The sequence below is a fragment of the Chionomys nivalis genome, chromosome 2 (genome assembly GCF_950005125.1).
Source record: "Chionomys nivalis chromosome 2, mChiNiv1.1, whole genome shotgun sequence".
Taxonomy (NCBI): Eukaryota; Metazoa; Chordata; class Mammalia; order Rodentia; family Cricetidae; genus Chionomys; species Chionomys nivalis.
This window is the reverse complement of record NC_080087.1, coordinates 80,747,339-80,808,286: the sequence shown is the minus strand read 5'-3', so window position 1 is coordinate 80,808,286 and position 60,948 is coordinate 80,747,339. Positions and strand designations below refer to the sequence as shown.

At 43.2% G+C, this 60,948-nt stretch overlaps 1 protein-coding gene across 1 annotated transcript; it reads right to left on the bottom strand.

Annotated features, from left to right (window-relative positions):
- Positions 1-488: 488 nt before the first annotated feature.
- On the bottom strand, positions 489-22,826 carry LOC130869365 (cytochrome P450 2B1). The gene is made up of 9 exons (XM_057761388.1): positions 22,604-22,826; positions 13,037-13,199; positions 12,738-12,887; positions 11,707-11,867; positions 10,813-10,989; positions 10,252-10,393; positions 8,586-8,773; positions 8,245-8,386; positions 489-1,063 (listed from the first exon to the last, which is right to left on the bottom strand). Exons 1-9 carry the CDS (start codon positions 22,772-22,774, stop codon positions 882-884), a joined length of 1,476 nt encoding a protein of 491 aa, XP_057617371.1. The 5' UTR covers positions 22,775-22,826; the 3' UTR covers positions 489-881.
- Positions 22,827-60,948: the final 38,122 nt, after the last annotated feature.

The window sequence follows — 60,948 nt, the reverse complement described above, 5'->3', positions numbered from 1 at the left end:
TAATTACAACACCACGGATTTAAACATCTGGCATCAGCCACCTGCCGTTCCAGGTTCTCACAGTGGAACAGGGAAGAAGGCAACAAGTTGTCCTTCCACAAACCTGTCATGAATGCAATGGAGTTGGCAGTAAGAAGCCCTTCTGTAGAGAACCTTAGTTACCAGACAATCAAGAGGTCACATGTAAGAATAGCAGGGAGGTCAGGACCATGATGGCTGCTCTCGAGTGTTAACTTGCCTGTATCAGGCATCAACTCAAACCCAGGCTACTGGGCATCCTGTGAGGGTTTTCTTATTAGATTATTAGAAGCAGAAAGACCCACCCTAATCCAGACCACACCTTCAGCTGGCAGAACACATGAAAGAAGGTATTGTGCTTTTGCTAAGAAAGATCATGACAAAAGCATGTGAAGGTATGTAACTGTGGGCTGCAAAACACAGGAACCTGGATAATACTATATGAAGTAAAAGACACCAGACACCAAAGATCACAGCTGTGTGACTCTGTTTATGTAAACCATACATATTAGGCAAGTTCATAGACATAAAATTCAGACCATGTACAGAGTTCATTAGATTAGCTCATGGAGCACCAGAGGTATTACATGGGGACAGTGGCTGTTAGAAGCAATAAGGAACTGACTCAGGATGACATGTGGCCTCCAGAAGCCTTTCTGTTCACACATCAAGCAAGACACTTGACTGATTTCTCCAGTGCCATTCTCAGGGCAGAAGAACACACCTCAGAGCTTTGCAGAAGCTTCAGTAAGGTGGACGGGTTTGAGCAGTGACCTATGGCCTTGTTTGCAGCAGGTCTCACAGAAGAAGAAAGATGGGGCCATTCTCAACAGGAGTGGGGACATCTGACCACCTCAGCCCAGTCAGCGGGCCAAGAAGCGGATCTGGTATGTTGGGGGCACTTTGCCAAAGCCACTCTCCTTAGGACTGAGGTCAATGTCCTTAGGAGCCATGGAACTGGACACAGAGAAGTTCTGGAGCATGGTGGTGAAGAAAAGGAACAATTCATTGCGGGCAATGCCTTCGCCAAGACAAATACGCTTTCCTGTGGGCACAGAGAATGAGCCATGTGAGCCCCAGGGAAGTATATAGCTTTTGGACTGCCCCATCCCTAAACCCAAACAACTCTCCCATTGCAATGAATAAGAATGAGTTTGATACTCACCTGCAGTTCAAGTGAGAATGTTAAGAGATTCCCAAAATGTTAAAGAATTGGTTCAAGGGCCAGTGAGACTTCTTAGCATGGAAAGTCGCCTGCTATCAATCCTGATAACATGAGTTCAACCCTCTGGACCCACAAGTTAGAAAGAGAGAACCAACTCCCACAAGCTGTCCTCTGATATAAACACACCCGTACTCACCATAGTGCACATATATATGCATACAACCATGTATACAAGGAATAAATAAATCGTAACATGTGCCAATTTGTTGGGAATGTCTCATTGTCACTTCTGACAAATTTCTAGCTTTTATCAGATTATCAAAGTCCTTTGTTCCTGGACTGTTAGAACCCACTTAGAGTAGGAAGGAAGTGTGTATGTGTACATATATATATATATATATATATATATATATATATATATATATATTGCAGCAGCTTTAATGTTCCTCCTTTCTCATGTGAGGGGACTGGTATCCATTTCATTGGCTGCCCTAAGGGTAAAGATACTGTTTACAAAGACTCTTAGATTAACAGCTGGATGTTGTTAAGGGTCCTATATGAGCCAGATACTTGGGAGACCATGACAGGAAGATGATGGGTTCAGAACAGGCTGGACTACACAGCAAGATCTCTGTGTGTGCATTCCTTCTGTCTCTCCTTCTCTAAAACCAAGAATGCTTATTAAAATGAAATAAAAAAATCTCTGTCTCATGTCAGAAGAGCCACCTTATATAAGCCAGAAGAAAAGCAAATATTTATGGACTATTATATTACCACTGATCTCATAAACCTATGGTTTTATATTGACTCTTTAACAGCATTTCTTAAGGTATAAGATTTATAAGATTAATGTATACATTTAAACTTTTTGTCATGATATTAATGGTCATATAGATTACTAATTAATTCTAGAAAAAGGTTTTATCTACCTCCATGTACATAATTTCTGGTTTCAGACTCTGTCAGTTTTCTGCAGTGAACCATGAGCATGCCTAACAGCAGCCTTTGGAATCTCCATAAGGAGGGTAGGGCCCCAAAACTATGATTCCCCCAGGACTATGATAACACCACTAAGCTGAAAAACACCACCTAAAGATCAGCTTTGGACTACAACTGCTCAGAACAATTTTGAGGTGTCTAGCTGAGATGATCCAGCCTAACAGACTATTCTAGCCAGGACTTGAGACAAGTCCCACATTTCCTATAACACAGAGACTGTTCAACAAATAACACATCTACCTCTCCCAGGACTTGACAATTAACCCAAATTTTTCTTTTCAGGATCTCCTAAAGATGCTATCACCCCAAACAGCAGGAAGTAAATTTAAAAACACATGCCTTCATTCCCAAGAGGTGGGGTGAGTGGTTTTTGGTCTTTCATTGGGTTATGGATGTTTATTATTGTTTAGGGGGGTTGGTTACAAGTTGTTACTGGTAATGGTCAGGAAAAAAAGCTAAACAAAAGAAATTAGATTCAAGGTTCTTGTTTTGAAAGAAAAAAGGGAAGATATAGATATGATAAAAATAAAAAAGTAGATTATTGAATCTACTTTTTAAAAGCAACTACTAATTTTAAATGTTTTACATTAGATTGGACTTTTGCATATTGTATACAAATTTTGTATATTGATACAAATTTGAGATTAATTTTGTTAGAATATACTGTACATACATTGCTACTCTTATTCAGGGTATCATACCTATACAACTCATTTAACAATGTAATGCAAATATCCACTCCTTGAAAATTATTATTATCAACTGTTTAGTATAATAAGGAAATACAGGTTAGTAGTTAATCACCTATTATAATCAAACTTGTAGTCACATTAGATACGTTTTCAAGGTCCAACAAAGTTATATTTTAGATAGACAGGTCATCTTCAAACACTTCAGAGTTTCCAAACACAATTGCTCATACAATTAAAAATGGACAAGGTCACATGATGAGGGGTCTCTGGCACTCAACGAGTTCTCAGGGGTATAAGAAGTCTGTGGTGGTTTGTCCCCTTGGGCATGGAACATCACAGAGCAATGGGAGCCTGAAAGCCCAGACAAAGGCTCCACCACCTGCCCTGTATCTCAGAGATTCTTAATCTGCAACCGGCTGCCTTGGGTCTCCAGGTGGAGGAGGGATTTCCAGGAACCCATGCCCTCCAGTTTTGGGGGAGCTACCTATGTAGGAGTGTCTAGGGAAAACACCCTATCCCTTTGAGCACCACCTTTCCAGAATTTAGGAGGCATGAGCTTAGAAATTAATGGAGTATCTCTCTGAGATAGTTCTCCTAAAATTGGTTTTGTGACCCATATTTTTCCAGAGCAGTTTTTAATGGCTATCTCACTCTCAACAATGACCTCATGCCTGGAACTGGCAAATTAGACACCATACATGTCTCTTTAGTTCTCATATCCTTTTGGCTTGTTTGTTTGCTCATTCTCTTGCTTGCTTGCTTACTTGCTGCAACTTGCATCCCACAGCACTATACCTGAATCTGTGCCTGTACCTATCTTTTTATCTATTTTTTTTCTGGCTGCATTTTCTAAACTTCCTAGCCAACATCCTAAGCCCTCCTCATTCTCTGTTTAACCATATCTAGTTATGCATTCCTTCATGTCTTCTTCTTGCATCCCTTTTCTCCACACCCCTGGCTTTCTAAACTTGGGATTATTGTACAGATAGTTTACTTATATCTCATGCCCTACATTGATGTGGTATGCCCCTCTGTGTGCTGTGAATACCATTGGTTAATAAAGAAACTGTCTTAGGCAGAATATACGTAGGTAGGGAAAACTAAACTGAATGCTGGGAGAAAGAAGGCAGAGGAAGAGAAGCCATGGAGCCACTGCCAGAGACAAACATGCCAAATCTTTGCCTGTAAGCCACAGCCATGTGGTAATACATAGATTAATGGAGTTGAGTTAAATTAAGATGTAAGAGTTAGCCAATAAAAAGCTAGAGGTAATGGGTCAAATACAGTTTCTGTGTGGTTATTTTGGGAGTCTGGGCAACTGGGGAATGAACAAGTAGCCTCATAAAACAAATTGACACACCAACATGGTTGACTAAATCCATATAAAACCTAAGAAAGGGGGCTGGAGAGATGACTCAGTGGTTAAGAGCATTGCCTGCTCTTCCAACAGTCCTGAGTTCAATTCCCAGCAACCACATGGAGGCTCACAACCATCTGTAAAGAGGTCTGGCACCCTCTTCTGGCCTTCAGGCATACACACAGACAGAATATTGTATACATAATAAATAAATAAATAATTTTTTTAAAAAACTAAGAAAGCTTGGAAAGAAATTCTAGACACTAAAAAACAAAGTTTAGCCACATTTTTTTTTCCTAATGGGCTCTGCTTGCTGCAGCTCCCTTAAGAGAGGCCTTCCTGATTCAGCAATGTCTTTAACAGTGGCTTCCTGGCCCATGCTGCGAGCACAAACTCTGGTTCTTTTGGGGGGTTGATGTCTGCCACCACTTCAAGTCCAGATGTTTATGTGCCCACTTGGGGTCAGGAGGAAAGTAGCTGAGATGATGTCCAAGCTCAGCACTCCCGACCTGGGCAGTCAGCAGGATTGAGTCTGCTAGAAGTGCACAGACCAGAAAGCATGGCAGATTCTCGCTGCCATGCACAGAGATATATCGAGGCCATGCAGTGTTGCCTGGCAAATTTAGCTTTTACTCAGATAAAAAGGGTTTATATGCTGCACAGAGCTACCCAGAGTTGAGGTTGTAAGGATGGTTCACACCCAGCGATCCTAGAACCTGCAGTAAACTACCTCCACCATATTTAAAGCCTGAAAAGGGCAGAGCCAGTACCCAGGGCTGCTGAGACTACGCTGCTTAGCGTTTTAAAAAGTACTCTTGGAAAGAAAATGATTTCAGATACACAATAGGACAGATTCAGATATAAAAGACCTCTAAACAAGACACTGTGTGTTTGAAAAATGTACATAGGCTTGGGAGAGAGAAGAAAAAGAGTAAAGAGACAGTAAATGTAATATAAAAGAGTACAGACAGTCATAGATTAAAAAATAAAGATAATAAAATAAATATTAAATTGTAGAAAAAGTAATAGAGTAAAACTAATAAGCCATGTAAAGATGGAAAATTCACAGAGCCTGGATTTTGTATATTATTGTGTTTTCCTTAAATTTTTTGACTGTTAAAGAGCTACATAACAAGAGACATTTCATTGTATGGGCTGCTAAGCTAAACCAGCATATATACTTTAAAGGTATCTTAATTTCAAATTTTGGGTCAAAGAATGTGTTGTTTTGGTAAAGAGGTTCTTTTGTTTCTGCAGAGGATGAGAACCTGTGGAATCCTTCTAGACTAATGTGGTTTAATGGACCAAGATCCCCTGAAAGGTCACCTTGAACACCCCTCAAAAAATACTTTGCCCAATAAACAGCAAGAAGCAGTTTGAAGAGAACTACACCTATATCCCTAAATGATTGTTTACAAATGTTTATTTACATTTAAAGGGGCATATGCTATGAGATCTGCATTGATATGGATCTTGGTTTATTGATACAGATTTAAGGTCAATTTTGTTACACTGTATATATGTATTTTTGTTCTTGATTAAGGTGTTGTGTTTGTGTAGTCATTTAATGTAATGTATAATTAAGAAATATAAGTTAATAGATAATCATCTATAATAGTCAAGCTTGTAATCATGTTCGCTAGGTTTTCTAGATATATAGAGATATATTTCAGTTAGATAGGTATTCTTCAAATCTTTCAGAGACCTTCAGAATATGGCATTAAAAATGTTTTTAAAACTTAGGACTTTTAATGACAATTAGACACATCTGCCTCTGGCAGCACCAATCTGTTTCAAGAGAAAGACAGGCATTGAAGAGGCTCCTTATGGAGTTGGGTGGCCATTTGGGCAAGAAACTGCTCATGCCTGGACTGCTTGATGGTATGCCATGTGAACTGGACATGCAGGACCCACAGAAAAATGACTGCTAAAGCTGCCTAAAGAAGGTGAGACAGTCCTTCAGGGTTCCTGCTTCATGACAGAATCTGCCAGACATTCTGTAGGACACAGAAAAAAGTGACTGACAAAATGTTAATATAGGCAGAACTGTCTTTAAAATTTCTTGCTTCATGGAAAAGTCTGCTGGATACTATGGGCCTATAGGCTGATGATGGATGCCCCAATCGTACAGAAGAAGTTTGGGTAACTGTCCAGGTAGCAAGATGTCTCTGTCAATTCTAGAGTTTTGGAAGTTGCTTACAATGCACTTCCTGTTTACTTGGGTAATATTAAATCCTTCTGGAGTCTTTGATGGAGTTGAAGAATTTATAGTTATAGTTTTCCTTAGTTATGATAAGAGATAAAGTAGATATAAATATTGTAACTGTAATTCTTTCTTGATACCTGTTTTGTTATATGTAATTTTACTACATTAAAGTTGAAACCTTCCTTTTTATTTAAACAGAAAAGGGGGATGATGTGGGATTCCCCTCTGTATGCTGTGAATACCATTTGTTAATAAAGAAACTGTCTTAGGCCTGCACAGGGCAGAATATACGTAGGTGGGAAAAACTAAACTAAATGCTGGGAGAAAGAAGGTGGAAGAAGAGAAGCCATGGTGCTGCCATCAGAGACAGACACATCAAATCTTTGCTGGTAAACCACAGCCATGTGGTGATACACAGATTAATAGATATGGGTTAAATTAAGGTATAAGGGTTAGTCAATAATAAGCTAGAGCAAGCAGTGATTTAACTAATACAGTTTCTGTGTGGTTATTTTGGGAGTCTGGGCAGCCAGGTAATGAACAAGAAGCCTCATACAACACTACATGTCTACAACTCTGAAGATGAAACATGAAAGGAAGCCATTGGACAGGACACAGCCAGGAGCAAGGCTGCAGACAGGGTGACTGAAGTCACTTGGACACTCAAAGCTAGACTACTCTTAGCTGAGAAATGGCTCAGTGGGAGAGCACTTGCATAAAATCCCTCAGTGAGGGGATGAGGGCAGAGAGCAGGGAGGTTCAGCAACAGAGCATATCCTAGAATGCACCAAGGAGAGGCTGGAGATGGTGGCTCTTTCAAAGAGAACTTACTTCACACATACTCAGCCCTGGCTTCCACCCCTAGCATGAGGGCATGAGAAAAGGGGAACAACTAACGGTTAAAGAATTCCTTCTAGAACCTCTCTCTAAAAGATAAGAAGCCTAAACACAAAGTTTACCCGTTTACATAGAGTCCATTCAACTGAATTAAATTTGGTCAGAGGCAGATTCTGTATGTAACAAACTAACCAAACACAACAGGCACTCCAGCTACACACTACTTGAGATTATATTCTGCCAGTGAAGAACAAATCTCAGTCACTCACAGCAATTGACCTGCTCCAGGCTTCCAACTACCTCAGCATGGCTAGGTAAGGCCAAAGCTGAGCTGGCTCCATCAAACTGTGTGTCCATGCCCAACTCCCTCTGGTCTACAGACACTGTGTGCTGACACTGCTGGGTGCTATAACTGAACTTTCTCTGGTTCAAGAGTTTGTCCATCATGAATGAGTTCTTGGCTCAAATAAATGGTAGTAATTTTGATGTCTTTTACAATTTAACAAGAGTATGCAAACAGAGATAAGCATGTCAAGACGTGCCCCATCTCCCCAGTGCTCACAGCTAAAATCGATGCCTTCCCAGTGATCAAGACCCTACCCAGTTCATAGCAGTATACAAGACTCTACCCAGTTCATAGCAATGTACAAGACCCTACCCAGTTCATAGAAGAGTACAAGACCCTACCCAGTTCATAGAAGTGTACAAGACCTTTCCCAGTTCATAGAAGTGCTGCTGTTTCTTAAGAAAATGCATTTGCTCAGGTTCACAAGTTTATAACTACTTCCCCAAAGTCCTCCTGAGCATGGCTCCTTTAGTTCAAGAGGCCCCTAGTGGGACTGTGGCCAGGGTGAAAGGGATGATTCAGGCAAAGCAGCTGGAATAGACTCAGTAAACCTGGACCTAGTCCTGTGTCCTGGAAAGTGAACCTGCCCTCTAGTGTCTGGGAAAGGAAACAGGTCCATCTCACCTGTAGAGAAGGGCATAAAAGCTTCAATTTTCTTCAGAGCCCCATTGGCATCCAGGAAGTGGTCAGGATTGAAGGTATCTGGTTGTTCAAAGTACCGTGGGTCATGAAGAGCTGAACTCAAGATGGGGTACACTTCAGTGTTCTAGGAGACATTGTGAGAGATAAAGATATTAACATACCCTGACTCCCATCTGCAGACAGTCATATTGCAATAAGATTATTGATTATTGATTGCAATAAGAACTAGGGAATGCTGAGAAAATACAAACAATCTGTTACTAGGATTGAGGATAATACAGGAGGTTCAAGGCATAGAAATGTAGAGTCTCAGCTGGTCTCACCTTGGGGAGGAGGTACCCTCGGAACAAAGTGTCTTTGTTGACTTTGTGTGGCACTCCAATTGGGATGAGATCTGAAAATCTCTGAATCTCGTGGATGACTGCATCCGTGTAAGGCATTTTGGTGCGATCATCAAGGTTGGGTGGGCGGTGTGAGCCGATCACCTGATCGATCTCTTTTTGGACTTTCTCTGCACAGAAAAGGGGAATAGTGGATTTACTTTGCCAGCTTTGTAGCAATGATATTTTATTCTATGAGCCAACAGCCCAGGAAAGAGTGCAGCAAGAAGACTCTCCTGAAAAACTCAGTGCACTTGAGAGTACAAACAACTGTCCTGTTCTTAAGTGACTGTCTCTCTGTGCCCATGATTAAAACTATATTAAAGCTCTTCTGCATGAGTCTCAACCCCATTTCAGTGGGGTTTTTTAAAAAAAAAAGAAAAGAAAAGAAAAGAAAAGAAAGAAAGAAAGAAAGAAAGAAAGAAAGAAAGAAAGAAAGAAAGAAAGAAAGAAAGAAAGAAAAACATACAACAAAGGCTACTGCATAGGGAGACTTTGGAGTATCTTATTGATGCAAGAGTGTAAAGGAGAAAAACAGTAAAAATTCTCATCTTTTCAAGGGAATGAATCATTTCTCTAGACACACACACATGCACACATACACACACATATACAAACACATACTAGTACTCGCATATACGCCAAAACTTTACATGGAATGTTATATTAAGAACTCAAGGCTGTATCCTCAGGAATAATATGAAAAAGTGGGTAGATTAGCAAATGATTCTATCAACAGATACATGCAAAAATGGATACATAAGAAAATCAATGGATCAATCACTTAATAAATGGATATATTCATGAATTAATGAAACAGACAGACTAAACACTGGATTATGTATTCAACTTGTAAGTCAACAGGAAATTCAAATAGTGGATAAATTAAGAAAGGGATAAGCAAGGGAAAGTTGAATTCAAAGGCCAGTTAGTGAAAGGATTAAGAAATGATACCAGTTGATAGAAGAATAGATGTCTGAATAAATCAACGACAATTTATTCAGTCCTACAGATCAAAGGAAAAACTAAGTTAATTAAAATAAATGAATGAAATGGCTGGTTGGGTGGTTAAAGGATCAATGAATACACCAAAAATTAGACAGTGGATTGATACATGGTTGAGTGGGTGGGGTACTAGGTGTGTGTGTATATTATTAATAAGTGTTTAGAGGTGGGTAGATAAAGGGATGGTTGAGTTAATAGGTGTTTGGGTAAATAGATGCTTAGATGGATGGGAAAATGAATGAAGGGACTGGTAGGTGACAGCTGGCTTGGTGGGTAGACAAATAGGTGACTGAATGAACAGAATAAGTAGATGGATGAAGAGATGCATGGATAGAAAGAGAAATGGAAAAAAAAGAGTGTAAAGATAGAGGAAGACGGATGGGTGGATGGGTGAGTGGGTGGATGGATCAATCTTTAAGTGATGAGAAAAAACAATGGAAATGGACCAGCTGAGTGTTCATTCACACACCACCCTGCCTTAGGTTAGAAGTAGACCAAAGCCTTCAGAGCTCCAGATATAAGAGGCCCATGGCTCTCTCATCCACACAAACTTCCCAGCCAATAGGGAGCTAGAAGATTCCCCAACTGGCCATCTGTGGTTCACCTGCAACATGGGGGTATTTGAGCATGAGTAGGAAGCCATAGCGGAGCGTGGTGCTGCTGGTCTCGGTGCCAGCAAAGAAGAGAGACAGCACGGAGATTATGAGGTTCTGGTGATGGAACTCCGTGTGTTGGTTGGACTTCTCCTGGTTCCAGATGGGAGAGAGAAGGGAGGGTCAGGGGTGCCTGGAGCCTTCCAGGGAGAGGCATACACATCCTGATAACTGTCCTCTGTCTCAATATCTAGACCACATGGCATTTCTCAGTCCTTAATAATATCACTTGATCTCTGCCTGTTCTGTCTTCTCTCTCTACTGTGCTGTCTGGTAGTTTATCATGGTTTATCTCCCAGACTCTTAGAACCTCTGTTGTCTTTCCTGCTTTTTTCTTGTGTCCTATGTTTCTTCCCCACCCTTGTTTCTCCCTATCACATTTTCTCTTCCTTTTCCAGATGCTTCTGCATCTTCTCCACTCCATTTCTTGTCTCATCTTCTGCCCCCTTTTCCTCCGCTCACATCCTCAGCCTTCACTCTCAGCCATCCCCTCTCATTCACACAGGACTTACCTTTTCCATGCGTAGAAGGTAGGTATCGATGAAATCTCTAGGATTGCTGGGGTCCAAGGTTTCCCTGTGCTTCTCCACACTGTGGCCAATGTAGTCGAGAATTTCCTGCAGGTTTTTGGAGACTTGTATGTGTGTACCAGGAAAGTACTTCAGGAAGCCAGAGAAGAGCTCAAACACCTGCAAGAAAGAAGGGTCCAGGAAGTTACTTGGAGCTATCAAGTCTCAAGAAGCAAGCTGTTCCTAGGTCCACACATTCCACGAGTCCCTGCCTTCTCTCCTTCTATCCTCACCCCTTCCCTTTTTTTACCCTCCCCCACTACTTTGCTCATCTTCTCTGTTCCTTCGTTTCCCCTCTCATGAACATACACATACAGCGTACTATCAGTCTGTCTCTCTGGATCTTTCTCCAGTACTTGTATTCTCTATCTCTCTTTCCTAAGCCATCATTTTGTTGTTGCTGCTGCTGCTGTTACTACTGCTGTTTCAATCGGGGTTTTGTGCCTTTCAGACTATCCTCAAACTCAATACTTATCCAAAGGTGACCTTGAATTCTGATCTCCCATGTACTGGGATTGCATAAGTGTACCAGCCATACCTGGCTTATTTTGTGTAGACAACTCCTCTGTCCTCTTAGCTGCAGCCAGAGCCCCATGTCTTCATTTTCTCAAGGTTGGCGGGTTCTATTTCTGCATCTGGGTCTCTCTACCCTGCTTAACAACACCCCTCCCTCCCTTTGTTCATTCCTACCTCCCTCCATCCCTCCAGGCCTCAGGATCCTTGCCTCTCCATGTTGTCTCTGCCTTTTTCCAGCCCTAAGACACTCCCTTATTTGCACACAGAGCAGCTTTTTTTTTCCCCTCTGCCTTGGATGCTCATCTCTTCCCACCCACTGACCTGGCTGGAGAATGAGCTGATGAGTGAGAAGGTCTGATAGAACAGGTCCAGCAGGCGCAGGAACTGGCGGTCTTTGTAGTCAAAGCGCTCTCCAAAGACAATGGAGCAGATGATGTTGGCTGTGATGCACTGAAAGAGGAAGGTGGGGTCCAGGGGGGCTCCTGAAGGATGAGGATGCATGACAAGAGACATGGCATCAAGAGGAACGTTTGGCCTTGGCTCCATCTCTGTAAAGTTGTCCCCACCACTCACTACTCAAAGAATAACAACAGCTGATACCCCATTTGCACATATGATGCACCAGGTCCTACACTCAAGATTACACACACCATTTTACTTAATTTCCTCTCAGTATTATATATAAGAGGGGCTGGAGAGATGGCTCAGAGGTTAAGAACATTGCCTGCTCTACCGAAGGTCCTGAGTTCAATTCCCAGCAACCACATGGTGGCTCACAACCATCTGTAATGGGGTCTGGTGACTTCTTCTGGCCTGCAGGCATAGACACAGACAGAATATTGTATACATAATAAATAAATAAATAAATAAATAAGTATTTTTTTAAATATTATACATAAGATGCAATGCTATTAGTATACACAGAAACAGTCACTAACTTCAACAAAGGTAACACAACTACTCATGAGTGGGGCCAGGATTCAGACCCAGGGAGCTGAGGAGAGCATGTGTAAGTCAGTGTCTACCCTGTACCTCCTCCCAGGCAACATTCTGACTCTGAGCTGAGAGCTAACTCCCACTGGCAGGAATGGTGCAGAGAAGGATTCAGGGGTTGCTTTATGGATTTAGAAGTCTATCATCTAGAAGTCTTCCTCCAGGTCTTCTATGATTCTAGGCTCTGTGGTATTCCAAGTACCATCATCGTGTGTGTGTGTGTGTGTGTGTGTGTGTGTGTGTGTGTGTGTGTGTGTAACTTTCTTTTCTCTGCCCATGTATATCTAGCCTCTTTCTTTGGTTCTGCACTCAGGTCCCTGTGTCACCATCTTCCTTTATGTTCATTCTCCAGGACTCACCCTGGGATTTCCTCAGCTCCTCCACCAGACATCGGGCCTCTTCCTGAATCCGCTCCTCCACACTCCGCTTCCCCATCCCAAAATCTCTCATGGTGGCCAGAGAGAATCGCCGAAGGGCCTTCCAGCGTTCCCCATTGGCAAAGACCACACCTAAGAATGTAAGGGAAGGATAAGTGAGTTACAGAGGAAGTTCACAGAGACATGGGTCCTTCCCCACCCATTGCCCTTTCTTCTATCAGATTCTCCTCTCTCTGTGCCCATTCACCATTCCACCTCATCCCAAATTTTGAGAGTCCTACCATAGTCCTTGAAGATTGGTTGAACCACAGCAATTGTCCCCCGGCCAGAGAAAGCCTCAGCTTGGTCCACCAGAGCTTCCCTTATGGCCTCTGTCCCATACAACATGACCACGGGTCTCGGTCCCAGGTGCACTGTGAACACGTCTCCATATTTTTCTCGAAGCTGCCAAGCATAAGGGTACGAGGGTTGTGGTTAGTCAGTGCAGACGTTGTTGTTACACTGTGAAAACACCTAGACACAGACTGGTAAGTAGGTACCCCTCCCCTGGCCACCCTTCCTCTCCTGAGGACAAGGCAATTTCAGGGTTAATCCTCCAGCACGAAGGTCTGCATTGATGTTGGGTGTTCTGAGCAGTACAACATTACAGTATAACTGTGGATGTGGGGCTTGCGCTATAAGCTCAGTACTGGGGGAGTAAATGAGGTGAATTAGGAATTCAAGATCATCTCTGGCTGCTGTTAAGCTGAGCCTGGGGCTACATGAAATCTTGTCTCAAAAAAATAAACATATAAATAAAATCAATACAAATAAAAATATGGTATAGGAAAACTGAGAGTGATGAATTGACGCTATAACAGACCCAGCAATAAACTTGTTTAAGAAATACTGAGTTGCAGAAGGTAGGGTTTAACTCAAGCAGTGCTACTGCCTCTAAGATGACTCAGTGATATGTGGTTAAACTAAACAGACTTGTTAGAAAATGTACGAAAATAGTTGCACCTTGAATATAATTGTAGTTTAGGTTTGCTGCAGTTTAGGCTTCTGAGAATATATATATTTTTTAATATTTGTTAAGAATGTTGGGTATTAGGCTCCATTCCCATATCAAAGAACAAGGCTCTGCTGGGCAGTTCAAAGGTGGGTAACAACCACTGTTAAGTCCTGGTTCTCTTATCAGAAAGAGTATAATTCTGCCAGGAGAACAGATGACCTGGGTGTGGTGGTTTGGATAACAATGGTCCTCATAGGTTTCTATGTTTGAATGCTTGGTCACCAAGGAGTGTCACTACTTGAAAAGTTTAGAAGGACTGGGAGGTATGGCATTGTTGGAAGAAGTGTGTCGCTGAGGGTGGGCTTTGAGATTTTAAAAACCCATGCTAAGCCCAGAGTTTCTCTCTCAGCCTACAGATCAGGATGGAGTTCTCAGCTACTGATTCAGAATCAATCATGCCTGCTGTCATGGTCCTGCCATGATGATAATGAACTAAACCTCTGAGACTATAATCAACCCCCAATAAATGCTTTCTTACAAGAGCTGTCTTGGTCATGCTGTCTCTTCACAGCAATAGAACAGTGACTGAGACACAAGGAACATGATTCCAAAGGAACAACAATGATCAGCCTTAAAAGAGGTGATGACAATATCTTTGCTATAAATCTTCACTTATCCAAAATAGCCAGATTTACAGTTCTTGTCTCTGTAAAACATGTTTAACTGCTCAAAGTCTGATGGAACCTAAAAGATATTTACAGATGACAGCACATGCAGATTGCTTGTGTTCAAGATCTACAGAAGCTATTAAAATTTTCACATCGAGGCAAGTTTCTCTAGGATGTTGGCAAGAACCAGCTATTGCATTACTAAAGAATTTTTTTTCCTTATTTCTCAAGTGTTTGAAATAAATTCTCACTGATGAGGGGAGGGGACTTAACCTGCTACTTCAGACATAGATATAGATGTAGACACAGATATGGATATGATATGGATATAAATACAGATATAGATCCTTGCCCATACACCTTCAGTCTGGACAGCTCTGAATCTCAATCAAGAACCATGCTTCCTGTGATCCAGCTTCAACCTGTTCAATACTTCCTGACAACATTCAAGAAAATGATTTTGACCCATTCACTGGATACGTGGGAAGGGGAGGAATGATCCCTGGTGATGGTCTTGAATGTGAGTCATGACTACAGTATGGGCTGTTGGGAAATACCTAGCAATGCAACCTACCTCTACAGGGAATTGGTTCCAGGAATATGACAACCCTCCAGAGCTGAGAGCCCTTGAGGAGCATGGTGTTGTGTTTGCAAACAACCCTCCCTCATCCTCCTGTAAACTCTACTTTCTCAAGATTGCACTGCAGCTAATAGAAATGAAAGGCTATGAAAACGGTCAGTGCCTGATGTTATTTATGAAATAATGCTAAGAAAAAACTCTATACATGTGTGATTTACAGGGGTTTATGTTTTGAGACAGGATCTTGCTGAGCTGGGACTCTCTATGTAGCTTACCTTGTCTCAAATTTGTGATTCTCCTATCTCAGACTCTGAAGTACTGGAGTGACAGGTGTGAGCTATACCTGAACGCATTTCTTCTAAGCATTTTCAATCCACAGCTGGTTGAATCTGTGAGTAGAGACTCTGCCTTTATTGAGAATCAGCTCTAATTTTTGAAGCTGAGTATAAGCATACAGAGAAACTTCACCTCCAAGTGCTTGTAGAACAGCAAAAATATATACACTTATTCACCAAATGAATGAACCAGATTATTCCTAGAAGAAAGCCTTCTTAATAAAATGCTACACAGAACAAACAGTGGTGAGTCCACACCAGGGAATCTTGTCCATCGATGAAATAAAAATCTGCTTATCAGATCAATGATAGAAATAATCACCAACTTAATGTTGGCATGAAAACAACTTATTACATTTGCTGTTATCTCAGTGAAGTCTGATCACAGTGACATCAACACACTGAGACAGAATTGTGAGAAGATAATAATTACAGGGCATAAAACAGGGGCTAGAAAGGTTGGGAACCACTGTTTCAGAATGATGATCAACTTCAACAATATCATAGCTCAAAAGTGAATGACTGGAGAGATGGTTCAGGGGCTAAGGTCTCATACAGAAGACCTGGGTTTGGTTCCCGTCACCCACATAGTAGCTCAGAATGATCTTTAACTCCAGTTCCAGTGGCTCTAATGCCCTCTTTTGACCTCTGCAGGCACCAGGCATACACATAGTACACAGACATGTGTACAGGTGAAGCACTCACACATAAAATAAAAATAAATCTAAAAGAAATCATTTTAGAGTGCAATTGAAGCTGGAGAGGTGACTGGGAGCACTTGCTGCTATACTATACCTAGTTATAAGTCTGGTGTCGCAAGCACACCTGCAACCCTAGCTCCAAAGTGGAGGTGGAGACAGGAGGATGGAGCGGCTTGCTGGTTTCCAGCCTAGCTGAGAGAATGGCAGACCCAGGTCAAGGGAGAGACCCTGCCTCAAAGGAATAAACAGAGAATGATAGAGGACAACCAGTGCCCCCATCCGGCCTCCAAGGAATAGGTGCAGGCATCCACACACAAAGTACACATACACTCAGACACACAGCAATAGTAATAATAATAATTATAATAATAATAAAAATAAATTACACTTATTTCCAAATCCTAGGCAGTCACTTTCAGAACTTCCTCTACCATAGGACCTGCCTCCTCTTCTGAGTCCTGACTCAGAAAATCATGGTTCTTCCAAAACTTCCTTTCTATTTTTTGTTCTTTCAGATACTGACCAAAGACTGGGCATGTTTCCCCCAACATTCTGAGCTTTCCCTCTTTTTCTGAAGCCTACCCACTCATTTTTCACCATGTAGCTGCTTACAAATGGCATATAGTCCTCTATTTCTCTCATCCATCTTCCTCTTTCAGCAGCTGCCAAGATTTACCACTTGCCTGCCCTGGTGCTGTTAATCTCAAACTCTAATAAGACTGCACTTGAGTTTCCCCCAAGTCTGGTTTATGTGAATAATATGTGACTCTAAAGAAGTTCCTGTGAGGATAAAACAGGTGGTCATACTCCAGGACCTTAGGAGTGAGGAAACCCAGGCAGTGTCTCTAGCCACCCCAACAGCTATCAGAACACTTGAAAATAAATACCAGGTTCATCATACTTGAATCAGGCCTCAGAGGCCACACTTAAAAGCCTGTTGAGGATCCCAGTGAGTGGACACAGATAAGTGTTCTTGTGAACCTACCAAGGGAGTATAATGGATTTTGTATGAGTGTTATACCTACATGTACGTAAGCACATTACATTAGTGCTCCCTCAGACAGCAGAAGAGGGAGCCAGATCCCCTGGAACTGGAGTTACATATGGTTGTGAGTCATTTATTTTGGGTGCTGGGAATCAAAACCAGGTCCTCTAAGCAGCAGTCAGTTCTCTTAACTGCTGAGTCAGCTCTCCACCACCACTACCCCCACCCATGTCCTTCTTATGTCTTCTCCTAAATGAACATTTCTTCTCAGAGCTATATGTGACTGATACCAGTCACTGATCCACTAATCCCTGTGGAACAGCTTTGGAAATGCTTCATCACCAAATTTCAGCCCATCTTCCAAATTATTTTAGAGACACTATTCTTAAGAGGATAAAAATCAGTTTAAAATAGACTCCACCCTTATCCCTTATCTCTTATCCCTTATCCCTTATCCCTTATCCCTTATCCCTTATCCCTTATCCCTTATCCCTTATCCCTTATCCCTTATCCCTTATCCCTTATCCATCCTCCCTCCTCCCTCTGGTCCTGAGAGGAGACATGTTATTCTTACCTGCTCTAAAGATTGACTCCACCCTTAAGAGTTAATTCATCTGGACCTATCAATCCCCAGCCAAGAGACAAGCCCTGGGAAACGCTGATTCATAAACCATGATGAGGATAAGGGAGAAATAATCATTCCCTTATTGTGCTAGTGTGCTTCTCCTTCCCTGACCTTGGTGCAGCCACTTGTAGAACTTCTGTCAGCAGCTTTACTAGTGCTTACTCAGGAAATCATTCCTCTTTTGTTGTGCTGTGAAACAATCCTTCTATATACATTGTGTGAATATATGTCACTGTGAGTGGTTTAATAAACACAATAGCTGACTGGCCAACCACTGAACAGGATACAGTTAGGCTGGAAAGTCAAACACAGAATGATGGACTGAGGAAGGGTGGAGTCAAAGGAGTTGCGACCCAGATGCAGAGGGAATAGAAGATGAATGTGCCATCCTAATAAAGGTACCAACACATGGCAGACCATAAATAAGGAACATGGGTTAACTTAAAATATAAGAGCTAGTTAATAATAAGCCTGAGCTATTGGCCGAGCATTAATTAATTAGTTAATATAACTGTGTGGTAATTTGGAAGCAGCTGCCAGTGTGGAAAAACTCCACGTACACAGTTGGAAGACCTTTCTGGTCAGAGGCTGCAGTCTACCACGGCCTGGCAGCTCTCTCCAAGCTTGGCAACATAGAGGCCTCCCTTCCCAATGAGACTTCCTGCTCTCTGTCTGCCCTTATTTGGAAAAGGGCTCTAAGCCTGGATGTTGGATTTACCTCTAGTGTAACCCTTGGCATAGTTTCCTGCTAGAGCTCTCCTGCCTGCTGACCCTATGGTAACCAGACACTGTGTGGGGAGCTTGGCCATAGGACCATACTCCACATATGGTAACTAGGACTTGCACAGGAGCTTCATGATAACATTTAAGCTGTCTCCCCAAGAGCTGTCAAACTGTCCGACCCTGCTCACTTCTGCTCCCTCCCACTTTGTAGACCAGCAGCCAGCAGCCAAGAAAGAAGAGAGCCGCACTCGTCCTTCTCTTTTCTATTTAATCTCTTCTTCTGGATCTCTACCAAAGGCTGGGTTGCTTTCCCTGGCACTCTGTTCCTACTCTCTCTCTCCCTGGTCCTATACTGCCCTACCCTCTTTCATTATGTGGCAGCCTAAAAACAGCATGACTTCCCTCTTCCTATCCATCTTCCAACTCCGGCAGCTGCCAAGATTCACAACTTGCCTGTCTTGCTGTTTCCCTCTCAAATGATAATAAAATTGTCCTTGAGCTTCAAAAGAATTTTTAAAAAAATAAAGACTCAGAAAGGCAGTTGAATATTTAGTCCAAATGTTGGCAGTTACTGGAGGCCACAGCTTGGTTTGTTTCTCTACTCCTGGCCAACAGTATTTCATCATACTTAAGATGTCAATCTCAATAACACACGTGATAAAAGCCCACACTCACTTCCAGCAACACAGCTGCCTGGGAGAGTAGGCCTGTTTCTTTAGCCACAACTAAAGTTTCCAGAGAATGTTCCAGATTGCATACCAGCAAACCCAGCAAAAACAAGCAATTTGGAATTGAACTGGAACTCACAGAGCTGACATGGCCTTTAGCACCTGAATTTGAGTCAGGCTCCAAACTCATCTACAACCCATTTGAGAGAGCTGAGCAGGTTGCATCAGCAGTTCGCCGTGGAATATCACTACCACTTGGCTTCCAGAGCCATCTATCTGGAGCTTCCCTTTTCTTCTTGCTTTTTCCATGTTATATGCCTTGAACATGGTTAAAGTGTCTTCTGAGTTCCTGTGTTGGAAGCTTGGACCCAGTGTGGTTGTGTTGAGAGGTGGCAGAGCCCTCAGGAACTGGAGTCTAGTGAGAGGCATTGGGTCTTTGGGACAGATCCACAGAATAGGTTAATGCTGGTCTCATAGAAAGGGCTGGATTCGTGGAGAATGGATTATTATAAAACAAGGCCACTACATGTGGTTAGCCTATTCCTTTTCTCCTCTCCACCATGTTGTGACACATAAGAGGGGTTCCCACTAGAGGCTGGATAAAAGAAGTGCTGAATTTTGGAATGTCTGTTCATGATTATAAGCTAAATAAACCACTTGCTTTTAATTTTATTGTGTGTGTATGTCTACATGTGTCTGTGTTTCTGTTTGTGTGTGTTTGTGTCTGTGTATCTGTGTGAGTTATGTGTGTCTTGTGTTATGTGTGTGTCTGTGTGTCTGTATCTCTGTGTGAGTCTGTGTGTGTCTGTGTTATGTGTGTATGTCTGTATGTCTGTGTCAGTCTGTGTGTGTCTGTGTTATGTGTGTGTATGTATGTGTGTGTCTGTGTATGTCTGTGTATGTGGGCAGGGTGGTACTCCCAGAGGTTAGAGGAAAACATAAAATCCTCTCGAGAGCTGGAGTGACAGGCAGTAGTTAGCTGTCAGATATGGGTTCAGGGAATCAAACTGGGTCCTCTGGAAAAGCAGCAAGCATTCTTAACCACTGAGTCATCATTCCAGACACATAAACATCTTTATTTTATAAAAGACTGAGTCTCTTCTCTATTGTTATAACAAAAAAAAAATTTAAAAACCACCAAGAGGGTCTTTCTTGCTGACTTAGGTGGACAATTTCCCATCTTACCATTCTTGGTTTCGGTCAAGCCATTCCTCCCCATGACCCCAGAATTCAGCACCTACCTCTCCTCCATTATATCATGTTCATTCACCTGGGACGATTTCTCCCTCTCCTGTCCCCCTTCGTCCCCCAGGAACAGCTTCTTTCCCCATTTATTCTCCTTCCAGAGAGTCTTCAGGAATCTCATCAGATCCTATCTTTTATGTAGACCCTTATGGATCCTCAGATGATCTTTAAACTCAATTGGGGGCGGGGCTGGAAGGATGACTTGTTATATAAAAGCACATGCTGTTCTTGCAGAGGACTAGGGGTCGGTTCCCAGCATTCCATGGCACTCATACCATTTGTAACTCAATTCTGGGGATCCCATACCCTTTAGAGCACCAACTATGCACATGGTACACATGTATACATGCAAGCAACATGCATAAACATAAAATAAAACTTAGGGAGGCAAACTCTTTTGCTTAACAGTGTTCTGTATCACCCAGGTCAACAAGAAATTTGTCTAATTGACATATCTCAAACCAGGCCATCAGGTATCAGGAATGCAGCTCTGCTCCCCAACCCTACCACTATGATGCTGTGTGGTGGAACATGGGACTCCTTATCATTCAAAATAAATAGTTAGAAAGGAAACCAACCATCACATTACAGCTGGTAGAGGCCCTAATTCCCTGCCAGCGGCAGATTTCTTAGACCCTGTGTGATCGTATGTTTTTACCTTCTTTTAATTTTTAAAACAATCTTATTTTACATACAATCCCAGTTTCCGCTCTCTCCCATCCTCCTATTCCCCCATCTTCTCCCTACCCCACTCCCCATCCACTCTGCAGAGAAGGTGAGGCCTTCCACTGGAAGTCAACAAAGTCTGTCACGTGTGTTCGTCTCTTAATGATGCAAACTGTCCCCATGCAGCTGAAGAGATGACCCAGAGATTAAGAGCACTGGTTGCTCTTCCAGAAGTCCTGAGTTTGGTTCCCAGCAGGCACATGGTAGCTCACAACCATCTATAATGAGACCTGGTGCCCTCAGGCACAGAACACTCTATACATACTAAATAAATCACTGAAAAAAAAATACTGTCTCTGCATGGAAAAGATGCAGCATGGTCACACTGTGACAGGATGCTACCGCACCTCACTGTGGGTCTGTGGGCAGTTAGTGGTACTGGGGATAGGTGTCAATTTCGTTAGTGTTGTAGTCACTCATGAGATGCTCATGGTCCACGCACGCTTAGGCAGGGATCAGCATCTCTCCTTTTTCACACCAACCTTCCCAAATGAACCTAGAGCCTAGAAAGCATCCTGCCTCTTCATGCTAAGTGATCTCCAAGCAATAAATCACACATGAGACCATGTGAATGACCCTAATCAAACTCAGTGGGGAAAAAACAGAAGGATATCAAAGTAGGAAGAGTCTTGTTGACAAAATGGTTTCTGTGGGAGGAAGAGGGAGGAGAGTGGGAAAGGAGGCCACAAATGATGGAGATCCGGTATATGCATATGTTAAATTGTCAAAAGATTTTTAAAAATAAAATCAATAGGGTGTTGGCTTGGGCTTTCCAATGTGTGGGAAGCACATGTTTCAAACACGTATGTCAGGGTAGGGTGACGCACACTTGCCATTCCACTCAGGAGGCTAAGGCAGGAAATATGAGTTGGATGCCAACCTAAAAGACACTGGGAGACCATGTTTCAAAATATAAATTAAAATAACTAAATTTGCCATTGATGGGGGGATCTTTTAGAATCCAGGGGGTAACAAACACAAGGTTCATTGAGGGAAATCTCCACAGCCATGGGGAGGGACAGAGGAGTGGGATTTACAGTCGCTGCTTCAGCTCCCTCATGGAAGGTAGGACCACAGATGCCAGCTCATTATTAGTATGCAAGTGGTGATTAATCAAACATGAAATCCCGAGTATGAAGCATCAATACGGAGCCTGGTAAATACAGTGCTAGCTGCTGGAATGAACTGATAAGCACTCCCTACCCGCCCCTCCTCCCGCCCTACCTCTCCTTCCCTTTGTCCCTGAACACCTCAAGCTAATCTTTGCTCTCTTTTGTTGGCAGTAGCAAAGCCTGTTGTTGATGCCTCTGATATTGTTCTTTCTGTTCTAGAACAGACAAGCCCCACAGAGTGAAATTCTACACTCTTACACCTCAACACCCGGACCCCTTTCACACTTGAAGCACAGTGCCCCACACAATTGCAACATAGCGAGGACACGCCTGTCGATCTGAGCACCATCCCTCACCACCAATAACTCAGCAACCTTCCCACCTGAGGTTATGGTCTGGAAGGAGTCCCTTGTTCATCCCAATGAGTGATTTCCAGGAGCAAACATGGGGCTAAGCCATAGGGCACAGGCCCTGTGCGTGTCTCACCTGCATGAAGGAGTTGAGGAGGCCTCCTCTGTCCATCTGCAGGAGGTTCCCCAAGAGGGGCAGGGGACGGGGTCCTGGTGGAAGGTGGCCACGAGCTTTTGGGTAGCCCCTGATCAGGAGTAGTAAGAAGCCCACAAGGAGAGCAAGGAGGAGCAGGACACTGGGCTCCATGGTCCTGGTCTGAGCACCGTCCACTTCACTGCACACTCCAGCTGGACTTTTATGCTGAACCTGGCCTTCCACCTAGTTATGTAACTTCAGCTGTTCCCGCCTCCTGTCTCATCATTGTCCCTGAGTGTGAGCACCCATACTTCCTGCTTGGGCTGTCAATGACTGGCTCACTCCCTCCTTCCTTACCCCCACCCTGGATGTTGGCAAGGACATCATGAAAACGGATACACAGGACATTGGGAACAATGCGTCTCAATTTCTGGGAGTGAGTATACACAAGTCAGTTCAGTTCTGTCTGCTTATTTACTCAGGCGTGAACCTGTGTGTGTGCACTGTGCATATTTTTATATCTTAGAGGTCACTTCTAATATGAATGTGCAATTGTGTGTTTCTGTGTTTTTGAGTCTAGGTGTGCTTGCTAGTCTACTCTTGCATGTCCAAGGTGTGTTTGCATGTATAATCTTCAGTTATAGAGGCCTTTCTGTATGTTCTTAGCCTCATATGTGAATGTGTTCACATTTAAGTGACTAGTGTTGCATGGTCCTGTGCATGTCTTTGTGTGTCTCTGCAGTCCCCAACCAGAGTCTTTGAGGGGCTGCAGATGTGATTTCTCCAGAGACCCCATTGCATTCTCTGCCCTGTGACAGCCACAGATGGGAGAAAAAGAAGGAGAGGGAAAGAGAGGCAAGAGATTCAGGAGTGGGAAAGCTCGGGAATGTGGAGGAGAGAGAGGCTGAAACCTGACAGAGGAGCAGTTGGGGCCCATGGGTGTCTGGGCTGGCAAGTTTTATGTCAACTTGGTACAAGCTAGTGTCATTTGAGAGGAAGGAACTGCAGCTGAGAAAATGCATCCGTAAAATCACACCATGGAAAGCCTGTTGGACAATTTCTTGATTACTGATTGACATGGAGGGCCAGTCCACTGTAGGTGCTGCCTCCCCTGAGCTGGTGGTCCTGGGTTCTATAAGAAGGTGGACTGAGCAAGCCATGAGGAGCAAGGCAGTAAGCAGGACCCTCCATGGTCTGTGCATCAGACCTCCCTGGACAATGAACTGTAAAGTGGGAATATGGGCAAAATAAACCCTTTCCTCCTCAAGTGGCTTCCAGCCATAGTGTTTTGTCACAGAAATAGAAACCCTAACTAAAAGAGTCTCTGATGACTGTGACTAATGACAAAAACTTCCTTTTGTCCTCCTGGCTGTCTTCATAGGACATGAAGCTCTCTGACCCTCTCTCTGCTGTCTCTGTCCTCCTACCCCGCAGATTGCTGCAAGATGCAGAGACTGTCTTAGTCTGGATGCTGCTCTAGCAGGATACTGGAAACCTGGCTATTATATGAACAGAATTTTTTGACTTGAGGTTCTGGAAGCAGTTATTTCCAAGAACACAGAACTGGCATCTGGGGACACCCTTGCTGCTGCTCTATGGTGTGACTCAGGGGTCAGCAACTGAACCTCCTAAGACTGAAGGGGAAAGCTAGAAGGACACTGGACGTTAAGAACCTGGCCCGCCGTACAATGATGACCTTGATTCACTCACAAAGTGTTATGTTTGAATGTGGAATCCTTGTCACAGGTTCACGTGACAACACTTTGTACCTAACTGATAACACTATTTGGGGAGGTGGCAGGACACCCCAAGTGGTAAAGCTTGCCAGAAAGAAGTGAGTTGTTGGAGGGAAGCTGATGGGTTACAACTCCACTGCCTCTCTTTCTCTCTCCCTCTCTCTTCTCGCTGTGTCTGTCCTCTTCCTCCTCCTCCTTCTTCTGTCTCTCATATATAAGAACAACCACAAGCTCCCACTTTTAGACTAAAACCCCAAGTGCCACACCTAACCTGTCATGAAACTAAAAGAAAATAAATCTTCTCCACTCAGTTGCTTTGTAGCAGGAATTTGGCCACAGTGACAAGAAGAGCAATAAATACAGAAAAAATGGTAGCAAAATTGACCATGTTACTCAAAGGCTGGAATCATCAGTTGGGGCTCCAGGTTTGATATGGGAGCTCGTGACTGGTCACATAGCACTGGCAGATAAGAAACAAGAGAGAAAGAGACAAGCTGGAATCAGGACCAGGGTATAAGCCATCATCTAATCTATCTATAGCCATTGTAAGTAACCTACTTCCCATACAGGCCTCACCTCTTAAAGACTCCATAATTCCCAATGGTGCCAATGTGGGCACATACATCCACATAAAACTTGAGAGAGCTTGAGAAGTAATTCTAGACACACACACAAAAAAAGGCAAAGGTAAGCATGGTTTCTTGGCAGCACCATTTTCTTGGGTAGGCTCTATTTGCTAGTGGCAAGGGCATCTCATTTAAGAGTGGCTTCCTGACTCAACTTTAGCTACAAAAACCTTGCAGCTTTTTTAAGAGGCCCCTCCACCAAACACTTAAATGGTGGTTTATGACTAGCTGACAGCATGCTTCTTGGTGGTGGCAGGGACCTTAAAACTCCACAGAGTTGTGGCAATAAACATGTCTCCCACCAGTACCTCAGCCATAAATCTAGACTCTCAGAAAGCTAAGGAATGAGGTGAATCCAGCTGTTAAGGCCAAGGCTTTAATCCTTGCCATAATTGTTTAGCAAATTAAAGACGCATGTGGTCAAAAAAGAGAAATATACAGTAAAAATAGATTCAAACAAAAAATAAACCTCTAAACAGTTTATAGTGTGTTTAAAAATGTATGTAGGCTTGAAAAGAAAAAAAAAGGATAAAGTCCTTTTAAGAGAGAGAGAGAGAGAGAGAGAGAGAGAGAGAGAGAGAGAGAAGTTGGATGTGGTGGCACACACCTTTAATCCCAACACTTGGGAAGGCAGAGGCAACTGGATCTCTGTGAGTTCAAGGACAGCCTAATCTACAGAGTGAGTTCCAGGACAGCAATAATACACACACACACACACACACACACACACACACACACGAAACCCTATCTCAAAAAAAAATATTAAAAATAAAAAAGAGTTTAAAACAAAGTAATGAAAAGATAAAAATACAAAAAATCTAAATGCTATATGTTATTGTGTTATCTTTAAATTGTTTGACAGCTGAGGAAGGAACAACAGCCGCTAAAAAACATTTGATTACAAATACTGCTGGATTAATCCAACATATATACTTTGAAAATGCTTTGACTTCAAAATTTAAGTCAAAAGATATGTTACTTTGGAGAAGAGGTTTGAATGAGAGGCTGTGTTGACAGAGGTTTCTGTCCTGCCCAGTTCCCACAGTCGTTAATTCCCAAAGAAATCACACAGAGGTCTATATTAATTATAAACTGATTGGCCCATTAGCTCAGGCCTCTTATTAACTCTTATAACTTATATTAGCCCATTTTTCTTGTCTATGTTAGCCATGTGGCTCAGTAACTTTTTCAGTGAGACAGTCGCAACTTGCTTGCTCTTATCTGACTGCAGACTGCAGAATTCTCTTCCCAGAATTCTCCTGTTCTCATTACCCCACCTCTACTTCCTGACCAGCTACTGGACAATAAGCATTTTATTAAACAAGTACAAGAAACAAATGTTTACAGGGTAAAACCATTGTTTCACAGCAAGGTTGTGGATTCATTGTGCTAAGAAAAATCAGGGTTGATCAAGGAAGAAACCCTGAAGAATTTCCGATGGGAGTCAATGGTCCAGATGATCCAACATTTCAGAGGACCTCTGTTGGAGTTTCCTCTGAGTTCTACATCCAGAACAAGCTCAAGACTGCTGGGTGAGATGATCAAGCCTCACAGAATACTCCAGTCAAAACTTGACCATAATCCTAAACTTTCTTTACAGCCCCATAAAATTATCAACACCCCCAATCAGCAAAAAGTAGCCAAAAAACTATGCCCACATTCCCAAAAAATAGATTATGGACATTTGTCTTTGTTTAGAGTGTTAATAGAGGTTGTCATAGATAATGGGGGAAAAAAAGCTAAATTAAGGAGATTAGATTCAGAGTTTTGTTTTAAAAAGAAAAAGAGGGGGGAAGTACTGTGGGACAATAGCCTTGTACCTTGAAAAGATTTGTCACTTGTATTGGTTTAATAAAATGCTGATTGGCCAGTAGCCAGTCAGGGGTATAGGCAGGACAACCAGAATAGGAGAATTCTGGGAAGAGGAAAAGCTCAGTCTGCAGTCATCACTCAGACACAGAAGAAGCAAGACAAGAATGCTTCACGGATAAAAGGTACCAAGTCATATGGCTAACACAGAGAAGAATTGTGGATTAATTCAAAATATAAGAATTAGTTAATAAGAAGCCTGAGCTAATAGGCCAACAAGTTTATAATTAATGTAGGCTTCTGTATATTCCTTTGGGACTGAACAGCTGTGGGACTGAGTGGGACAGAAATCTCTATCAACAATTCCCACCTGCTGTGAACCAAATGCTCAAGCATACATTTTGGGCAACATTCACAACCAACCTGTAACATAAAGGCAAAAGCTTTAGGACCTTGTCACACATTGAAGATCTCACTGCTTAACACTGTTATGATGACATTTAAATTTCAACATGGGTTGTAGAGATGACATCCAAACTGATGCCTCTGCCCTACTCTCTCAAAACACACACACACAGACATACACAAATACACATGTAGACACACACATGCACACACAGACACACATAAAACCTTCATGTCTTTTCACACATAAAATACATTCATTCCATCTCAATAAGCCCCAAGTTTCATTTTTTTTTGACAATCCTTCACACAACCATTTACTTTGTAGACTTTGTTATTCATCATTCACACAAGAAAATACAAACTAGGATAAGCTTGTATAGTTCATGTATATGAATCATGGAAGCTTGTATATATGTGTATGCCTCAGATGAGATTTTTATCTTCTCTGTTGTAACTTGTTTCTTATCCTCTTATCTACAAAAGAGTTGATTATAAATGAACTGGGAGGTCGCATTGACTCATCTGCAGGGAAGAGGGGGGGGAAACTGAGAGGGAACCACATAAACAACACAGGCATCCACAGAACCTTTCAGATGACAGAGGCATCGTAGGACAAAATTAGTTGGAGATGTAGCTCAGTTGGTAGAATGCCTGCCTAGCGTGCACAGAGTTCTGGGTTTAATCTTTAGCATTGCATAAAGTGAGTCTGAGCATCACATTACAGGAGCTCATTACAGGACATTATGGGACAAAATTAGCTGGAGATGTGGCTAAGATGATAGAGCCTTTGCCCAGAATTCACCAAGCTCTGGATTTCATCCTCAGCATGGCACAAAGTGGGTTTAATGGCACATGCCTATAACTCCATCACTCTGGAAATGGATCATTTAAAAATACATAATTATCACACTTTCAGAAATAATGACTTTCCCCAAGTATTTTCAGCAAAATAAATTTCAATTATCCAGGACCAGAAACCATCAACATCATCATGACTCAGTGACTAAGGATGACTCCACACATATGGTCCTCCTGATAGATCAGCAGGTCATCAGGATAGTCTTGCACCATAATGTCTTCTTTTAGAGACAATGTCTAATGTAGCCCTGCTTGATCTTGAATTTACTCTGTATCCAAGGATGACGTTGAGCTTTTGATTCCCCTGCCACCATCTCCCAGGAGCTGAGAATACAAGTGTGAGCCACCATGGTTATCTTAAGGCATGCTAAGGATTAAACCCAGGGTTTCGTGTATGCTTCAGAAGCCAGAACTCTACCAACTTACATCCACAGTCCCCATAATTTCCTTTTTTGTTGTTGTTTTGCTTTGTTTTTGGAAAAATAGTTTCACTATGTAGCCCAGGCTGGCTTTGAACTCCTGGTCCTCCTGCCTCTGCCTCCCAACTGTCAGGATAACATATTTGTGCTACCACACCCAGCTATTTGTTTTAGGTCTCACTTTATAGTTCAGAACGCCCTTTAACTTGTGGTCAACTTGCCTCGATTTATGAAGTAGCTGGGCTTGTAAGCTAATGTCACCAGGCCTGGTTATGTCTTTGTCATTGTTGGTTTTTCGTGGAATGCTTGAAATCTGGTGAGCATTTTGGCAATGATAGCCTGTCTTAACTGGGAACCTAAATTTTCTCCAGAGATGCTCTTTGTTTTTCTTTTACTCTTCTTAAAAAATCTTGGATTTATATTTAGAGTTCATGAATCCTCCCACTGAAAAAGAGTGTTTCCATGATTCTGATATTCTAAGAATATCTGAAGTTTTCCAATTGAGCTGATTTAGATTTACATTTAATGGACTACATCACATCTGAAATGCATTCAATGGATGATCTTTTTGTTTGTCTTAGACAAAGTCTCTCTCTGTATCCCAGGCTGATATAGTTCTTTCTAATCCACTGTGCAGCCTAAGAAGAAAAGGTTTTTAACATCTGTATGCCTCTATTAGTAGGTGAAGGCAATATACACACCCTACAGTGTGAAGCCTGTGACAGCTAGTGTATTCAAATGCACTTCATGGCTCCCACTGGGAATCCTGGGATGAAATAATGACCCAAGTTCAGTGCCAGATCACCTCGCTTGGCAGGACCAAGGTCCTGGAGTCATTCAAGTCTATGGTGGCACCTTGCCAAGGTCAGAAAAGTACAGATGCAATGCCTGAAATCACATGGTTTCCTGACCTTTCTTCTTCCTCAATCACTGAAGTGTAACTCTGCTACCAATATCAGACAGGCATTGGCTGACCATCACAAGAAAAATGCTACCTCCCTTACTTCACTCCATCTCTCTCTCCAGTACAGAGAAATGAAGTCTCATTAAGAAAGGGAGGTCTAAGGATGGACATGGCCGCCCATGCTTCTCATCTCTATATTAGGAAGCCTGAGATTAAACATCAGCCGTTACCTAAGTAACTTAGAAAGAGTCTATGTTCACAGTGGTAGAGCACTTGCTTGGTGCCTTAGTTACTTCTCTATTGCTGTGAAGAGACACCATTGGTGTAGGAGGTTCTTCTGTTTGTGTGTTGCTTTCATTGGTTAATGAATAAAGAAACTGCCTTGGCTTAGTTGATAGGACAGAACTTAGGTAGGTGGAGAGAGAAGCCACGGATCCTCCGCCGGAGATAGATGTCCGTTAGAATCTCCGGTAAGCCACTGCCATGTGGTGATACACAGATTAATGGGGATGGGTTAGATTAATATGTAATGTAAAAGTTAGCCAATAAGAAGTTAGAGCTAATGGCTAAGCAGTGTTTTAATTAAGATAGTTTCTGTGTGGTTATTTCTGTGTGGGTGTAAGCTAGCCAGGTGGCTGGGACAAACAAGGGGCCCACTCCTTGTAACACACCATGACAAAGGCAACTTATAGAAGAAGACTGTATTGGGGTTGCTTACAATTCCAGAGGATTGGAGTCTATGACCATCATGGCAGAGAGCATGGCAGCAGGCAGGCATGGCACTAGAGCAATACTTGAGAACTCACATCCTTATCCACAAGCATGAGGCAGAGAGAGAGAGAGAGAGCTAACTTTGAGATTTGGAAATCTCAAAGCCCACTGCCAATAACATGTCTCCTCCAAAAGCCACACTTCCTAATCCTTCCCAAACAGTTCCACAAGCTGGGAACCAAGCATTCAAACGTATGAGGCTATGGGACCATTCTCATTCAAACAGCCATACCTGGACTCTGGCAATCAGCAGTGAGGAACTGGGGACTCAGGGTCTGACACTAGTCTGGCATAAATGAGATCACAAGTTAAATCCTCATTAAAGAGGGAGAGGCAGGGTAATACGGGAGTGAAGAATGATTTGTATGAAAATGTCATAATGAAATCCATTATTTTGTTCACTACAAAAGTTAGTGAAAAGCTGAAGAGGAGTTGGGGAAATGGCTCAGTCAGAAATGTACCTGCCTCACAAGCACAAGGACCAAAGTTTGTATCCCCAGCACCCACATAAAGCTAGGCATGAACATGGAGAGTATATATGGAAGCCCAGCATTCGCAGGGTAGAGAAGGTAAAGACAAGTCTCATCAACCAATCAGCCAGCCTAGCAGAACTGGTAAACTATAGGTCCAGTGAAAGACTCTGTCTCAAACTAATTAACTAATTAATTAATTAAACTAATTAATTAAATGGACAACTGAAGAAGATGCTAACATCACCATCTGACCTCTAAACATAAGCATGAACACACACACATACACACACAAAAAAAAAAAAAACATACACAAAACTTTTTAAAGAGGAAAAAATTAAAGCATTTTGTAAATGTTTAATAGTATACACAGTATGGCCACAAAGGAAATGGTGATGTAAGTCATGTGTGTATCTCTGCTTTGGGGTTTCCCATTTGTAAGTCTAGGGACAGAAGACCCACAGCAGAAATTCAGAACAATGAAACATTTGATGTTCATGTTGGTGACTTTAGGGAAACAAATGTAGCACTAACTAAGCACATAAAAGTGTCTGAGCCAGTGGTGGGGCACATGCCTTAAATCCCAGCATGCAGAAAGCAGAGCCAGGTGGATCTCGGTGAATTACAGCCCAACCTGAGCCACAAAGTGAGTTCTAGGACAGTCGTGGATACATAGTAAGACCACGTCTCAAAACCAGTGAAAGTATAAATCTGTGCAATTCTCATACTGCGGATTAGCATCATCCAATGACAAATCTATAAAGTCACTTGATAGTCCTCAGGCTGTGGCTGCTAGCTTCCAGATCTTCTCTGAATGCCTTGAAGCCAGAGGTATCAACACAGCAATACCCTGGAGAAAACAGAATAAAGTGACTACAACCAACAGCGCATTTCTGCACCTGAGGCTCAGAGATCATTGTGGCAGAGAAGGGGAAACAGGATAGGACTTCTAGCTGCTCTGCATTACTGTTTGACAACCCTGAGCAAGGCACCCCAACCTGTCAAAATGAGGAAGCTGGGAAAGAAACACAAACCCCAGCTGCATGGGATTGACAGACAGAGCTGCCATGGTGAACCACGTGGAGCAGTTGTTGGAAGCAGGCAATGATGTATGTGGGTGGGTGTATGGTCAAAGTGACAGCAGCAACAGGAAGGAAGAGGTGGAGGACCCCACCCCATAGCAGCTTCTGGAGAAGGTGAGCCAGAACTGATAGGAGTGCGCTGGACAGCGAAAAGGTGGGTAGGCACTGACCTGATTATGGACTAGTTTCCCTCCCTCTCCCACTAGATTTTTGACAACTCTTCTCTGATTAGCTCCATTTTTCACCTTATTTACACACACACACACATTCAGCCAAACGGGACCCAGATGGTTCTATAAATTTGAGTTAGATGACCTCTGGAGGGGTAAAGTCACTGAACAGTCAGAGAAGGAGGATTCCCCACTCTGCAACCTAGCCAGAGTCTGACTCTTGGGCAGGTTCCTGGCTCCTGGCTGAGGGCTGAGCTTCCAGATGCTCTATTAAGAAGAAACAGTGTGATGAAGACTCACAGAGACAGACAAGTCAGAGGACTGCTACTCTGAAGCTTCTGTCTCAAGCAGAGAGCCTGCTCGGAATCCCAACACTTCATCCTGTGGAACTCGAACTGTGGACACAGGCTTGGAGCACATTCCTGCCTCTGGCTCTGAGATTCTATCCCTTGGCTGAAGATGAGAATTCATTCCTGAGGCTGACTCTAGCCCTTGAGACCTGCCCAGGGACAGAAGACCAGGAGTGCAGAGATATGATGCTCACAGTGTCTCATGGTGGATGTCCTTCTGCCACCATGGAGTCTCAGTGTTCACTTTCTCCTTTAAATGCTTGATCCCATGAGGTAAATAAAGTTCCCTTGTTGTCCAGTCATTGCCTGCTCACTCCTTCCTTAGGAAGAGAACTGACCACCTCACAACCTACAAAAGACATCCTTACATTTTAAACAAAGAGTTTGGAAGGCATAGCTTTATCAAAGCACATAAGTTGGAAGCCCGCTCTAAGCAATTCTATCATCACCAAACTCGGTGCCATTGGATGATGCAGGAAAGTTGGTAGAATGAGCAATGCTGGACTTTGTTTCTGATGAGAAGTCTCATTTATACCATGCTGGCCTTGAATTTGCTTTGTAGCCAAAAATGGTCATGAACCGATCCTCAACTGATCCTCCTGCCTCCACCTGCTGGAATGACAGGTGGGCACCAGCACCAAGTCTATGATGAGCTTGGTATTGAACCTGGGGTTTCACACATGCTGAGCAAGCACTCTACCAAGGGAGCTACAAACCCCTTCCTTAAACCTCTTTTTTAAATAATCAGTAAGTTGATAAATGTGCATGGGAGCAAACATTCCAAACTACAGGACACATCTCAAATTACAGCAAACTCCACTTCCCAAATGCTGAAATTGAAGGTGTATGCCACAGCATCCAGCAACAGTGTCATTTAAGGGGCTATGCTTTTTCCCCCCAAACCTATAAGGTTCCATTTACTAATTTTTTTCATGGTTTATGTCACTAGTGTCAAGAATAGGCTACATCTTCTTGAGTTGGCCCAATGGGTCCCATAGACTGTCCCGTCCCCAAACACCACAGTCTATTTCCAATGCTGTTGTTGCCATTCACAACTTGACTGAAGACACCACATTCTCACAGTCCAGAACATGGAGCAATCTAGCTGGTACTCATCTGGAAGCCTCACCCCGACTTACTAGTGTTCACAGTGCTAGAAGGCACTATGGGTGCTATGGAGGAGAAGAGCAATCATCAGTCTCACCCAGCTATGAGCCCTGAGAGGTACAGTAATGACCGCCTGCAAGATAAGCCCATTGGCACAATAGTGGCATGGATGTCGGGGGGTAACCAAGCATATTTTTTAAAAATTGGATTTAAGAACCACTCTGCACACGTGTGTGTGTGTGTGTGTGTGTGTGTGTGTTATCTTACTCCTTTACCTCTCTTTTGGAACAACCATAGACACAGATGAGAGAAACAGAGAGAAGGTCTGACTGTGACTTGAGATGCAGAGGAGGGTTTAGAACAGGTAGAGAAAACAGTAAAGCAGGGATCTGATAACACAGGAACACAACTCTTAGGAGACATGTCTCCATGGACTCCTGTGTCTCTCTGACTGAGGTGGTCACACTCTCTCCTTGTCTTGTTTTGCCTTAATCCTTCTCTGTCTGAATGACTTTTTCTGCCCCTTGGAGCATGATATTCCCTGTTGTCCTTTTCTCTCCATCCTCCTCCCACACACACTCCTAATCCCCCACCCCTGTTTCTTCTCTCCTCTGCATCTCTATTCTTCCTTAATCCTCTGACCTCAAGGAAGTGGGATGTTTCTAGTATTACTGGTGTCTGGCAGGAAAGGGTCTATCTCCTTTATCATGGTAAACCTGCATCCTGCCCATCTCGGCGGAACTCAGGCCCTAACTCTCCATTGTGGGGCAAATGTGTTCACATTGCTGTCTCTTTCTCTGTTAAAATGTCCAACCAACCGCTTACAGAGGTAAACAAGCCTGGTACTGGTAGTCCTGATTTGGGAGAAGGGGACCAGATAGAAATGCTGTTTCTGAGTCTAAAAGTCAAGGCTTCCAGAAACTGGCACATACAAACTCCTCTGACCCCATGGGGGTAGACCAGCGGAACACGGGACCTTTGCACACTCATGAGCTTGGCAAGACATCACCATGGACTTTATGAACCCACGACCTTGTTCTTACTGGGCAGCTCAGGTCCCCATTCCACACCCAGAGAGCATAGAGCATGATGGGAAAGCATCGCATCCTTTGTACAGAATAATCTGCTTAGTCATCCACTGACAGAATAGTGCTGCTGCCCCGACTGGACTTGAAAGGTTTTTAAAAAGAAAAAAAAAGGACACAGACTTGGGTGGTTAGAGAAGGGGCGTGGTTCTAGGAGGAACTGGCTGGAGGGTGTGAATGTGATTAAATTACAGGATATGAAACCCTCAAAGAACTAATTTTTCAAGTAAGGAAAATACCTAAGGTGCTGCTGTCCTCTGACATTTCTTGGTGGACATAGTAAAGCACAGAGTGGCTGACACCCTGCTCTGGGCCACTGTAGTCCAGAAGTAAAGTCAGGTGTCACACCTGATCAGTCTGGCTCAGAGCCTGCTAATGGAGATTGTGAGGCAGACAGACAGACAGACAGACAGACAGACAGACAGACAGACAAAGGACAGTGAGAGGTGAGGAGAGAGGGCTCTAGGATTCCGTGGGTGGATAAGCAACAAAGAGACAGGGCTAGTGACAATACACTGATATCTTGAGCTAGGGATGAGGCTCAGTTGAGAGAGCGACTGCCTAGCACTCACTAAGTCCTGAGTTAGAGCAAGGCATAGCCCAGGCATGGTGGCTACATAGTGAGTGCTGGGCAGCCTGGGCTAATGAGACCATATCTCAAAAAGGAAAAGTAACAGACTTCTTAACCTACAGAGGAATGCTGCTCATGGGAACTGGAAATGACTCACTTGAAAGACCCTACAGACCCCCTCCTCAGAACCCGCAGCTAGCAGGCTCCCTGGGAAAACGTCCTGTTTGCTTGAAAGATTCTCAGGATCAGCAGCTAGCCTGCTCTCGTGAGAGGAAAACAGGATATCTATAAGATAAGAGCAGGATGTCTGCTGCCAGACATCCATGCTGGGAGAGGAAAACCATTCATGCCCCCCGCCTCATTCCAATAACCAAGCTTCTGCTTCTGTAAATTGCTTTTTGCTGCCCTCTTTCCTATAAAAAGTCCTCCTCCCAGTCTGCAGGCGCGCAAGTCCTCCGAAAGACTTTGCTGCCTGCAGGTACCTGTGTCTACCTAATAAACCTCTTGCAGTTTGCATCCGACCCGTGGTCTCGGCCTGGTCTCTGTGTCCGGGGGTCTCCACCTGAGGGAAGGTCCCACCGGGGTCTTTCACACTGAGATGAGGGAGCAGCCAACAACAGCTCCCCAGAGTCAGCATCTCAGCTTTTCTTCCACTGATGTGTTGTTCATCCTGACCTCCCCTGTACCTGTCCCAAGGGGGCCGCTCTAGAAAGTGCTTGTAAGTCGTAGAAAAACACCGTTTTTTAAGTCTGACAAACCAGAGTCCATATCACAGTGTGGTTGTTTGTTTTGTTTTGCTGAAGAGACCAAGATAAGTGTCTACTTAGCTCTGAGTCTTAAATTTTCTCATCTGAAAAATTGAAGGATGCTAATGGTACAGGTGCATCATGGGAGGGAAACGAGTGCCGGGAAGTTCACCACCTAGCATTTTTGTAGGTGCTCAGTAAGCACCTGGTGCCATGGAGAGAAACACAGAGACATGGGAAGCTAAAGACAGCCTGAGAGAGACACAGGGACAGGGTGACAGAGCTGGGGACAGGTGAGAGAGCTGAGGAAAAGGTGAGGATGTTTTGTCAGCATGTGTGTCTACAACACCTCTGTGTGTGTGTGTGTGTGTGTGTGTGTGTGTGTGTGTGTGTGTGTTGCCCACAGACTCCCAAAGAGGGAAACTTAGCACCTAGAACTGGAGTCACAGATGGTTGTGAGCCACCAAGTGAGTGCTGGGAATCAAATCAGGGTCCTCTGCAAGAGTAACCAGGGTCCCAGGAGGTGGTGTCCCAGGCCTTTAATCCCAGCACATGGGAGGCTGAGGCAGGTGAATCTCAGTGAGTTCCAAGCCAGCCTGTATACAGGACAGTCAGGAATGCTACACAGAGAAATCCTGTCTCGGGGGAGCAGGGTGTGGGGGAGAGTAGCCAAGGCTTTTAACTGCTGAGCTATCTCTCCACTCCTTGACTTTGGAGTTTTTAACAGTGATCATGTACTATACCAGTGATATGCAGTGCTCTCTCTCAACCCTGGGTGAGCCAGCCACAGTTCCCATCAACTACATCATTATGCGGCATCCGTGTGTCCGGTCATGGGGTTCGTCTTTCACCTCCAATGAGGTTATGAGGCATTGGTTGCCCCGTTCTAAGACAAGACACATCTGCAATTCATTGGCTGAGCTGGATAGACATCACTATACTCACCTTGCAAAGGGAGAAGCCTGCAGGAACCCTGCTGGGAGAGAGCAGACCTCATAGCCCATGCTCTCACACCCTCTGTCCCTAGGCTGAGTAGGCTCTAGAGTTTGGGGGACATATTCCAGGAAGCCACCTCTGTGTGCTGTCCTGGGTAGGCAGCCAAGATCATCGGTGCCAACTTCTCCTGCAAGGATCACAGTTCTCTCACTGCTCCGCTCCATCCTTCATGGCCCTGAGCAGTTCCAGGACCTGCTTCATTCCAACTTGAGAAGTTTCTAGTTACCAGTGGAGCTTTTAGGAGGAGCCCTGCCTTCCTGTCCTTCTCTGGGTTGTGTCCATGCTCTGTGACTCTGGGGAGCATGAAACCCTCTCTGTTCTTCCTCAACATAAGCCAGTTCCTATCTTCTGACAGATGGCACACCTGGGCTCAGGTGACTAGAGGAAAGGGAAGCCCAGACCTGTTCCAGTCACACTTGTCACTGAGCATGCCCAGTTCATCCAGGAGCTATAGATCAAGCCAGGCAATGAAAACACCCAAAGGTGTCATTAGAACCGTGTCCATTTGCTTTCTTTAAAAAAAAAATCTAAATGCAAACATGTTCTGAACATTCTAAATGAAAGCCCATCTAATCCAAAACAGTTTTTTTCATAACCACTTTTTGTTACAGTTATGTAAAACTTCTACAGCAATGTAAACATTGGGAAATAGTTTAATCTTAATGACTGTGAAATGCAAACACTTGTTAAAAAAAGAAAGAAAAAGAGAAGAAATGAGGGGCTGCAAAGATGGCTCAGTAGTTAACAATGGCTACTCTTCCAGAGGACCCGGGTTTGATTGTCACCCCCATATAATAGCAAAAAATTATCTGTGTTGCTATCGATGAAACAGCTCTCAGCAGCTCAAGAACTGAAGAGGGGGCATGGAGTCAGCAACGGATCACACAACAGATTTTTTTTCTCGAGGGAGTAAAAAGTAATCCTCTGGGGCATGTGAAAAAGGGAAACACACACATACACACATGCAGGCACAGACACACACACTCCAACATGCCAGGGTCTCTCATGTCTTTGTCTCCTACAGCAGGATCTTTCAAGCAGTATAAAAATCACAGTGGGAAACTTTCTATCTTTCAGGTGAAGGACCGCAATGAGTACAAGTAAAGATCAGAGTGGAGCTCATTTCCCTTGAGTGATTAAACCTTTCAAGTATTACATGTAAAAAACAAGCCGGATTGGTGGTGGTGCACACCTTTAATCCCAGCACACAAGAGGCAAAGGCAGTTGGATCTCTGTGAGTTTGAGGCCAGCCTGGTCTACAGAGTGAGTTCCAGGACAGTCAGGGCTACACAGAGAACCCCTGTCACAGAAAAGAAAAGAAGAGAAGAGAAGAGAAGAGAAGAGAAGAGAAGAGAAGAGAAGAGAAGAGAAGAGAAGAGAAGAGAAGAGGAGAAGAGAAAGCGATTTCCAAAGATCTATATACATTCCTATCTAAGCAACTTGTTGTGGATTAACAGAGTTTAAGCAAGCAAATTTCTCTTAGTCAGTTCTTTTACTGACAGTCTACATTTTAAGGTTACAAAGAAAGGATCGATCATTTTATTATTTATCTCGAAAGGTAATTTAAAAAATCTTAAAAGAATCACAAATCTAGACTTTTATATATGAATACAGTCACTTCTACTTTAAATCCTGAGGGTGCATACCCACCCATGAAGAGTTTTTTATTAAATCATATTAGAAATCTGAGGACAAAAATGGGTATAAGGAATTACTCATCACCTTTGATCACAAACCCATCCTAACAAGAAAGGCTCATCAGCCAGCAATAGCCAGGCTGCCACTGTTTTTGTTCCCAGGCCTCAGTGAGTCTCTTGTTTAACAAACAAAAGTGTGCATTTCTAAATTTGAAATTGTTCCCCAAGGTTTTCTACCTCAAAGCCATTAACAAAAACATCTCAGCCTAATCTTACTAACAATCTACATCCCGAAGTTCTTTCTAAGGTGGTGGTTGATTTTTTTCATCTGCTGCAATAGCAATGCTTTGAAAAGGGCAATCACTATTATTGCAAGTACTGGTAACATTGCCCAATGAGGGGCTAGAAACACCCTATTAGCTTTTCATACAACTCATAGTTTATGACAGACATGGCTGTTGGCATACGCCCAAAGTGGGCCAGTATCTTAAAGGCTTTGGCTAAAGGAGTCCCCACAGCACATGGTAACCGACCATGAGGGCAACAAACAGAGCTATGCTCAATAGCAGCTTGAGGTCCTCAGGACACACAGTCCTCAGACTCTTTCTCTCCAAGGCTCACCCAGCCTGTTTATGCTGACCCCCAGATTGTAGTCCAGACGTTCCAGAGCTGCTTGCCGTTCCTCTCCCATGACTCCCTGACACTGTAACTCCAATTTCAAGAGATCTGATCCTCTCTTCTGACTTCCAAAGGACAGGAACATACACATGGTACAGGTAAAAAGAACACAACATAAGTGCAGGTAAACACTCTAATTCATAAAAGATTTTCTCAAAGTCAAGAGCCAGTGTCGTGGTACACACCTGTAGTCCCAGCCCTTGAGAGACTGAAGAATCGCTGCAAGTTTACGAACAGTCTGGGCTACAAAACAAAATCTGTCTCAAAATCAAAACAAACAAAACTAAACTAAAACATAGAGAAGGGGATGATGTAGCTCTGAAGTAGAGCCCCTGCCTAGAATCCCCAGTGAGGGGCTGGGGTGTGACTCGGTGGTAGAGCCCCTGCCTAGAATCCCCAGTGAGGGGTTTGGGTGTGGCTCAGTGGTAGAGCCCCTGTCTAGAATCCCCCAGTGAGGGGCTGGGGTGTGGCTCAATGGTAGAGCCCCTGCCTAGAATCCCCCAGTGAGGGGCTGGGGTGTGGCTCGGTGGTAGAGCACCTGCCTAGAATCCCCCAGTGAGAAACTGTGGTTGCTCAATGGTAAAGCAGTTGCCTAAGATCTGTGAAGCTCTGGGTTCAATCCTCACTACTGACTTTTTAAGTGGAATAAAAATACAAAATGAAAGCACAAGTTCTCTCCTGAGGATAAGATCTACAACCTAGCGGCAAATATGATTTACGGTTTCATTTGTGCCCTTCTTAATCCTGTCTAAGTAAATATACACGTGAATATTTCGACTAGTTATTCTGTGTGCATGTTTACGTGTATGGGGTACATGGGTCTGTACATATGAACGTGATGTGGAGGCCAGGGGTTGACCTCGGGTGTCTTCCTTATCTACTCCTCACCTCATATCTGGTGCCACACTTGCCACAGCCCAGAGCCATTACCAGATGCTAACACCGTGCTCCTGGGCTCCCCAACCATAATCCAATAACTTCTGGTATGATAGGCATACATCTATACACCCTGGATAGGGCCACCAGCAACAGACCAAAGAAACAACTCCACCTAGTTTAGCTTGGTGAACCAATGAGTTTACGGGGGTGCAGGGGTGACTTACAGGCAGGTAGATGAGTTATTGACAGCAGCGTGGATAACAACTAAAGCACTAAAAAGTCCAGCCCAGCATTGACTGGGGGAAGCCGCACCCCCGGAGCTCTACATGGGCTGCAGGCGGCTCCACGAAGAGTCTCCTCCGGCAGCAACTGTTTGCTGCTTCTATAATTTTGGCTAGGGGCTTAGTGACTCTGACAGCTTTCGGAGCATCTTGGCCGTAGTAAGTTTCAGTAGCTTTGGGCATCTTCCTCCAGGAGCGTTTGAATTCAGAGGCAAACGCTATTCAGCAAGCTCCACCTTTTTCTGTGACCCCCTCCTTCCCAAATGCCCCTCAGTCTCCTCGGATCCCTACTTCCATGGTCAGCAAGGAACTGAGCTTGTCCTAAAGAGTCTCTGTCCCCGTCTATCTCTTTCCCTCACCGACATGTTGTGGCACTTCTCATCCACCTCTTTGCTGCCTCCTGGGACCCTGGATCTACAGCCCCACTGTGGTGGTTTGAAAGAAAATGACCCCCAAAAGGAGTGCCACTATTAGAAAGTGTGACCTTGTTAGAGTGGGTGTGGCCTTGTTAGAGGAAGTGTGTCACTGTAGGGGTGGGCTTTGAGGTCTCCTTTACTCAAGCTGCGCTAAGTGTTACAGGTCAGATCACTTCCTGTTTCCTGTGGGTCAAGACACAGGACTCTCAGCTTCTCCCGCACCATGTCTGCCTACACGCCACCATGTTACACCGTGATAATGGACTAAACCTCTAAAAATGTAAGCCACCCCAATTAAACGTTTTCCTTTATAAGAGTTGCTGTGGCCATAGTGTCTCTTCATAGCAAGAGAAACTCTACAGCCATCCATCATTGAAGCTCATTCTGCAGGTCAGGGAGACCCAAGCCCACCTCCCATGCTAACGCCAACCTCCATCTGGCTATGGCCTGGCTATAGCACAAAGGCTGCAAAGGATCTGCGCCCTGTTTTCATAGGTGGCATTTGGGGACGGGTTCTTCCCTCCCACACCCACTGTCTGTGAAAGAATACGATCCCAGCAGAGCCATACAAGGCACCAGCCACTTACCTCTTTACATCAATGAGTGATCTCCTGCTGGGAACAGATCACTGGGAACAGAACCAAGGTGACCGAGTGCTAAGCACAGCCGTCTGAATGAGACCAACAGGTGCAAAAGCCCAGCCCCACTGATTGAGTTTGGAGAGAGCCAGAGGGTCAGGGTTGCTGGCACAAAGTGAATGTGCCTGGGCACCAGGGCAATGGAGAATGGATTGGTCGTAGAGACTGAAGCATGGAAAATTATGAGTAGAGAAGAGATTCAACTGAATATGGGGTTTGGTTTAGGGTGCTAGGCATTGAACCCAGGGCCTCACAAAGTCCAGTAGGTACCACTGAGCTACGCACCCATACCTGATTTGTTCTGGTTGGAGTTTTTCTTTCTGTGGTGGCAGGGGAGGGGCACACAGCAGCTGAGGTAGCTTTTCACGCGACCTAGTCTTATCCTCAAACTCAGTTCATAACAGAGGATGACCTTGGACTCCTGATCACACTTCCTCCGCCTCCCAAGCTCTAGAACCAAAGGCATAAGCCACCACATCTAGTTCACACCATGCTGGAGATGAAACCTGGGCTTTAGGCGTCCTGGACAAGCGCTGCTGAAAACTGAGTTACATCCGTAATGCGGTTACTATTTGAGACTGGGTCCTGCTCTATAGCCCAGGCTGGCCCTAGCTAGCAAGGGCACCAACACTTTTCTTTTCTTTTCTTTTCTTTCTTTCTTTGTTTTTTTGGCTTTGGTTTTTCAAGACAAGTTTTCATCTGTGTAACAGTCCTGGCTGTCCTGGAACTCACTTTGTAGACCGGGCTGGCCTCAAACTCAGAGAGTCACCTGCCTCTGCCTCTGCCTCTGAGCAATGGGTTTAAAGGTGGGCGCCACCACCCAGCTGCCAGCACCAATTCTCTTTTGATTTATGTTTTAAAGAGAACTTTCGATCTCTCTGTGCCCAGGGAGCTGAAGGTACCTGCAGAGGAAGAACCCCATAGTCACTCCCTGAGACCCACCTCCGGATCCCACTAAAGCTAGGTGCCAGGCCGTGGCTCCCACACATGTTCTTGCTGCAAGCCAAGGAATGTTCAGCAGACACAACTTGACCCTGCCTCTTATGTAACTCAGTCACCTAGCAAAGGCACAAGACGTGACTTGGAAACCGATTTCAGAACATCTACCCACTGCTGGCCCCTGTCAGTCATGACTTTATTGTAGGAATGACTTTTAGATTGTCTTCCTGCCCTGGCTTTATTACTGACAATCTGTCTTTCAAAATAATCCCAGTGTGGCCAATTATACAGTCCCTAGTTAGTGCAGTCTAATTTGATTTTACACCATGCGTTCCCTTTAAGGAAAAGCAGGTCGTGTCTTAGAAGCACAGCTCTCCCTGGACACAGAGAGCCCACCTTTATTAACTGCTCATTCTGGGCCAGATGATGTGGAAAATGTTCTGTGGTCATCCGATCCTGGGATTGTTTTCATGTTTTTTATTTTGTGTTCCAATTATTTATTGTGGGCTAAGGTTGCAGGCAGAGATCAGAGGACAAACTGTGGACTCTATGCTCTCCTTTCACTGTGTGGGTCTGAGGGCTCAAACTCAGGGAGTCAGGCTTGGCAGCAAGCGCCCACACCCACTGAGCCATCCCGTCAGCCCCTTTCCATCATGTTTAAGAGGTCAGTTCTCAGACTCCGTGTTAGAGATGTGGAGGGTGAGGTCAGAAAGTAGGGAAGTCAGACTTTGTAAGGCCTTGTCACAGTTCTGCCCCGGGTCTTGCTTTGTTGAGGGCTAGCTGTTTAAAACTCCAGAGACCACTGTGGAGAGAGACACTAGCATTTCTAGCACTGAGGAGGAGTCAGGAGGAACAAGAGTTCAAGATTACCCTTGGCTATGAAGCAAGTTCTAGGTCATCCTGGGCTACATGAAACCCCATCTGAAAATAAATAACTATTGACAGAAAATGCCTTGTTCTCACGGTTGTTTGGAAACAGACAACAACCAAGATAAGGGGTGCCGCAGTATCTCAAAAAGGAAAGAGGGTGCCCAGGCGATGGTGAAGGCGGAGACGGTGGGAACACAGAGGAGAAGCCTCCCTGACAAGGGGAGGAACAGAATGAAGACCTAAGGGATGTGACGGTAGGAAAGACTTGGACCTTTGAGGGAAAGTATTCTGTGAAGAATGAACAGCCAGCACAAAGGCCCTGAGATGAGGGCCAGAGCTGTGGTGTGTCCAGGATCCAGGCTGGACTTGAGTGGCAGGGAGGAGAAGGAAGGGGTGAGACAGACAGAAGACCCAGGGCCTTTATCAGTCATTGAGAAGTAGGCTGTAGGCTGTAGATGTCAACGGGGTCCCTCAGACTGCAGAACCCACTTTTGTTTTTAAGATGGAGCCCATACTAGCCCCAAACTTGCTATGTAGCTAAGGATGGTTTTGAACTCCTGCTTCTGTTTCTCAAATGCTGGGATCACAACGTGAGCCCCCAAACCCTGCTTACAGGTGCAGGGTTTTATCCATGATAGACGAGCATTCTCCCAGCGGAGCCCTATCCCTAGCCCTGGAGCTCACTGTCACTACAGTTTGCTTAGTCTTCCAAACAACCCAGCAAAAGTTCCTCTTCACCCTGTGTAAACACCATACCGCATGTGCCGAGTGTTTGCTCACACTGTGAGTTCTAGAGGTGGGTAATGTCACCCTGCTTAGAATTCCAGGGGACAGTTCTGGGAGGGGTAGGAACAGTGACTCATCATATACTTGCAAGTTCACGCAACAACGGTAAGAAGAGGAAAGAACAAAAGCAGGGGCCTCTGTGTTGATGTTCCTATGGGCAGGTCTCCTTGGAACACTCTTTGGAGAGTAGATAAACAACCCAGACAATAAGCCTTTAATCTGCTGGGGAATTTATCTTGGAGCAAAGCCTTGAGGTCAGAATATGTATTCTGGGCTTGTCAGCACTACCTGAGGCTGACTGGACTGTGCTGTGTTATCTTCCAAAATACTTCAGCCTTCAAGCCGTGCCTTCCTAGGAGGACACTATGCTTTTAAGAGGTCTTGTTCCCAAGAGGGTCGTGCCCTGGAAGTTTGGTTCCCGTGTAATGGTGTTGAAAGATGGGAGTCCTTGAGGAGACAAGAGAGAGGCAGGACAGGGATGTCAGAGGCAAGAGGACCATCCATGCAGTTGAAGCCAGCTAGGGCTGCATAGTAAAACCCAGTCCAATAACAGGGGGAGGGAAACAGGGTGACAATTAAGTTACAAGAGGGCACCTGAGTCTGGTTCCCAGCCCCTACATGAGTTTTCTCACTACCTCCTGTAATTCCAACTCCAGAAGATCTAATGCCCTCTTCTGACCTCTGAGGACATCTGCACTTACTTGCTCAGTAGTAGAATGGTATCTGCGTAGAATCCCCCAGTGAGGGGCTGGGGCATGGCTGAGTGGCAGAGCCCCTGCCTAGAATCCCCCAGTGAGGAGCTGGGGGTACAGCTTACAGGTAGAGCTTCTGTCTAGCATCCCCCAGTGAGTGGCTAAGGCGTGGCTCGGTGGCAGAGTATTCATCAAATATGTTCAAGGCTCTAGGTTCATTTCCCAATATGGAATGATAAAAAAAAAAAAAAAGACACCCCCCCAACCTTGAGGACACCTGGATCTTGAACTTTGGTCTCCAGAAGATGAGCCAATATTTCTGTTACTGACTCCACCCAATAAATTGCAGTTTGCTGCAATAGTTTTGAGACAGAGCTAGAGAGTTATCCCAGGTTATCCCACTCAGTGCTCACACACATTCCTTCACTATTCCACAAATGACGTAGGAAGTCCTTCTGTCCATGTGTCGCTTTTATTGGTTAATGACTAAATCTGTTTCAGCCAGTGGCTTAGTAGAATAGGGCAAGGCAGAAGTTCCAAGCAGATAGAGGAGGAAAGAGTAGGTGGAGTCAGGGAGAAGCCGAACCTATAACCATGTGTGCAAATTTTCTAAAATCCAGATAAACAGGTGGCCGTATTTAATTACTTCAGGCAGATCTAAGTCATATGAGAAAAACAAAGTCAAACTAGAGGGCAGAGAGGAGGCGTCTGGGCTTCAGCCAGGCAGGAAACTGACTTGTCAGCAACAGCCCAGATGCACAAAGGTCATAAAATGAAACACATGGGGACTGGATATCATAAGTGACCCTCCAGTGTGACCCACCCACTGCTAAAACTCTTATCCCAAAAATCAAAGGGTGGAGACGTGATCAGACCTGCCTTTCCCAAAGACACGGCGTTGGGAACCACAGAACCAGAGAGATGGTTCCACCGTTGAGAACTGGTACTGTTCCTACAGAGGACCCAAGTTTGGGGCCCAGGACACACACGAAGTGTTATTGGTTGTCTTTTAGTCTTTACTCTTTTGGGGGGCCCAGCACCCAGCTCCCAAATAAATACACAGAGGCTATCCTTACTTTAAAAAGTCCGGCCTTAGTTTGGCTTGTTTCTAGCTAGCTTTTCTTACTTAAATTAGTCTGTCCACCCTTTGCCTCTGGGTTTTTCCTTTTCTTACTTCTTTATATCTTTTTTAAATCTTTTGTTTAATTGATTTTTATTGAGCTCTACATTTTTCTCTGCCCTCCTCACTGCCTCTCCCCCCCCCCTTAAACCCTCCCCAAAGGTCCCCATGCTCCAATTTACTCAGGAGATCTTGTCTTTTTCTATGTCACATGTAGATTAGATCTATGTAAGTCTCTCTTAGTGTCCTCATTGTTGTATAAGTTCTCTGGGATTTTGGTTTGTAGGCTGATTTTCTTTGCTTTATGTTTAAAAACCACCTATGAGTGAGTACATGTGATAATTGTCTTTCTGTGCCTGGGTTACCTCACTCAAAATAATGTTTCCAAACTCCATCCATTTTCCTGCAAAATTCAAGATGTCATTATTTTTTTCTGCTGTGTAAATGTACCATTGTGTAAATGTACCACATTTTCCTTATCCATTCTTCAGTCGAGGGGCATTTAAGTTGTTTCCAGATTCTGGCTATGACAAACAATGCTGCTATGAACATAGATGAGCACATGACCTTGTGGCATGATTGAGTATCCTTTGGATATATACTCAAAAGTGGTATTACTGGGTCTTGAGGAAAGTTGTATCCTAATTTTCAGAGAAATAGCCACACTGACATCCAAAGGGGTTGTACCAGCTTGCATTCCCACCAGCAATTCAGACATGTTCCCTTTTCCCCACAACCTCTCCAGCATAAGTTGTCATCAGTGTTTTTGATCTTGGCCATTCTTATAGGTGTAAGATGGAATCTCAGAGTTGTTTTGATTTGCATTTCTCTGATGACTAAGGATGTTGAACATTTCCTTAAGTGTCTTTCAGCCATTTTAGATTCCTCTGTTGAGAGTTCTCTGTTTAGGTCTGGACCCCACTTTTTTATTGGATTATTTGTTCTTTTGATAACCAATTTCTTGAGTTCTTTGTATATTTTGGAGATCAGATCTCTGTCTGATGTGGGGTTAGTGAAGATCTTTTCCCATTCTGTAGGCTGTCGTTTTGTCTTGTTGACTGTGTCCTTTGCTTTACAGAAGCTTTTCAGTTTCAAGAGGTCCCATTTACTGATTGTTTCTCTCAGTGTCTGTGCTGCTAGGGTTATATTTAGGAAGTGGTCTCCTTTGCCAATGTGTTCAAGTGTACTTCCCACTTTCTCTTCTATAAGGTTCAGTGTGGCTGGCTTTATGTTCAGGTTTTTGATTCATTTGAACTTGAGTTTTGTGCATGTGATAGATATGGGTCTATTTTCATTCTTCTGCATGTTGATATCCAGGTATGCCAGCACCACTTGTTAAATATGCTTTCTTTTTTCCATTTGGTATTTTTTGCTTCTTTGTCAAAAATTAGGTGTTCAAAGCTGTGTGGACTAATATCCAGGTCTTTTATTCTGTTCCATTTGTTCTCCTGTCTGTTCTTATGCCAATACCAGGTTGTTTTTAGTACTGTAGCTCTGTAGCAGAGTTTGAAGTAAGGGATTGTGATGCCTCTAGAAATTTTTTTATTGTACAGGAATTTTTTTTTTTTTGGCTATCCTGGATTTTTGCTTTTCCATATGAAGTTGAGTATTGTTCTTTTGAGGTCTGTGAAGAATTTTGCTGGGATTTTGATGGGAATTTCATTGAATCTGTAGATTGCTTTTGGTAAGATTGCCATTTTTACTATGTTAATTCTGCCAAGAACATGGGAGATCTTTCCACTTCATGTGTCTTCTTCAATTTCTTTCTTCAAAGATTTAAAGTTCTTGTCATACAAGTCTTCCACTTCTTTGGTTAGAGTTACTCCAAGATATTTTATGCTATTTGTGGCTATCGTGAAGGGTGTTGTTTCTCTGATTTCTTTCCCAGCACTTTTATCATCTGTGTACAGAAGGGCTACTGATATTTTTTTTTGAGTTAATCTTGTACCTCCCTACATTACTGAAAGTATTCATGAGTCATAGAAGTTCTCTGGTTGAATTTTTGGGATTGTGTAGAAGGAGCAGCGGGCTGAGTTCCTGTCACCCCACTCCCTGCCGCCTGGCTAGCTTATGCCCCGAAATAACAACATGGAAACTGTATTCTTTTTAACACTGCTTGGCCCATTAGCTCTAGCCTCTTACTGGCTAATTCTCACATCTTGATTACCCATTTCTATTAATGTGTGTAGCACCACAAGGCTTATCAGAAAGATTCTAACCCAGATCCATCTTGGGCTGGAGCTCCATCGCGACTGCCCTGGAGAGGAGCGGCATGGTGTCTGCCTCACTTCCTCTTCCTTCCAGCATTCTGTTCTGTTTACTCCACCCACCTATGTTCTAACCTATCAGACCAAGCAGTTTCTTTATTAACTAACCAATGAAAGCAACAGATTGATATATGACTCTCCCACATCATGATTGCTTATGTAAACTATCATATCATCAGCAAACAGTGCAAATTTGACTTCTTCTTTTCATATTGTATCCCCTTGATCTCCTTTTGGTGTCTTTTGCTCTAGCTAGGATCTCAAATACTATATTGAATAGATACGGAGAGAGTGGACAACCTTTCCTTGTTCCTGATTTCAGTGGAATCACTGGGAGTTTCTCTCCATTTAGTTTGATGTTGGCTGTTGGCTTGCTGTATATTGCCTTAATTATGTTTAGGTATGTTCCTTGTATCCCTGCTCTCTCCAAGACCTTTATCATGAAGAGATGTTGTATTTTGTCAAAAGCTTTTTTGGCATCTAATGAGATAATCATGTGGTTTTTATTTTTTAGGTTTTTTTATATGGTGGATTACATTGATAGATTTTCATATTTTGAACCATCCCGACATCTCTGGGATAAAGCCAACTTGATCATGGTGGATGATGGTTCTGATGTGTTCTTGGATTCAATTTGCCAGTATTTTATTTAGTATTTTTGCATCAATGTTTATGAGTGAGACTGGTCTGTAATTCTCTTTCTTAGTATTGTCTTTCTGTGGTTTTGGTATCAGGGTAATTGTAGCTTCATAAAAAGAGTTTGGCAATGTTCCTTCTGTTTCTATTGTGTGGAATAATTTCAGGAGTATTGGTATTAGTTCTTCTTTGAAAGTTTTATAGAATTCTGAACTGAAACCATCTAATCCTGGGCTTTTTTTGGGGGGGGGAAGACTTTTGATGACTGTTTCTATCTTTTCAGCAGTTATAGGTCTGCTTATCTGGTCTTGATTTAATTTTGGTAAGTGATATTTATCCAGAAAGTTGTCCATTTCCTTTAAGTTTTCCAATTTTGTGGAGTACAGGTTTTTGAAATATGACCTGATGATTCTCTGTATTTCGCTGTGTCTGTTGTTAATGTCCCCCTTTTCATTTCTGATTTTGTTAATTTGGATATTTTCTCTCTGTCTTTTGGTTAGTTTGGATAAAGGTCTGTCTGTTTTGTTGATTTTTTTTCGAAGAACCCACTCTTTGTCTCACTGATTCTTTGTATTGTTTTCTTTGTTTCTATTTTGTTGATTTCAGCTCTCAATTTGATTACTTCCTGCCATCTAGTTCTCTTAAGTGAGTTTGCTTCTTTTCATTCTAACATTTTCAAATGTTCTGTTAATTCACTAGTGTAGGATTTTTCCAGCTTCTTTATGTAGCCATTTAGTGCCATCAACCTTCCTCTTAACACTGCTTTTATCACGTCCCATAAATTTGGGTATGTTGTGTGGTCATTTTCATTGAATTTTAGAAAGTCTTTAATTTATTCCTTTATTTGTTCCTTGACCCATTGATGATTCAGGTGAGAGCATTGTTTAATTTCCATGTGTTTGTGCGTTTTCTGGAATTAGTATTGCTGTTGGCTTCTAGTTTTAAACCATGGTGATCTAACAAGGTACATTGGGTTATTCCACTTTTTTTTATATTTGATGAGCTTTGTTTTGTTACCGAGAATGTGGTCAATTTTTGAGAAGGTTCCATGAGGTGCTGAGAAGAAGGTATATTCTTTTCTGTTTGGAAGGAATATTTTATAGATGTATGTTAAGTCCATTTGAGCCATAACATGTTAGTTTCCTTATTTCTCTGTTAATTTTTTGTCTGACTGACCTATCCAGCAATGAGAGAGAAGTGTTAAAGTCTCCCACAATTAGTGTGTGGGGTTTAATGTATAATTTAAGCTTTAGAAGTCTTTCTTTTACATATGAGGGTGCCCTTGTATTTGGGGCATAGATGTTCAGTACTGAGATTTTCTCTTGATAATTTGATTTGTGACTAATATGAAATGACCTTCTTTGTCTCTTTTGATTGATTTTAGCTTGAAGTCTATTTTGTTAGATATTAGGATAGCTAAGCCTGCTTGTTTCTTAGGTCCGTTTGATTGGAATATTTTTCCCAACTCTTTATTCTGAGATGATGTCTGTCTTTGAAGTTGAGATGTGTTTCTTGTATGCAGAAGAAGGATGGATTATGTTTTTGTATCACATCTGTTTTCCTGTGCCTTTTTATAGGTGAGTTGAGTTCATTTATATTAAGGCATATTAATGACCAGTGATTGCTATCTCCTGTTAATTTAGTTTTCGTTGTTGGTGATGGTAATTTGTGCATTTTTCCCTTCTTTGGGATTTGCTGCTATGAGATCATCGATTCTCTGTGTTTTTGTTGGTGTAGCCAACTTCCTTGGGTTTGAGTTTTGCTTCTAGTACTTTGTGTAGGGCTAGGTTTGTGGCTAGATATTGGTGAAATCTAGTTTTGTCATGAAATATTTTGTTTTGTCCTTCTATGGTGATCGACCCTTTTGCTGGGTATAGTAGTCTGGGCTGGCATCCATGGTCTCTTAATGTCTGCATAATGCTTGACCACGACCTTCTGACTTTCATTGTCTCCAATAAGAATTCAGGTGTAATTCTGATAGGCCTACCTTTATATGTTACTTGGCCTTTTTCCTTTGCAGCTCTTAATATCCTTTCTTTACTCTGTATGTTTAGTGTTTTAATTATTATGTGATGAGAGAGCTTTTGAGGGGGGATCCAGTCTATTTGGTGTTCTGTAAGCTTCTTGCATCTTCATAGGCATATCTTTATTTAGGTTAGGAAAGTTTTCTTCTATGATTTTGTTAAATATATTTTCTGTGCTTTTGAGTTGAACTTCTCCTTCTTCTATACCTATTATTCTTAGATTTGGCCTTTTCATGGTATCCAATATTTCCTGGATATTTGGGGTTAAGGTTTTGTAGCCGGGCGGTGGTAGCGCACGCCTTTAATCCCAGCACTTGGGAGGCAGAGGCAGGCGGATCTCTGTGAGTTCGAGACCAGCCTGATATACAAGAGCTAGTTCCAGGACAGGCTCCAAAATCACAGAGAAACCCTGTCTCAAAAAACCAAAAAAAAATAGATTTAATGTTTTCTTTAACTGATGAGTCTATTTCCTCTATTGTTATCTTCAGTGCTTGAGATTCCATCTTCCATCTCTTGTATTCTGCTATTCATGCTTGTGGTTGTGGTTCCTGATTGGCTTTTCATGATTTCTGTTTCTGTAAGATCCTCAGCTTATGTTTTCTTTATTGTCTCTATTGCAGTTTTCAAGTCTTGAATAGTTTCTTTCATATGTTTGATTGATTTTTCTTGGTTTTCTTTAAGGGATTTGCTGGTGTCTTCCAATTTTTTGTTTGTCTTTTCCTCCATTTCTTTAAGTGAATTTCTTATTTCCTCTTTAAGAGTTTCAAACATTCTCTTGAAGTTATGTTTTAGGTCATTTTCTTCAGCTTCACATATATTTGGTTGTTCAAGCCTTGCTGTTGTAGGGTCTTTATGTTTTACTGGTGTTGTGTTGCTCTTTGTGGTGTTGCATGTGTTCTTACCTTTTCTACCCATCTTTTTCTCTAAGAGGTATGGTTGGGGCTGTCTGAGAGTCTGTTGATTAATCGTCTAGGTACCAGTGAATCCAAAGCTCAGATGGTTGTTCCTCGTGTTACAGTCAGTGCCACAGTTCTAGTTACCCCGTTGATTGTTCCATGTTCCTGGAGATAGCTCAGAGCTCCTGGGCTTTGCTCAGCTCCCTTGGAGTTTGCTATTTCAGGCCTACTTTGGCCTAGGTTACTGGCTTTGACCTGTTTCTGTAAATCCTGGTCTAGAACCCCCCCCCCAACAGAATTCCATGGCTTGGAGTTGGTCCTGCATAGTTTCTAGCTCCAGTCTACTACCTCAGATTTTCCAGCCTTGGATGCACCCAGAACTGCAGAGGACCTGGCTCAGGCTTACTCCCTCAGAGGTCCCAGACTCACACTCAGACCCTCAGAGGTTTCTGGTTTCTACCTATTACTTTTGATGTTCCAGACCAACACCAAGACCCACAGAGGTCCTGGCTCAGGCCTACTCCTTCTGAGGTCTCAGACTCACACCTGGCCCTGCAGAGATCTCTGGTTCCAACCTCAGAAAGCAAAGATAGAGGATCCCAGAGCAAGCAGATTAAAGAAATATCAGCCAAATCAGCAAGCTCTGGGTTTGATTGAGAGACTTGCCTCAGTGAATAAGATGGGAAGATGATGGAGGATGACTCCTGACATCAACCTCACAGTTGCATGCACACATGCCCACACACACGCAAACATGCACACATGCCTACCACAGGCATGAACACACACATGAAAACATGCATTTACATACATGCACAACACACACAATGGAAAATGGAACCAAACTTTTTTTTTGTTTTTTTCCCACTTTAAGAGTTTATTAAGAGAAAGACACATGCACAGGCCTGAGGAAGTTGGTGCAGGGAGAAACAGAGAGAGAGAGAGAGAGAGAGAGAGAGAGAGAGAGAGAGAGAGGTGGGGGAGAGAGGGAGGCAGGAGTTGACTCTTCAGAAGAGGGACAGAAAGAGAGCCTTGTTTTTTTTTTTTTTGAAGGGGAAGAGGGAGACCAGCTGAGCACCAGCATCCAGCACCCTCTACTTGAAGAACACACACCCTCAAGCTCCAGCTGCCATCCCTATCCTGACTCCATGGTGGACTGCACCTGTGAACTGTGAGCCAAGAATGAGCCTTCCTTCCTTCTTTCCTTCAGTGGCTCTGATCAGGAGTTTTTGTTATAGCAATGAGACAAGTAACTAATGCATCACCAATTCTAAAGTGCCAAGTTTTGTTTTGTTTTGATTTCTTTGGTGTTATGTTCTCACATATGTTATGATGTAGCACAAGACAGACCTTGGCAGATTGTAGCCAAGGGGCCCCATGGCAAGTGAGAGACAGCTGGTGAGACAGACACACCAGGTAGACTGCACTCATAGAGAGGGTTCTTATTTTGAGAGAAGGAATGGAAAAGGGGGTAGCCTGGTCTCTGGGGACAGAAGTGGCAGAAGAGAAGAGAGAGGCAAAGAGAAAGAAAGACAGGGAGACAGGCAAAGAGACAGAGAGAGAGAGAGGTAGAGAGAGAAGGGGGCACAAATTCTACCTGCCTTTTCAGAGGAGCAGCAGGAAAGAGAGGGCAGGAATAGGCAGAGTTTGTCTCTTAAAGGAGCCTTTTGTGCCTGCACACAGACTACAGTAGTGGCATAGCAGCCATAGGACCCCGGGCTGCCCAAGCTACTACCTGAGTGCATCCTGCCAGAAGACAGGGGGAGGCTAGCACAATGCCTGAATCCTAAAATTCCCACCTTTTGCTTATTATAAAAAGAAGGGGCAATTAAAGGGGATATCAGGTGGGACAGAGATGGGAAACTGGATTCTCAAGACTGCTCCCTGCTGATCTGTGGGCATCAAAATATTTTGGGACCTGAGAAATCTGGGGTGCTGGCCATATCCTGGGATATCTGGTTGGCTCACTTCTGTCCAGGTTCTGTGGAACTATTTGATGCCTCTTGGACCTGGTATGATGCTAGCAGAGCAGAGGACAAGGTTAAGTTTAGGAAAAAAATTTTTTTTTAATATTTATTTATTTATTATGTATACAATATTCTGTCTGTGTCTATGCCTGCAGGCCAGAAGAGGGCACCAGACCTCATTACAGATGGTTGTGAGCCACCATGTGGTTGCTGGGAATTGAACTCAGGACCTTTGGAAGAGCAGGCAATGCTCTTAACCTCTGAGCCATCTCTCCAGCCCCGAAAAAAATTTTCTTAGGTCTTGGTAATTGCAGGAGTGGGGGTTCACAAGACCAAGGAAAGGTGGGGAGGCTAGGACTGTCAATTGGCAATACTTATCTGGTGTGCATCTACCTGTTTGAGGTAAATCCAAATTGACTTCCTGGAACTTACAAGAATTCTTTGAATTTGTGAAAAGATAAGCTTTAGACACATTCGCATTCCCACTCTATATGATCTCTACTGATATTTACATTGTAGAAACAGCAGTATACTCGTGCCAGAAATGATTATGGTTGAAAACATTAACCCTCTTTCTTCTATCCAAAAAAACTGTGACAGATTGGTTTTGATTTTGGTTTTTGGTTTTTTGATTGGGGGCGTTGTTTGTTTGATTTGTTTTTCAAGGTAGGTTTTCCATGTAGCTTTGGAGACTGTCCTGGAACTAGCTCTTGTAGACCAGGCTGGCCTCAAACTCACAGAGATCCGCCTGTCTCTGCCTATGCCTCTGCCTCTGCCTCTCTGCCTCTGCCTCTGCCTCTCTGCCTCTGCCTCCTGACTGCTGGGTTTAAAGGTGTGCACCACCACCATCCAGACAGATATTTTTAGGACAATGAAAAACAGCCTTAAAATCTATAGTTAGGAAACAACCAAAGACAATCTTGAGCTTGTGGCTATGATGATAGTGGCAGTATGTAAACCCACCCTGTGGGTCAGTTATTCTAGGGTTGTAACCCACCTGGCAGGTCAGTTATTCCAGGGTCCTGAAGAGGCGCTATCTGAAAAGACATGGGCGGGAAAGAGGAAGGAGACCAAGCAGAGTTCTTGTCAAGGTCTCCATTTATTAGCATAATGGCAGCAGCTTATATAGCCCTTGGATGAGGAATTTGGCTTGGGATGGGGGCAGGGGCATGGCGAGGGCAGGAAGGGGTCTTGCAGCAATGGTCATGAGTCAACACTTGGTCACAAGTCATCGGTCAGGAGATCACTGGTCGACACACCTAGTGTTCTCTATGCAAGCGGAATCGTTCCTTTTGTGATTCCAACCACAAAGAGTTCTCTAGATAGTTGGAATGTGGGGCAGATTCCACTAACAGATAGCTCTCAAGATAGTTGGGTGTGGGGTGGGCTCTGCCAACAAACAGTTCTCAATACAGTTGGGGTGTGGGGCTCTCCGCAAACATCCCCAAGACAATGGTCCCCGCCATCATCCCTGGAAAATGGTTCCTGACATATCCCCCTTCCTTTTATAAAGGCAGGCAGCTATCAAGTGGAGGGCACCAGGTCAGAGTCCAACCATGTTGTCAGATCTAAAGAAGAAGGGACTGGGACAAGGAGAGCCCTTCTCTCAGGTGGTGGAGCAATTTTTCCTCTCCTGGGAACAGAGGGGTGCCTAATGGGTAGCATTAGTTATTATTTTATATTTATATTTTTGATTTTGGCCTTAGTGAGGGCCTGCGATGAGGGCCCCTGTCTTAGGTCGAGTGGGGACCAGGTCTTTTTCCCCTTACCCGTCCTCGGGTTCCCAGGGCCTTGTCTTAGGTTGGGGGGAGGTCCTGCCACAAGTTGTCCATCCTTGGAGCTCCTCAAAAAAAAAGGTATCTTGTATAGGTTGAGTAAAGATATAATTTGGGCACCAATGACTCCCTCTCTGGACAAGAAGAAAGGGCACCTTCCAAACCCAGTATTCACCTTTTAGTCTGGCCCCATGGTGTATCTCCTTCCTAAATGCCTACTCCAACATAAGATTATGAGTGCTGCCTGCCAAAAATTAAGGCAGTGTAAAGGGATCAAAATCTAAAATTTTTAACATATGCATTAAACCCAAACACTTTACAGTGTGCATCAAACCTTTTCCAACATCTATAAGCAGTTACAAATATCATTAGGTCAATTCCAGTAAGAGTACAATGACATACATCGTTGTTATTAAATACCACCAGTTCCAGTCTCTAAGCAACAGTCAGAACCCCAATCTTCCCCCTTCTTAAGTGAAGAGGGGTTAATATTTTAATTAAAAAGAGTTCTGTGTCCCAAAGATTAAAACAGTCAGATATTTATTCTGCATCTTAGCTCCAAAGCAAACAGAATTCAAACTGCAGAAGCAGCTCAGCATTTGTGCTTCAGGGCAGGTGGGCTTCCTGGGTGAAGTGAGCTAGATTCAGTTACCTGAAGCACATCCTGGCACTTATCTCAGCCGGGTCTCCCTGGACTCTCTGGAGGCAGAATGACACCCTGTAGAGTGGCGTAGCAGGTCCTGCTATCAGGCACTCCTTTCCTTGGGGCCAGGGAAGACTGGATCAAGGATTCCTCTCCAATTTGTTTCTCCACGAACTCCTTTATGGGGTGTTTGCAGCTACAACATCATCAGGTTCAGCTTTTATTTTCTTTCTGTGAAAAAAGCATAAACATATCCTAGACCCCAAATACATATAGGTCGGGTTTTTTCATAATGCATTGCAAGGGCTTTTTTACCTTGCCTTAGTAAAGGTCAGCTTGGTGTAATTATGTCAGATCTGTTTGCATCAGGATCTGTTTACAACTTTTATAAGTTGCTTTTAAGGAGCCTTGGTACACTCCATAATTTTTTTTAAATTATTAACCATATATGCAGTTCTTCCATTGGAAGAGCCATTTGTAAAATTTAGCATAAAATCCTTTAAGGGATTTTTAGCTATAACATTAGTGAAATACAGTTGTGTAAATAGTAGCAATGATCATCTGGGAAAAGATTATTGTTTTGGCCTTTGAATTGAGCAAACACAATTGTCCAGGAATCAATCTTAAAATTATCAACGAATCTATTGTTCAGTATAAGAAACATTGATCATAGTCAATATTCTGTCAAACCATCTTCCAGATGTTATCCTGTCCTTTTGTACCAGACAGGCTACTGTTTTAAATTAAGAGTTTAATATCTTAACTGGCAAAACTGGGAAGGTTTAGCCATAAACAGCATTTTGGTTTTTTATAAAACTGTTGTAGATTAAGTATGTACTTAATATCTGCACTCGTCATAGCTGTAATATATTATACTTATACAGTATTGTATACTTTACCTGTTGATTTATATTTTTACCTGCTTGAGTATCTGTTAGGCAGCTTTTTTAAGCTCTCTATTGGAAATTGGCTCATTGTTTTTTGTAAGAATTTTACCTAGCGGCTCAAGGTCTCCCATAAGAATATTATAACTAGGGCTTTAACCATTGAATATCTAATTAAAAGTTTATAAGCTATCCTCCTCTTAGGTTGTAAGTCTGCCTCGCAGATAGGAAAATGGAAAAAAGAAGCATTTTAACTAATGATTTGGGCCTCATTAGACATCAACATGTAGAAGAATAAAAATAGATCTACATCCATCTCCATGTAAAAAACTCAAGTTTAAATGAGTCAAAGGCCTCAGCATATAAAAATTATATTGAACCACACAGAGAAAAAATTTTAGAAGTACATTTTGCCACATCTCAAACACAGCCTCAGTGGCACAAACATTGGGAGAAACAATCAATTATATCTCCTGAATTGAGAAACTTTTGTATAACAAGACTATAGAGTGGGAAAAGATCTTTACTTATCATAAACTCACTCCAAAAATATATGAAGAACTCAGGAAATTAGTTATTAAAAAATTAATCCAATAAAAATATTTGTTACAGGCCTAAAACTGAAAATTCTCAACAGACGAACTTAAAAATGACTGAGAGACACTTAAAAATGCTCAAACATAACATCCTTTAGCCATCAGAGAAATGTAAACCAAAACTCTGAGATTTTATTTTATCCTTGTAAAAATGACCAAGATTAAAAATTATTACTAACAGTTTATGCTTAAGAAAATGTGGGTAAAGAAAATCTCCATTGCTGGAAATGCAAACTGGCACAGCCACTTTTGGATCATACATAGTATTGAAAGACCTGGATAAATCCAGACTCCCCAGCAGGAAGAGAAGAATCAAAAATCTAGGACCAGCCGGTTCAGTGACCCTGCCCCAGGAACTAGCTGAAGACAAAGCGAGACAGCAATCTTGAGAACAATTTTGAGAAACAGGGAGTTTTCCCCCTGCGATTATCACTGTCCTATTTTAGGAACTTGCTGATTATGACCCTGGGAGTGGTCCCGAGGCAGGGAGTTGTCCCCTTGTGACCATCACTGGATTTTTGGAATTTTTTATGACCCTTTTGGATCATTGGGCTGTGGCCTCTTCCCTCACTCGGGGGCCGAACTCCTCCCCTGCCAACCAAAGCCCCACACGACCACAGCAAGGACGGTCTCCCATGAGTCACTGGGGGGGCCATGTCATCCTGAGACCTGAGTGAGAGTCTCCCCAGCACCGGGGGGCCCCCATTATGGCTATTTTTTTTTAAATTAGGCAAATATTTATCTTAAAACTCAGCAATACCCCTTTTGGGCCTAAATACAAAAGTTGTTTAACCATACCATAAGGACATGTGCTCAGCTATGCTTACAGCAGAATTACTTTATCATAGCCAGAATCTGAAAACAACCCAAATGTATCTCTTTTACAGCTAGGATAAATGAGACATCATCCTTTTAAATATCCATGAATATCATAAAATATCTTGGAGTAACTCTAAGAAAGCAGGACAGAAGTTTGCGTCCTGTTATCTCTGCTTGTGAAGGCGGAAATTTTTTTTTTATTTTTAACCATTATCACTTGTTAGAGTATAACTCCTGCCCTTGAGAAATTTAGTAAGAGGCCTGAGTCTCAGCAGTCCACCCTGAAGCAACACCTGGCAGCAGGAATGGACCACAAGCTGAAACAATACGACTCCCACCCCAGAGCGGGCGTACAAATGAAAAAACTTGTATGATAAGAACTTTAAATCTTTTAAGAAAAAATTAAGACATTAGAAAATAAAAAGATCTCCTATTTTCTTGAGAAAGTAGAAGAAACACAGCAAAAATGACAGTCTCACTGAAAACAATCTACAGATTCAGTGTAAATGTCCACTAAAAATTATAGCAACATTCCTCACAAAACTCACCTACAGATTTAATGTAAATGTTTATTAGAATTATAGCAAAACTTCTCATAGAACTCGAAAGAACAATCCTCAACTTTATAAGAAAGAAATAAAATTTCAGGATAGCCTAAACAATTTTAAAATCCTCTGAATGTATCACAATCTTCGATTTTAAAACTTTCCTACAGAACCATAGTATTGAAATTAATCTACCTTGGATATAAATTTATACACCTTACAAACTAAAGATTTTTGACCAAGAAGCAAAATTTTAGAATGGAAAAGAAGCATATTTAACCTCCTTTTACTGTCCTGAAGCTGTACCTTTTTGAGTCTAGATTCCTTTATAGCAAACTTGCCTGGCAGCTTCTGCTCCGTATGGCAGGGGGTTAAGACATAGGCTCTCTAGTCCTGGCAGCCAGCCTGCGTGGCAGGCGTAGCTGTGTGGATTGTACCCTTACTTCTCACGTCTTGAGGGACTCCCTTTTGAGTCCACAAGCAAACACATAAATCTCTCTTTTTGACTCTTACTCCTCTCTCCCTGATAATTTTTTCTTCCTTTGAGATTGACTGTTCCCATGTCTATTGGATGACAGCGAACCTGCGCCTACCTCGTCCTGCAGATCTGTCCGAGTTCTACAGCCGGCAGAACCTTCTCTTTTCTTCTTGTTGTCATCCCGGGACTGCGCATCGTCGTCCGATAGTTGGCCGTGCTTCAAGTTCCTGGTTCGGGTGCCACTGTAACTGCCCTGAGGGTCAGTTATTCTAGGGTTGTAACCCGCCTGGCAGGTCAGTTATTCCAGGGTCCTGAAGAGGCGCTATCTGAAAAGACATGGGCGGGAAAGAGGAAGGAGACCAAGCAGAGTTCTTGTCAAGGTCTCCATTTATTAGCATAATGGCAGCAGCTTATATAGCCCTTGGATGAGGAATTTGGCTTGGGATGGGGGCAGGGGCATGGCGAGGGCAGGAAGGGGTCTTGCAGCAATGGTCACGAGTCGGCACTTGGTCACAAGTCGTCGGTCAGGAGATCACGAGTCGACACACCTAGTGTTCTCTATGCAAGCGGAATCGTTCCTTGTGTGATTCCAACCACAAAGAGTTCTCTAGATAGTTGGAATGTGGGGCAGATTCCACTAACAGATAGCTCTCAAGATAGTTGGGTGTGGGGTGGGCTCTGCCAACAAACAGTTCTCAATACAGTTGGGGTGTGGGGCTCTCCGCAAACATCCCCAGGACAATGGTCCCCACCATCATCCCTGGAAAATGGCTCCTGACAGCAGTACTGTGCCTGAGGTAGATTAATAGCTTCTCGGAATTGTATTAATTAATGTTAAGACTATGAACTTTTGGAGCTTAGTATAACAGTAGCATAATGAGGGAGAGAAATCTGGATCTGGATCATGTTTTATTCTTTTAAAGGTCTCAAATCACTTGCCTTTGTCATCACTTAAGCTTTTTCATCCTTAGACCTTCATAACGCACATTTGCACACCTTCATAATATGCATTTGCACACCTTCATAATGTTCGTTTGCACACCTTTATAACACACATTTGCACACCTTCATAACGTGCATTTGCACACCTTCATAATGTGCATTTACACACCTTTAAACACCTTCTTAGACCCTAAAATGTTCTTTGATGCTCATATCTTAAGCTTTTCTATCTTTACATACGTTACCCTCAAAGCACCTCTTCCTTCCCCATCATCATGGGTGGCACCTTAACACTCAGGAGACACAGGTAGTTGACTGCTGAGGGCGGTCACTGCAAAGTCAGTTCCTTTAAATGAAGGAATAGTAGGAAGCTGCACTGAAATTTGTGAGTTTATCTCTCTTTTCTGATCGGTAATGAGGTAGATGCGTCTGGACTTAGTATTAGCTCTAGGAGACTTAAGCCTGTGATCTTAATTTTACACAGAGAACTGAGAAGGCAGCTGAGGCCCTGGTTGGAACTGCCAAATTGGCAAAGCTACCACTAGCCAAGTTCATCAAACAGCATCAGAGTTCTGAGATGGATAAATTTTACCTGACTTAGCAACTGAAAGTGAGAGAGACTTGCTTGGCGACCTAGATATTGAGGTTTATGGCGGGGTTAATGTAATGATTTAGATAAAGTGGCACAGGTTCCCGAGGGGTGGCAGCAGGCCACAAGGGATGTGGGATCATAGTGGGCCACTGTGGGTGACCTGAGGTCACAGCAGTGGCCCTGGGTGGGTGAGAGACAGATAGACATGCCATGCAAAGAAAGTGGGTATAGTTTATT

What these genes read in the sequence shown, in the direction of transcription:
- LOC130869365 (XM_057761388.1), bottom strand. Translation starts at nt 22,774, where the DNA reads ATGGAGCCCAGTGTCCTGCTCCTCCTTGCTCTCCTTGTGGGCTTCTTA. An exon ending in TCCTCAACTCCTTCATGCAG is followed by an intron (nt 13,200 to 22,603) that starts GTGAGACACGCA and finishes TATGCTTGGCAG; the next exon opens with CTTCGAGAAAAATATGGAGA. An exon ending in ACCAATCTTCAAGGACTATG is followed by an intron (nt 12,888 to 13,036) that starts GTAGGACTCTCA and finishes TTACATTCTTAG; the next exon opens with GTGTGGTCTTTGCCAATGGG.